Source organism: Phascolarctos cinereus, unplaced genomic scaffold (genome assembly GCF_003287225.1).
Source record: "Phascolarctos cinereus isolate Bilbo 61053 unplaced genomic scaffold, phaCin_HiC Scaffold_9;HRSCAF=440, whole genome shotgun sequence".
Classification (NCBI taxonomy): domain Eukaryota; kingdom Metazoa; phylum Chordata; class Mammalia; order Diprotodontia; family Phascolarctidae; genus Phascolarctos; species Phascolarctos cinereus.
This window is the reverse complement of record NW_027556402.1, coordinates 100,265,121-100,326,068: the sequence shown is the minus strand read 5'-3', so window position 1 is coordinate 100,326,068 and position 60,948 is coordinate 100,265,121. Positions and strand designations below refer to the sequence as shown.

Sequence of the window (60,948 nt, the reverse complement as noted above, 5' to 3'; positions counted from 1 at the left end):
TGGTGTGTTAATACATTATCTTCCCACAGACTTGGCTACCAGTACCAAATTCTAAGACTGGGTTCATGGAGGCACTCTAAACTCAGAGAAATAATCTTTGCATTAGTGGCACAAGGGCTCCAGAGAAGAACCAGTCCAGGTTGCACTTCACTGTCCCACACGGGTGTGTTGAAGATCCAGAGGTGAATAAGTGGAGACAGTAGTTTAAAACAAAGGTATTATGGTTTCCCAATAGGGCAGATAATTTCTCCATTATAATTATTGGACCATAGAGGGAACGTGAAAGTAAGCATTGCTCATACTGTGATTAATGTTTCTAACGATAATTTAGGTTGTGAAACTGAAAGTGTCCAGAGGACTGAGGGGTGAATCAGCTCAAGGAGGAAGGTGCTGAGGACCCTCCATTTCTTCAGGAGACTCATTTGTCCTTTGTCTTTCTCCTCAGGCACATGGCTGGGATTCACTTAGCTGAACACTTCAAGGAAGAGCTGACATGCCCTGTGTGCATGGACTACTTCAGAAACCCAGTGACCTTGGGCTGTGGCCACAGTTTTTGCCACTCATGCCTCCTCGACAGCTGGGGAGAAGATGACAGGCCCTGCCCTTGTCCTCTATGCAAAAGAGACTTCCAAATGAGAAACTTGGAGTCCAACCACCGCCTGTGGAAGCTGGCCAGCATAGGCCAGAAACTGAGACCCTATTTACTGCAGTTAGAAGAGGAAAAGATCACATGTGAGAGACACCAGGAGGAGAAGAAGTTGTTTTGTGAAACAGACCAATTCTTCCTCTGTGTATATTGTTTTCAATCCCAGGAACACATCAGGCATACAGTACATACTGTAAAAAAGGCTGCAGAGGATTCTAGGGTAAGTGTTTCTGGTTAAAAGTTGTCTAAAGGGGCAGCTAGGTGGCTCAGTGGAGTCAGGAGGACCTGAGTTCAAATACGGCCTCAGACACATAACACTCACTAGCTGTGTGACTCTGGGCAAGTCACTTAACTCCAATTGGCCAGAAAAGAAAAGGAAAAGGAAAGCAAGAGCTGTCTAGGTTGCATTCCTTCTCTCCCAATTGGTGGATCTTCTGAGCCAATCACTTGTATCAGAAGCAGCTGCTTTGGAAGCCATGGAGCCCCAAAAAGGCCATCAAGCTCTGGGTTAGCTCCATCTTTCAGTTCCCAGACTACAAATAGCAAGAGGCACTCTAAATATTATTGGCCTTTGTGCTCTGATCTAGTGGGATTTTGCTAATCTAGCTCAGGGAAGAGCATCATGAGTGAAATAATGGCTGGTATTTCCTTAGGACAAACTTCAAAAGGCTTTGGATCTTCTCAGGAAAGAAGTGGAGACAGTTCAGAACATGCTGGCAGAAGAGAGAAAGAAGGGGAAGATTTGGAAGGTGAGTGCCTTGCTCCTTGACAGGGAGTCAATATTCACGACAGCCTGAGGCTCCAAGGTCTTTAGCACAGTCCCAAAGGGACCTTGAGATTCCTAGCAGGCAGTAGATATTGGTGCCAGTGAAAATCCCCCTTGAAGATTTCAGGCTTTTGAAAAGTTTGTTCAGAAGGACCAGAACTTGTGATTTCAATGGTGTTTGAACTTTTGAATTAGGATCCTCCCTATAGCAATAGTGGCCCAGAGAAGTTTTAAAGAGTTTTAGTTTAGTTTAGTTTTAGAGTTACTTAGAGCCAGGAGTGGTTAAAGAATGTGTAAAGGAGGGGAACTAGGTGGTGCAGTGGATAGAGCACTAGCCCTGGAGTCAGGAGAACCTGAGTTCAAATCTGGCCTCAGACACACTCACTATCTGTGTGACCCTGGGCAAGTCACTTAACCCTGATTGCCTCAAGGAAAAAAAAAAAGAAGGTATATGGGGTCACCAGGCCAGTATATACTAGAAGCATGTCTTGAACAACCTATGTCATCTTGGCTTTGAGACCACTACCTCAAATTATCTCTCACATTAGATGATATTTATGTACAAGAAAAAATTTCCTAAAGAAAAGGAGGAAAGGGCTTTGGAACATGGACTTATAGGCCTTTGTACCTTATTGGACTAAGTTACTTCTTTGCAGGAAGAGGTTCAAACTTGGAAGGAGACTATGATAGCTGAATATACAAGATTCCATGAATTGCTGAAGAAGGAAGAGAAGCTTCATTTTCACATAATGGCCAAGCAGGAAAGTGAAGACCTGAAGAATATAAGAGAAAATGAGACCAGACTTTCCCAGCACCTTCACAGCTTGAGAGAGGTGATCATGGACATTGAACAATATAGCTGGAAGACAAATAGCCAGCTTCTGCAGGTGAGACCTGGAAAAGAGTTTAATAGTCTAACAACATTTTATTCAGCCAGCTCCCCAAGACCTTCAAATTCTGGCAAAGAATGAACAAACAACAGATATGGTAAGCTTATGAAATGAAGTAGCTTCCTAGTTTAAACAGAGTTCTAATAAGCCTGGTCCCCTAAGTTTTCCAGAGGATAAATGAAGATAAGAAAATTATTTGAGACTTCTCCTTAGGTAGATTTGAATATATGGTTGCTGGAAAAGTCAGCTGCTAGAGAAAAGCCATCACCAAGAAAAAAAAGAGCAAATTTCCTAAATCAAAAAGTCTCATAGCACATGGGCATTCAGCATAGTCACAGATACCCCAATACAGACTCTGATAGAGCTGGAGGTTACCATTCAGCTCTTCATAACAGTAATATGTGTTCCTAATGATGCTAAGAAAATACTAAAATATGTTTCATGTACTCTGGTTGAGCATGCAGGAAATTAAGGTCAATGTTTTACTAAGACTTCATGGAAATATGTTAGAAATCAAACTAAAATGTGTAAGCATAAGGCTATTGAGCTTTCCACTTTTCACAAATCCTCTTGATGAATATCTCAAGCCACAATGAGTCTGGATCCATGAGGTATTTGAGAAATTAGGGTCAATTGTTCTCAATATATGTGACTCTGTGGGCAAGAAGGAGAATCCTGTCACAGAAGTGCCTGTATATAAGGCATAGTAGAGCCCAATACTCACCCTTTCTCTCTCTTTCTCTTTAGGTGGTAGGAGGTACATTGACCAGGTAAGATTCAATTTTGAGTCCTGTTAAGAGCAGTAGAACAACAGGGTAAAGTTTGTTGGTGGGAATATAGAGAGGAAACATAGAATGAAGTGGCGATTAGGAGGGTCTGTCCGATGGGAAGACAGGTCAATGAGGCCAGAAGCCTATGCTGATCCCTGAAGATAAATAAGCCTGTCCTCTGCAGGTGTGAATCACTCTTGGGTCATAGTCCAGAGACTGCCACCATTTCAGCGATCATTTTTCAAAACACTATGATGTGGGAAATGCTGAAGTGCTTCAAAGGTAAGAATGAGCACTGGAGTCATTAAAGCTACATTTCAAAGTACCTAGTTACTTCCTTGATGCCTTGGTTATGGTGGCTAGTTGGGTGGGCATCCAGGAAACTGACACTTTCTTAACCCTATGGCTACCTAGAGGCAACAAAAGGAGCATGAAGATCATTTCTTTGTGAAAAGGAAGGGAGTTTTCTTTTCCTGAAAAATTTGTTCCTCTGGAGCTGGAAGTATTTCTATGGGGGCAATGTCAGCTTACAACTGATACAGTGAGTGAAGACTCTTGCCTTCACTTAACAGTAATACATATGCTCTGATATTTGTTATGCAGACTGTGAGACAATTTAAAACAGCGTGGTCCTCCCACTGAAGTAACTCTTCTTTGGGGAACTTTTCTGCTCTGATGTCATGGATACAGAAGAATTCAGTTAGTGGGGACCTTGTGTTGAGCCTGTTTGTCCACTCAGGCCCTCAGAAGTTAAACCATTCAACTACTTGTTCTTTCTTTTCAGTGGATGTGACCCTGGATCCCCAAAATCCCTCTCCACATCTCATCCTGTCTGATGATCTGAGGACTGTGGTACATGGGGGCAGCCAGCAGAATATATACTTCTCCACCAATAAATATGAAAATAATTTCATTTTGGGGGCTCAAGTCTTCACGTTTGGCATCCACTACTGGGAGGTTGAAGTGGGAGTTAGCAGGCAATGGGCAGTTGGTGTATGCAAGAAATCACTGAGGATAGATGAAGGGCTGTTTTTCCCTTTTGAGGAAATATTCCTTCTTTCATGTGTTAGGAAAGGAGATAGGTATACTATCATGACTACTCCACCCTACTTTGAACAACAGGTCCATTTCCCTATCCACAGGATTGGGATTTTGCTAGACTGTGTTGAAGGGACCATATCATTTTATGATGCCTTGGAGAGATGCTTCATATATCGTTTCCCTCATTTCCCTTTCTCTGGGCCACTTCAACCCCTCTTTTCTCCTTGTCCTCCAATAGGGGAAGAGAATGGAATTCCTATGACTATTAGGCCTTGACATATTTCTAATTTTAAGGCATTATAATACTAATGTCTGAAGAAGACTCAGTTCCAAAACTAAAGTATGTCTGGCCAGCTCTCAATAGTGTTTATAAGGTGTTATCTCAAAGTATTTATGTTGGGTATTTGGTAGGGAAACTTTAGATTTTTGTTATTTGGCATTTTTACAAAGAAATGAACTGCTTGCTCCTTTTGCTGCCTCTGGGTAGCCTTAGGGTTAAGAAAGTGCTGCGTTTCCTGGATGCACACCAAACCAACCACCTTAACCATTTTTTTTAATGGAACCTTGTCAGAAAGACAACTATTCTGCCAAATAAACATTCAGTAACCGTCAATCAGGCTTGTTCTAAATCTGGTATTGTAACAGATTTATGTCTAGACCTGTCATTTAATAGATGCTTTGCTTTAAGAAATCCACATATCCCTTTTAAGGACAGGTTGTTGTTATTTTTATTTTTTTTTTATATTATAGAAATGGGAAATAGTTTTCCCCCTTACTGAATAGGTTAATGGTAAACTATAAAGGAGATATATCAAAAGTCCTTTGTAAGGGTAGAATTCCGTTTAACTATGATGTCAAATAATTGTTACTGAGCTGGTTACCTTCAGTAAAGATGTATGTCCATTACTTTGAATGTCATTAAAAGTTGAAAGTTTAAAAGAAATGATTTTTATTGTAATTTGTGTCTACAAAAAGTTGTATAATAATCATGGTAACCACGTAGTTGGGGGACATAGAGAATGAATACTCGAGAAAAAACTGTAGAAATAAAACCATTTTAAGGAATGAGCAGATCAAAGGACAAATCATTGGAGCTATATATGTCTTATAGAGAGCAATAACAATGAAACAAAGCAGGACAACTCTTAAGAAGAAGCAGAAACAGAATCATTCTCAAAAATGACAATTTATTCCTCAGAATACACATTAATGCATTTCAAAGAGAGGGAAATAACAAATTTACTATGAAATAAAAAATTTCTTAGATGTATACAAACTAATCCTAAAAGAAATACAAAAGAAGACATTTTAAAATTACACACTGATGTTTTTAAAGCCTATTAATATAAAGACTGTTAAAAGTGATTTTTAAAAATATGTTAGTATATAAAAAATTTAAAAAATATGTAAGTATATATAGGAATTTATGAGCAGGAAGACAAACTTTCCATTCTCTCTATGAGATGTATTAATTTCTGGTTAGAAGTTATCAGAATGGAGATTTTTAAAACCAAATAACTATCCCTCTTACACAGAGCATCATTTACCTTGCCCTGTTCAAATGGTAGAGATTTTTCTCAACTATGATGAAAGGATTTTTATAAAAAGCATGAGATACCCTTCTGTGTAACTCTTTTCTTTGCTGCTAAGCTTCCTTCCAGTGCCTGCAGCACCTCCTCCTTCTAGGCTCCTTGCTGCTTCTCACAAACCTTTATGTGTATTGTTCAGAGGATGAAGAGATTAGAACCAATTGAAGAATCAGACAAGTAAGTCTCCATGAAGTAGTTGACAATCTAGCTCTTATAGTATGTGAAGGAACTGGGCACAATACTGTATTAGATGTCCCCAACTTTGACAAAATCAAAAATACAGATAAACCAAGGATAAAGGAAGGTTAGGGAATGGTATGTCAAATGCAGGGCTGTAGCTAGTTAGGTTTGGGTTTAGCAAATATATGAGACAAGGAATCGAAGCAGATTGGGTTGTGAATGACTAGAGGGAAGGGCTTCCTTAAATGTCTTTGCTTTGCCAACAGCCCTCCTTCGGTTTGCTCTAGAGCATGGGGTTAGGGATTGTGATGCCCTTTGACTGCCTATGATCTACACCAATTCCAGACCTCCTTTTTAAGCTAGGTCTCCCTCATCCAGTTTCTTTTGGTTACTTTGCAACATGGGGTGTGAATGGGAATAAAGGATGTTGAGTGGAAATTAACCTGATAGAAGCCAAATGCCCAAATTAGGGGGCCAAAAGAACCCAAAATGTCTTCAGCCACTGAAGGCTAGATCTCCTTGACATGAATAGGTATAGCAGCCAAGAGCAATATTATCTTAGTGTCCCAAAATGCAGCATTTCTTTTTTTGTGTTTTTTTTCCCAATTTACATGTAAAGACAATTTTTAACATTCACTTCTTAATAAGATTTTGAGTTCCAATTTTTTTCTTCCACCTTCCTTCCCCTCCCTCCTCCCTAAGACAGTAAGGAATTTGATATAGGTTATATTATGTGCAATCATGTAAAACATATTTCTATATTGATCATGTTGTGAAAGAAGAAACAGAAAAAGGAAAAAAAAACTACAAAAAAATTTTAAAAGCAAAAATAGTATGCTTTGATTTGCATTCAGACTCCATCAGTTCTTTCTCTAGATGTGGGTAGCATTTTCCATTGTGAGTCTTGGATCACTGAATTGCTGAGAAGAGCTAAGTCAATCATAGTCGATTATTGCATAATGTTGCTGTTATTGTGTACAATTGTATTTCTTACAATAAGAAGCACAATTGTATTTCTTAAGAAAACAGAAAAATGTAGTGATGGAGAGAAAAGAAATCTTGAGATAGTTTGGTATTAGATCCAAAGAAGACAACTGAACTCAAAACCATTTATGGATGAAGAGTGGAACAAATTTATGCAGTGACCTCTTCTTATAGCTAATCACAGTGAAACACCCATATTTATACCCAGTGCTTTAGAATATTATGTGCTATATGAGGACATGAATATAGCATTTAAGAAAATGAGGTTAAAAAAAGAATGAGGTTGAGAAAGGTAATCAGATCTAAGTACCCACAGACAAAATACATGATGGAGGCAGAAAATTTTTTAAAGTAGGCATGGATCAGTTTTCAAAATATTTCAAAGAGAAGAAGGCACTCAAAAATTTGGGCAAAATTATTAGCCCATAAGTCAGTATTGAGAATCAGTATAACATATCATAGTAAATAGAGCCCTCACTTCAAAGTGAAGAAGAGATGGATTTGAGTCTTGAATCTGTGATTATTGGACAAATCATTTCATCCTATGCTTTAGGCAACTCATTCAAACTATGAGTTGCAGAGTAGGTGTGATACTGCATTGGGAACCAGATTGTCCATTCTGGACATCCTCTATGTAAACGAAACAAGTTATTCTCAAGTCTAGTTTGGACTCAAAAATGCCACAAGTCTGGAGCATATATGGTTTTTGATATCTTGCCTCTACACACTCCTACTCCTACTCTCTCTTCATTGGATTTCCATGAGACAACCATCTCATGCTTTCCAGGCTCTCTCTCTCTCTCTCTCTCTCTCTCTCTCTCTCTCTCTCTCTCTCTGACTTTTCTTCTTCTTCCTCTTACTCATTCCTTATATTTCCCTATATAATGAAAGGTATAGGTTCAAATTCAATTAAAACATTACTTTTAGTAACCAGTGAGATGAAAACATTAATTTGCCTTGCATTTCTCAATGCTAGCAATTCAACTTTATTAATCCAATGCATTTAATGTTTATTAGTTCACATATCTTATTAGACAATACAAACATTTGTTTCATTAGGAACAAATTCCCAACCACATTTGCTAGGGCTGTCCAGTAAATATATCTCATACTGGTTTGCAAGAAGGAAGTTTCCTTTTTTGCCCAGCCAGAGCCTGTGTGTCTCCCTCCAAGGTAGTTGCCTGGTAAGTTGTCGAATCTCTGTCAATCAGTACTTCCTATATGCAAACATGGTGGATACTTAAGTCTCATTTGTGGGGAAATGAAGGAGCCACCACTCCATCACTCTATCACCACCTAGAGATTTGGGATTTCTAGTAGGTTTCTTTTGGTTCTTTCTAGTTTGGTTACTACACCCAAATTCTCATTGGTGATTGATTACCTAAGCTTACCATGAAAGAATACTATCAGCCCAAGCTAACATCACCAGCAAGTGTTTTTCAGTGATTTACTAAATTTGGAGGACATAAAAATCATCAGTAGTCTTTAAAATCACAACTGAGGGCAAGGTATTCTCCTCATCTGTAGCTGTTTATCGAATTTTGAGATACTTATATATATCATTAGTAGTTTATTACCAAATTTGAGGAACACTTACATCATTGACAATTGTTTACTAAATTTGGGAGACATGCATATGTCATCAGTAGTTGTTTACCAAATCTAGAATACAGACACAGATATCATTTCCAAACTATAGCACTCAAGTCCTTATTACAGAAAAAAAAACAGTTTACATAAAAGCTACTCAGTCACTAAATGGAGTCAGTTATATCAAGTCAATAAACTTTTTTTCATTGTGCCCTGGCACCGTAAATGTAGATGTTCACCAACATTAGAACTCTGTTTCCTTTTATTCTTAAAAGAGTCTATCTCTGATTGCCATGGCTTCAGTTAACATTTTTAGGAAGTTATTCTGAAATCAGTACCTCCTGACCCAATCTCTCCCCTGATCACTTGTGTTACATCTATATTTGCATCTTAAATATCCCCATCATGGCATCCCCTTGACTTTTCAAAGGTTATGTCTTTGCCCCTTGACTTTTCAAAGGTTATGTCTTTGCCCCTTAACTTTTCTAATATCAAGTCTCCCTCATTTGATTCATTTTTTAAATAAAGGGTTTGCTGGAAAGACTTGGTCTGATGCTGAATTAAGTGAGCAGAACCAGGAGAACGTTGTACACAATAACAGCCACGTTGTGCAATGACTAATATTGATAGACTTAACCCTTCTCAGCAATACAAGGATCCAAGACATCCATCTCCAAAGACCTCATGCTATCCACATCCAGAGAAAGAACTATGGAGTTTGAATGCTATTTTTTTCTTCTGTTTTGTTTTGTTTCCTCTTTCTGGTGTTTCCTCCTATCGGTTCTAATTCTTACTCACAACATCACTAATGTGAAAATATGTTTAATAGGAATGTATATGTATAACCTACATGGGAAGGGAGGTGGGGAGGGAAGGGGAGAAAAATTTAAAACTCAAAAGCTTATGGAAGTGATTGTTGATAATTCAAAATAAATTAATAGAATGAGCTCAGTGATAATAAACAAACAAAAATAAATAAATAAATGTAGTGAATGAATAAGTTAATTAATTAATTAATGGATGAATAAATGAATAAATAAAAAAGGGTTTGGTGGCTCCCTCACTTTGCTTACTAAATATATATATATATATATATATATATATATATATATATATATATATGTATATATGTATATGTGTATATATATATGTATATGTATATACACATATACATATATATATGTATATGTGTATATACATATATATATATGTATATGTGTATATACATATATATATATATATATGTATATGTGTATATACATATATATATATATATATGAAATCAAATTTCATCCATGCTTCCCTTTACTTCCTATTCTCACCACACCTCTCCAATGCTGGAATCAAGGTCAAATCAACTCTGTCATTGTTCGTGGAAGGGGGTTGCCAATGTACTTCTCAATGGCCCAACTCCCCATAGAACTTTATTGCTCATGGCAGCTAGGTGGCATAGTGGATAGAGCACTGACCCTGAAATCAGGAGGAACTGAGTTCAAATTCAGCCTCAGACACTTACTACCTCTGTGACCCTGGGCAAGTCACTTAACCCTGATTGCCTTAAAAAAAAAAGCTTATAGATCAAGTCCTCTTTCTTGACAACCACTTCTGTATCTCTATTGTCTCCCCTAATAGAATGTAAGCTTGAGAGGAGAGATTGTCTTTCATTATGTATTTTTAGGGAATCAAGATAGCAGAGTGAAGGGTCACAATTGCCAAACTTTCCACAAAATGTCTCCTATTGAATGACCACAGAAAGGAGGCGGAGCCAAGATAGTGGAGTAAAGACAGGGACTCACCTGAGCTCTCCTCCAAACCCCTCCAAATCCCTTTTAAAATGACTCTAAACAAATTCTAGAGCAGCAGAACCCACAAAAAGACTGAGTGAAACAAATTTCCAGCCCAAGACAACTTGCAAGTTTGGCGGGAAAGGTCTGTTACACCAAGGAGAGATAGGAGCACAGTCCAGTGCAGCCCCAGACCCAGCAAACCAGGAGCAGGCCTTAGGAGGGACTGAATCAGCAGCAGTAGCAGTGGCAGCAGCAGTTTCTGCTTCTAGAGCTCTTAGCCCACAGGTGGTAGGTGGGTTAAACAACTAGTCACAAGGAGATTACAGGAGCCTCTTTGCTAGCACTGAAGCAGGACTCTGTTGCTTTGCCCATTCTTGGATCTGGGTCATAGTCCTGGGCGACAGTCCCAAGGTGAGGAGGAGCAGTAGCATAGCAGAACTCACAGCCACAGCAGAGGAGGGACCCTCCTCATAGTTCTAAAAAAGCACAGAAAAGAGTGCTTGTGATCTCTTACAAACCAAATCATAGTCCAGGAGAGTAGTAAACATCTGTCCTTAGATCATACCACCTTGGAACTACTGAAAACTTGCAGGTCCCTTGAGGTATCTCTGAAAACAGCTACACAAACCCCCTGAAACTTGGGACAATGTACCCTCCACCCTGGAAACACAGACCTACTTTAACAAAGACTTAAAAACCTGGAGAAATGAGCAAGCAAGGGAAACAACAACAACAAAAAACCTCTGACTATTGAAAGTTACCAAGGTGACAAGGAAAATCAAAACATACTCAGAAGAAGACAGCAAAATCAAAGCTTCTACATCCAAAGCCTCCAAGAAAAATATTAATTGGTCTTAGGACATGGAAGAACTCAAAAAGGATTTTGAAACTCAAGTAAGAGAGGTAGAGGAAAAATTGGGAAAAGAAATGCAAGAAAATCATGAAAAATGAGTTAACAACTTGGTAAAGGAGACACAAAAGAATACTGAGGAAAACACCTTAAAAAAAAACAGACTAGGCCAAATGGTAAAAGAGATCCAAAAAGCCAATGAAGAGAAGAATGCCTTAAAAATCAAAATTGGCCAAATGGAAAAGGAAGTCCAAAAGCACACTGAAAAAAATAATTCCTCAAAAATTAGAATGGAGCAAATGGAAGCTAATGACTTTATGAGAAATCAATAAATGATAAAACAAAAGCAAAAAAATGAAAAAAAAAAGATGATGTGAAATATCTCATTGGAAAAAGAACTGACCCAGAAAATAGATCCAGGAGAGATAATCTAAAAATTATTGGACTACTTGAAAGCCATGATCAAAAAAAAAACCTAGACATCATCTTTCAAGGAATTATCAAGAAAAATTGCCCTGGTATTCTAGAACCTAAAGGTAAAATAGAAATTGAAAATATCTACCAATCACTTTTTGAAAGAGATCCCAAAATAAAAACTGCCAGGAATATTATAGCCAAATTCCGGAGTCCCCAGGTCAATGAGAAAATATTGCAAGCAGCCAGAAAGAAACAAAGTATCATGGACCTACAGTCAGGATAACACAAGATTTAGCAGCTTCTTAATCAAAGGATCAGAGGTCTTGGAACATGGTATTCCAGAGGGCAAAGCAGCTAGAATTACAACCAAGAATCACCTACTCAGCAAAACTGAGTATAGTCCTTAAGGGGAAAAATGGACATCCAGTGAGACAGAAGACTCTGAAGCATTCTTGATGACAAGATCAGAGTTGAATAGAAAATTTGACTTTCAAATACAAGAGTCAAGAGAATCATAAAAAGGTAAACAGAGGGAAATCATAAGGGACATAATAAGTTTAAACTGTTTATGTCCTACATGGGAAGATGATATTTGTAACTCATAATACCTTTCTCATTATTAGGGTAGTTAGAAGGAACATATATAGACAGAGGGCACAGGTGTGAATTGAATATGAAGGGATGATTAGGTTAGCATGAAGATTGGAGTTAGGGAGATTTCTATATGGGATTCTAGGTTCACAAACTTCTTAAATTACTTTCTTCACCCAACTTTCCTTTTCCTGCAAAGGAAGGATATGTTCACATATTTCACTGAAAAACAGAGATTATTCTTCCTGAAATCCTTCTCCTCCCCAACTCTATTTTTCAAATCACCTCAGCAGAAAACCCCATTCTCTCTTTCTTTGCTCCAGTTAAAAAAGCATAAGTGCTGTTCCTGTCTGCTATGTCCACTTCTCTATTTGAGACCTTGATTCCATTCTCTGGCTACAACAAAGTATGAGTCCCTCTCTTATAGAGGAAGCATCAAATTTGCTGACAAAATGAAAGATCACGTGTGCCAAGGGATCATGGACACCCATGTAACCACCTGATTAATGAGGCATATGAGGTCTCTGCTAAAATCTCTGCTAAGAGGCTCATGAGCCCTGGCCTCAGACACAATGTTGGCTTTCTATCTGCTCTTGGTTTGGCCCAAGGGACTATCACATGTATGCTTGGATTGAGGGCAAAGGGGAAATAGGGACAAAGCGTGTGTGGGGGAAGAGATTCCAACTGGGATGAACGTGGGATGATAAGCTCTTTTTGCTTTTTCCCCAAACTAATGCCCTATTATATTGGAATCACAGGGATGAAATCTGTCACTGGTGGTACTGCTTGGTTCTAAAAGCAGCTGTGGAAACTTGGAAGCTTGACAATGTTTTGTAAACGAGCATGAGGATTAGTCCAAGACTGTTTGCAATTAGCCTGAAAAGGAAGGAGTATAGCATGAGGAAATAATGGTCCTGGACTGAAGACTTAGTTCCAGCTAGGCAACGTGATTGCTAAAAAGCTGCTTTCCCTCATCTGGGCCTCAATTATTTGTCCTTCCTTCTCAAAGAGAACCCATGATGTCAGGAAGGTGATGTCCTGACTTACAAGTGAATTGGATTTAAGTGAGGCAGGGCAGTGCAAAATCACCAGCCTCACTCCCTCCTCTGGAGCCATCTAGGTCCAGTTATAGATCAGGACGACTGGAGCTGGCCCCGATCTATGAAAAATAAGGAGGTTGGCAAAGGCCCTTCTGGCTCTGATATTCTATGTTCTATTGGAAACAAAGTCAAAGCCCACCGACTGAGGAATGTCTACATGACTTGTGGTCCATGCACTGGAATATTACCATGCTGTAAGAAAGGCTAATATGATAAATCAGAGAATTGAGGAAATCCTTCCATGAATTGATACAAGGTGAAGTGAGCAGAGCTACAAAAATGAACAACATACTCAATGGCTAGAACAATGTAAGTAGAAAGAACAGCCACAAAATTATTGAAAATAAATGTTACAAAGTTACAAATAACCAGCACGGCCCCAAAAGAGAGATAGGAGAAAACCCCTCCCCTACCTTTGCAGAAATGGGGGGACATGGGTGTGTGACATTGCTTATATTTTCAAATTTTTCCACATGTATTAGTAAGTTTTATTGATTTTTTTCCTCTTTTTTTAAGAAAAAATTCTTCATCTGGGATGCCTGTCTGGGACAGAGAAGAAAAAAGGATATAGGGAAATTTAGTTAAAACTACATTAAAACAAAGTTTTATGTTAAACGTTAAAACCAAATGTTACTGTTAAAGCAAAAGATATCAGTAAAAATGTGTTTTAAAAATAAAAAAACAAACACAAAGCCCTATTTACATGATCCTCATATTTCCATTCCTTTTCTCAGTCAGATTTCTAAGTGGAGAAAAAAAAGTGAAGTTTCTATACCTGTTACTTCTACATTCTCACCTCCAACTTATTTCTAAACCCTTTGTATTACTACCTTCCATTCCTATCAAAAAAACTACTTACTCTCTTCAAAGTTACCTATTATTTCTCTGCATTATTGATTACCTTCTCCATCTGAATACTCTCTCTTTCCTAAGTTTTGTTGACATCACTTTGTTCTGTCCCTTACTGTCAGACCAATCCTTCACAATTTTCTTTGTGGGTTTATCATCATATACTGACCCCTGGGTGGAGGGATTGTCTGAGTCCTCTCTCTTGGTCCCTTTATACTGGTTTCTCTAAACTCTTTTTCTTGGTGATCTTATGAACTTTCATCAATTCAATTATAAAGCAGAAAGAAAAAAACCCAAAAAACAAAAACATGATGCAAAAGGCCTACAACAATGCAAATGGAAGGAAGAATAAAATGAAACTTATTGTTGTTAAATTAAACAAATGAGGCTTGGAAACTGAGAAGAAATGAGAACATACAATTCCCTCCCTTCATTACAGGAATGAGGTACTATGAGTATGCAATACTATATACAGAATTAGGCACAGTTCATATGTTGGCTGGATTTACCAAAGTGTTTATTACTATTATTTTTTTTTCTTTTTAATACTTTGCTATCATAAAAGGCTCACTGAGGAGAGGCATAAAAGAGCAAAGTGAATAAAATGGAAAAATAATAAGCATCAATAAACACAAGTTTTTAAACAGATAGTCAAGTAGACTTTTTTACACAATATGGAGTTTGCTTTCTAACCATAGATAAAGGACTACCCAATCTATAGAACTATACACCAACTTCTTCTTACTTTAATTCTTTAGTATATGTCTTTAATGAGGCCCTCCATTCAGGAAAACTTTTCAACAAAAGGCTGGTTTGGTAGGGATAGAGGTTACAAAAGTTCATTATGCACAAACAGTGAATACTAAGGTTGAAATCAGAGAAAACAGAAGGATATAATTTGGGAAGGAGGTGGAGAAGAGGAAGTTGAGGATATTTGAAGAAAGACAAGACTGAATGATGAAGATATGAAAATGAAGTTAACAGAGAACTAAAAGGGAAAAAAGGATGAGGTACATAGGGACATAGCCCAACTCTTAGGATAGGTCCTAATGAACACGACTGCTTTTTTTTAGGTATAGGGAACTCTATGGGCCTGAAAATGTGGCTAAGAGGCTCCACTGATGGAGTTACCTTTGTTAGTGAGTGAAGGGCTACAACTAGATCAAAATAAACACGTTTACAGAAATTGCATGATAAGAGAAGTAGTGCCAAAACATCTCCCCATTAAGCCGGGGCATCTTAATCTTAGGGTCTATCCTACATAGCATCATCTCCAAAACTGCTGTTTAGTGACACATTAACTGAGTAGTAAAACTTTGTAAACTGAACCTTGTCCTTTTATTTAAAACTAAAATAGAAAGGTTGACTTTATATAACATAATGTTCTCCTACTAACCATTAAAGTATCAGGTCATTCCAGTCTCAAGAAGAAAGAGGTGCATTTTATTGTTTCCAATTACATGAAAAGACAATTTTTAATTGTCTTTTTAATTCATAATGCTTTAATTCATGTTTTAAAAGATTTTGAGTTCTAAATTTTTCTCCCTCCCTCCTCTCCCCTGTCTCCAAGATAGCAAGTAATCTGATATAGTTTATATGTGTACAATCATGTTAAATATATTTCTACATTAGTCATGTTGTGAAAGAAGAAACAGAACAAAAGGAGAAAAAACACCAAAAAAAAGTGAAAATGGTATGCTTTGATCTGCATTCAGATTCCATCAGTTCTTTCTCTGGATGTTGATGGCATTTTTTTGAAATTGTCTTGGATGTGTATTGTATTGATGTGTACTTTTCTTGTACATGATTCATAATTGACCACTATTGTGCAGAAGATAGGAAATAATTGCTGTATTCAGTGAAATGGGGCAAATTTGCTTAGACTCTGGTTTCCTTTTTTTTTTTCAAACTGGAACTTGAACTTTTACTTTGAAGTAGGGTTCTAGGATCAACTACTCTTTTAAGTTGCCCACAAGTGGTGATTATCTCTTAGCCTACATTTTGACTACTTACTATATTCATGCTTACCAACCCCCTATCTAAGGTAATATATGTGTTTATATATGTGAATACACACATACACATATATACTATGCACACACAAGCAAAACAGCTTCTTGGAAAACAAATTTCTCTAGTTTCTAAAACAATCACATTTAATTTTGAGAGCTAACACATTAATGAGAAAGAGATCATAATTTTGGTAATGGATTGGGCTACTATACAGTTAATGATTTTTAAATGTAATCTTATGACTAATATGGAAATACATTTTTACATGTAATTAGGAGGAAAATAAAGAGAAATTTCCTGTTGAGAAAGGAAATAGCACAATGGGGAAACTGAGTCAAGAGGCTATTACCTTAGGCCATGCAACTTCCTCCCAACTTTTCCTGGGGGGATAGATATCACCTGTCACAGTTCTTAGCCTGTAGCACATGCCATTTTCTACTGTTGGTTTCATTACAATTCAGACAATCACAGTCTAAATTCAAAACCATGACAAATTATAGTTTCAAGAGTTTTTACCTCAAATAGCAAAATTTCACTAGTCACAGCTTAGGATTCCAATAGTGTTAACTTCTTCATATTTCCCTAATAGTTACATTTCATTTATCCTTTACTGACAAATTAAAACTAACCATAATCCAGGGTTTCAGAAATATAGGAAATAACTGATAGGTGACACATATTGATATGTTGGAGTTATATCTTTAAACCATCCTATACATTTACATAATTTTTATAAGTTGTTAACAGGATTTTTACTGAGCCAGTCTCTAACCTGAGAATGATCAGAGCCACACAAAGCAGGCCTAGAGATGGGAGTACCAGTAATCAAGTAGTTTAATTAATCAGTTTCAGAATGAGGAATGTTCTCTTAGCTGAAATAAAAACACAGGTTACATACTTAAATCACAACTGGGGAAGGAGGGGGGAAGGTGGATAGCAAACAATCATTTAGTGGTTTCCCACGAGAAATCCGTAAGTCCCACAATGCAACAATTCTGGAGTCAAGCCTTTGGGGTTGTGACCACCTCCCCTAAAGTACAGAACCAGAGTTCTGTGATGGGAGCAGGTTCTACAATCTTTGATTCAAATTCATTTAAGGTCCAATGACTGTGAGCATTGTCAGAATTTTGATTAATCAGTTTAAGCTTCATTGTGAACTCTGACTCCAAGCCAAATAAGCAGCTCTTGAGAAAACTAAATTATTGGTATATTCATTACACATGTCATATTGATTAATAGGAAAAATATATCTCAAAGTGATAGCAAAAAATTTTCAAATGAAAATGCATTCTTTATCATAATAAGCTTATTATCTGTTTTAAAATAAAATCATCTGCTTTAAAATAAAATAAAATAAAATAATTATTTTCAAATATCTATTTTTGTCACATTCTTTTTGTTTTTTTAAATTTTATTGTTTTTAGGCAATTGGGGTTAAGTGACTTGCTCAGGGTCACACAGCTAGTAAGTGTCAAGTGTTTGGTCTGAGGTCAGATTTGAACTCAGGTCCTCCTGACTTCAGGGCTGGTGCTCTATCCATTGTACCACCTACCTACCTCTGTCACATTCTTTTTAAAAGCTTAATTCATAATCTAACAGTATCCAGATAAAAATGGAAGTAATGTTTCTAACAGCATTTCTGATGTAATGGTTTCTCAAATTTTACAATATGAGACAATTTAGAAATATAGTAATAACATACACAACATCATGTATTTAAAACATAAATCAAAACTTTTTACCAGTCAGATAACATCAATTTAGCCAAATGCATTTCCAAAGTATCCCATTATAAAAATCATTAACCTTATTACCTTTGGTATTTTATACTAATCACATCTGAAACACAGCATATAATTACATTCAATTTAATAATAATAATAGCCAACATTTATATAGTGCTTACTATATACCAGTCTTAATCCCTTACCTAATTGTAAAATCTTTAAGGGTATTGAGATCATAACAAATATCCATCACACAGACAGAATAGAATAATTACAAAAAGAAAGGTTCCAAGAGCTATGTATGTTCAGAGAGGGAGAGATCGAATCCACTGAGGGGCATCAGAGATGAATTAAGGAAGCAGAATGCATTGGAGATAAGCCAAAAATGATAGGGAGAATTTAGTCATTGGAAGACAACATTGAAATGCCATGTTCTTGGGGGAGATCCTAACTATTAATAAATAAAGGATAAAGAAAGAATGTTTGGGGGCAGCTAGGTGGTGCAGTGGATAGAGCACCAGCCCAAAGTCAGGAGGAGCTGAGTTTATATCTGGCCTTAGACCAAACAGTTGACACTTAACTAGCTGTGTGACCCTGGGCAAGTCACTTAACCCCAACTGCCTAAAAAAAAAAAGAATATTTGGTAGAGGTCAATAGACTGACATGTGTTATTCAAGATGACCTACATGGAATGATATCAATGGTGTCAGTGAGCAAATGAATGACAAGAAACTAATAATTCTGTCACGGAGTGAGATTGATAGAAAATATATGTACAGCCCCAGGGTTGTCTAGGTACCTTCAACTATTTAAATGGACCAGATGATTCTCTTTATTGAATTATATAACTTCTCCATGGAGGATTTATGAAAACAGATAAACAAGATTCTCTTAAGATTTACATAGTATCTGATGCTATTTTCTATATGGAAATGGTGAATCATCTCCTAGCATTAGGATAATGGAAAACAGTGTCATCCTGGCAGCCACAGCAGCACTGAAGCAGTGACCCCACCTGCCAGACACTATCATCTCAAAGTTCTCATAAACTTTAAAGTTAACACATCCATGTCATCTCAAATTTATCAACAACATTTGGCATTCTGCTCTCTTGCCTCAGATGTCCAGAAAAGTTTTTGTTACTTTTTCTCACTTTCAGAATCTATCTGTCCTCATTTTGCATATTAGTCTAAATTGATTATTACAAAACCAATAAGGTTCAATAAGAACTGAAATTTGGTGCTTCTTAGTTATTTTAGAGACTGAAGAAAAAGAAGTTCAATGTTTGGTTTGTACAGTTTGGGGAGTTTGTGAAGACTTCCCCTGGCAAAAGGGTAAATGAGAACAGTATGTTCCAGTGGCTCTGAAGGCAGCCCAAGCAAGCACTGTGGAGCACCGAGAACGTGGTCAGACATGAAAGATGCCCAGATCTTCCACTGCATCCCAGGCCATCCCAAGTCTTCACTTTGGTCTTTCCACTGGATTTTGATGACTGGAAGAGAGAGTGAGGCTGATAACTTTATTCAACTCTGCCTCACTTAAATCCAATTCAGTAACAAGTCAAGACATGATGTCATTGGTCCTCTTTGAAAATGGAGGCTGAACATCACCAACAGCAAAGATGCCTGGACCAAAAGGTCCGACAGAAAAGCCCACGTGAATGACTTCCTCTGATTTAGCACATATTCTTAAGATGTGAATTTTGGTTAATAGGTGAGACAGTCTGCCAATTATGTTCCTTTGATCTTTGACAAGGCCTGTATGTGACTTACAGGTTTCCCTTTGCAATCTTACTTCCTGCTATTGTTACTTTATACTGTCTCCTTACAAACTTACTCTACTGATTGGGAGGTGGGAGTGGTTCAGAAGGACCAAGACACCGTTTAACACAGCATAATCTGATAGACGGTGGTCTGTTGTGTTAGTAAGCTGATGTTTGTTGTTTTCTCTTGTGGTATTGTATTCCAGGAGTCAGTGGAACCAGTGTATGGATCACACCACCAGCCTTGAGTGTCCAAAACCAGCAAGTTATAGAGCAGACACAGGGCTATTTGTGTAACTCTGCTCATATGGATTGATGTGAGACCCAGATGTGGACCCTTTGGGCAAGAGTAATATAAAACAATATTTAGGACTTTGACAAGGAACTCCTGAGACACCAGGTAATCTTTAGCAAGTTGCTTTTTTGCCCTTTTTTTAAAGAGGTTTTTATTTTATTTTATCCTCTGGACTGCTTTTAAACTGCCGAATGGAATAACTTCTACTGGAGGTATCAGAATGTTTGTAGTAAAAAATTGCTTGCTTGAACCTGTAACTTTAAGTGATCCATTGCACCAGATGAGCAATAGTTACCCAGATAGAGTCCAAATAATACTGACCCCAGAGGATGGTCTCATCTTCATCAATAAATAACCAAGGTATTCTCATAATGACCTTGCAACTTTTGACTCCATAGACAAATAACAGGAACAATATTCATCTCAAAATTTAATATAAAGTTATGAACATACATCTTTGTCAAAAAATCCTCAACAAATTTTTGTAGAACAGCTGACCAAGTAACCATTTATTCTAATATTTACATAAGAGTAATGGTAGGACACATTAGAAACTTGACCAGGAAAGGAAGTAGATGATACAACTTGATTTAGTCTCAAAGAGTTTAAGAACTTTACCTATACACTTGCTAGCTGTGTGACTCTGGGCAAGTCACTTAACCCCAATTGCCTAAAAACAAAAAGCAAAAAACAAACAACAAAAAAAGAACTTTACCTATAGTAATGACATTACTAATAGGCAGACCCAAGACTTGAATCCACAATGACACCAAATTCATTTAAAACAACAGCAACCACCTATTGAGAGCTCCCTGAGTGTTTATTTAGTAGAATGGCAGTTTTATGAAAAGACTCATCTATATGTTAATTTGGGGTCCAAATAATAAACGCCTGATGACTTCTTCACAATCACCCAGTAGAAATGTTTTCATGAGCAGTACCCAGAGCTGGTCTGGACTCTATTAGACTTGGAGCTGTGTCCTTCTGGAAGGGTCTAGCACAGAAGCTTCTTCAGAAATGAACATTCGGTATAGGTATAGCCTATATCAGATTGCATGCCATCTTGGGGAGAGAGATGGGGAAGGAGGGGGAGAAAAATTCAAAACTCAAAAGCTTATGGAAGTGATTGTTGATAAATTGAAATAAATTAATTTAAAGGAAAGAAATGAATATTCATAGATTAATGGTCATTGGAATCCCATTCTCTCTCCCATGGGGGGACATGGACAAAACATAGGTTTCAGGGCTTGGAGAAGTGGAAGAGAGGGAAATGAAATATTAAACTAGTTTTCAAGACATCATAAAATGAAATGTGCCCTTGATCATAGTCTAGAAATATCCCTACCTTTCGTATATGGGAATTTGATTGGTGTTCTATGTGCAAAGGTGTGGTCATCACAGAGTAAATATTTCCCTTCAGAAAACATGTAAGGAGAAATACATCCCCAGGACTGAGTGGAACATTTGCATTCCTACTCAATGATGCCTTACATACACCAAGTGACCATTCCCTACTGTCTCCCACATCTACTTCCCAGTAGTATATTCCAAAGGTAAAGACCTGAGCCCCCAATATAATACTGTCTTCAAATTGGTGGAGAGCAATTGGTATATTCTGCTGACATCCTCCATGAGTAACAGTCTTCATATCTTCAGACACAATAAGATAGGGACAGGCACTTTCAGGATCCACTGTCACATTCACTACAAAGAAAGGCCAAGAGGTTACATGACTTTATGTCCTCAAATCTTGAATGAACAAGTCAGAACAGCAAACAATTTCCCCATTGATCAATTCAATGTCCATGAGGTTAAGAAGAAAAAGAATTACTTAGTACTAATTGTGCAGAGGGCTAGGATTTTTAATGTCCCCCACCATCATCACCAATGACAACTACAGACTGTATTATTACTATGTGAGAGGAGAACCTTTAATGTTACACCTACAATCTGAACAAACTTCACATGACCATTTGCAGGTCAGAGTAAGCACATGTACTTGCAAGGAAAATCATTTATGGGATGGCTAGATGGCGCGGTGGATAGAGAACCGGCCCTGGAGTCAGGAGGACCTACGTTCAAATCCAATCTCAGACACATAACACTAGCTGTGTGACTCTGGGCAAGTCACTTAACCCCATTGCCTCGCCAAAAAAAAAAAAAAAAGAAAAGAAAGAAAATTATAGTTCTTACTAAGTACTCATTAAGTGATTTTCCCTGTTCCATCCCATTGTTATCCCTGGTATGAGAATATCTCCTCATCTACTGTATTGATCCAAACATTAGGGAAGCTTCTCTGTACTTTGAAATTCCAGTACAGTACTAATGCTCACCTCTGAAGTGTTTCATCATTTCCCATATGCCAGTGATTTGAGACATGGACACGAGTACTGGCAGCTTCTGGACGATAATTCAGAAGGGACTCACTACTGCAGAGAGGACAGTTTTATTTACCCTCAATGATCAGTACAGACTCAACATGGATATAGTACTGCTGTCCCTCCTCTAAAACAGACCCTTCTCTTAAACTCTTAGCTGACCCCAAAAGGGAATCTTACCTGTTTAATGCATCTCCTACCACCTGGGGAGAAAAAAAAGAGAGGGAAAAAAGTTTATCTTGGTCCTCTGCTATGTCCTGGGCCAAGGCCTTACTGTGACATGGTCCCCATAAGCTCATGAAGTCAAATTAGCTGAGAGTTAATCAAGGAAACAAGAGTTTTGGGAAAGTGGAACCAAGGAGGGGCAGCTAGGTAGTGCAATGGATAGAGCACCAGTCCTGAAGTTGGGAGGACCTGAGTTCAAATCCGACCTCAGACACATAACACTTACTAGCTATGTGACCCTGGGCAACTCACTTAACCCCATTGCCTAACAAACAAGCAAAAAACTTAACACTTACTAGCTGTGTGACCCCAGGCACTAAAAAAAAAAAAAACCATGGAACCAAGGGACTAAAGGGAAAACTTCTTTTGGCAATTTTCCTGGAGAAAATGAAAAAGATCTGTGTTGTCATGCATTACCATGCATACACACATGCATTTCATAAATCAGAAAAGGACCACTATGCTGAACAAATCACCAGGTGTCCCCTCATTTCCCACACACTTCATGGACCTGAGTTCGTGATCAAGATATCAACCAAGAAAATTTCTCAGATTATAAAACATTGTGCTGAAGTTATTCACACCTGAGTTTGGTTTCTAATACTTTCTTCACACTAGTTGTTCAAATCACAGCCCAGTTCCCTACCTTGACAAACAGAGCACACGCAACATAATAATACTTTTCCTTGGTAACATCCTTACCCCATCATTAGAAATAACTATTAGGGCTGGACTGTGCACTAAATACTTTGCTCAGAGCTGGGAAGTCTGAACCAGATTTTCTGCCCTGACATTAAATGCCAGTGGGCTGCTATGCTAGGCTTTTTGAATTAGGAAACTGTTTCAGGATGATTACCTATCTTCCCGAGTCTCACCTGAAGAAGCTGGAGATCTGCTTTCTGGTTATTTTGCTCAAGATCTGTGATGACTTTCCTTAAGTTCTGAAGGTGTTGAAAGAGTTTGGCCTCATTTTTTCTTAGACTCTTCATATTCTCACTTTCCTCTCTGCCCATACTATAAAGGTGCCACTTTTCCTCATTCTTCAGAAATTCATATGCTTGAAAAGATTGGAGAATTCTTATCAGCACAATGACAAACCACAAAATCCCAGGCCTGAAGATTAAGCATGTTGTGACAGACATTGTGATAGACAGTGGATGGACTACGATGCAAAGTGATAGACATTTTTGGAAGTGGATAATGTGGGTATTTGTTTTGCTTGATTATGCATATTTGTTAAAAATCCAGGGAGAGGTAGGAGAAAGAATACATGTTTTTAAATTAAGCTAGCATTAAAAATTTAAAGACACTTCGTATATCAACAAATGCTTAGCATTCTGGAGGAACTATTCTTTTTTTATTCTCTCTTTTATTCTCTTTTGAAATCTTTGACTTTTAAAGTTTGGCAGAGTCTCTTTCCTGGGAGTGCCCTGATTATTTCTTCTTTAGACTGCTCTAAGTTCCCTTGAATTCTAGAATGCTCTGTTGACTTCCCACCCACCCCCACCCTAAAATACTCACATTCCAAATATTAATTTTCTCTCTCTCTTCAGCCAAAATGGCCTGAGTTATCTCTGCTTCTTTCCAAAGAAGATCCAAAGTTTTCTGGAGCTTGTCTTGGAAAAACATAACAACTAATTGACCCATGATGCTCTTCCCTATACTGTGAAGCTCCTGGGTCAGATAAACAAAGTCCTACCATCTCAGAGCTAGGAAACCAGTCATAATGAGTATCATTTAATATCTTTGCCATGAGTATCAAAAGGTATGGCTGACATAGGGACCCCAGGTGTCCCATGGATTCCAGTTCCACAAGTGATTGTCTTGAAGAACCACTAATAGGATTGTGGGAATCTTAGATGGATTCCTGCTAATTAAAAACACTTACCCTAGAATCATCTGCAGCCTTTTCTATAGGGAGCACTGTATGACTGCTATGATCCTGGGTTTGGAAACAAGATACACAGAGCAGGGTTTGGTCCTCCTCATAGAACAGTTTTTGCTCCTTCAGATATGTCTCTCACAAGTGACACTTTCCTTCCTCAGCTTCAATAAGTAGGGTCTGATGTTCTTGGCTATGCTGACCAGTTTCTCTAGGCAATAGTTGGGCTCCAAGTCTCTTATCTGGAAGGCTCTTGTGCACAGAGGACAGGAGCAGGATTGGTCAATTCCTCCCTGGCTCCTGAAGAGGCCTGATAGCAAAAGCTGTGGCCACAGCTTAAGGTAACTGGGTAGCTGAAGTAGTTCATGCACACAAGGCAGGTCAGCTCTTCCTTGAGGTTTTCAGCAAATTCTGCCATTGCCATTTTTCTGAAAAGTAAGATCAAGGACAGATGAATCTCCTGAAGTAATGGAGAAAATATTCTCAGAACTCTTTTGCTTCAACTTAGATTCCTCCCAGGGTACTCGAACTGATTTCTATTTCATACTTTCTCTGAAAAAAACGTAATTTTCCCCAAGATAAAAAAAAAAGAAAAAGACAGTGGAAAATTCTTGAATAGATTAGACCAAAGTGGGAAAAAGTGCCTGCCATTGTCTCTTTGCTAGAAATTTAGAATGTGAAATGTAATTATCCCAAGTGAAACCAAACCACCAATCTGTGATTGAAAGACAAGCTCTTCATTAGGTCCATGCATAACCAATTTCAGCCATTATATGGAACTTAAGCAGCAAAAAAACCTGTCCATCATTTCGATTAGGCTGCCCTTTATACTTAGAACTCACCAATCTACTCCCCCAACACAAATATATGTACAACTTGATCCCTGACTAGTCTTCCACTTAGAATATGTTGGAAGACATTAATCAGAAATAAAAAGTAGTAGTTTACCTGTCAGATTTATGGAGAACAGAGGAATTTATGACAAAACAGGAGATAGAGAACATTATGAAATACAAAATGGATAATTTTGACTCCATTAAATTCAAATTGCACAAACAAAGTCAATGCAACCAAGATTAGGAGGGAAGCAAAAAACTGGGAAAGATTTTTTGCAACCAGGGCCCCTGATAAAGGCCTAATTTCTAAACTATATAGAGAACTAAGTCAAATTTATAAAAATACAAGTAATCCCCCAATTGATGTATGGTCAAAGGATATGAACAGGCAGTTTTCAGATGAAGAAATTAAAGCTATCCATAGTCATATGATAAAATGCTCTAAAACACTGTTGATCAGAGAAATGCAAATCAAAACAACTTTGAAGTACCACACTACACTTATCAGGTTGCCCAACATCACAAAGGAGGAAAATGATAAATGTTGGAGAAGATGTGGGAAAATTGGAACACTAATGCATTGTTGGTGGACTTGTGAACTGACCCAACCATTTTGGTTTTTTCCAGAATCTTATTTATTTATTTATTTGTTTGTTTGTTTGTTTTTATTAATTTATTTTGATTTATCAACAATCACTTCCACATGCTTTTGAGCTGATAATTTTTCTCCCCCTTCCTCCCCCCCACTCTCTCCAAGATGGCACATAATCTGATATAGGCTTTACATTTACATACCCATTAATCATATTTTCACATTAGTGAAGTTGTAAGTAAAAATTAAAACCAATAGGAGGAACCATCAGAAAGGTGAAACAAAACTCAACAGAAGGTAAAAATAAGTGATAGTGATTAGACTTCCATAGTTCTTTCTTTGGATGTGGACAGTATTTTCCATCCCAAGGCCTCTGGAGATGTCTTAGATTCTCGTAATGCTGAGAAGGGTTCAGTAACCCAACCATTTTGCAGAGCAATTTGAACTATGCCCAAAGGGCTATAAAAATGTTCATACCCTTTGACCCAACAATAGCACTTCTAGGGCTGTACCCTAAAGAGATCATCCAAATGGGACCCACATGTACAAAAATATTTATAGCAGCTCTTTCTGTGGTGGCAAAGAATTGGGAATTGAGGGGGTGCTCATCAATTGAGGAATGGCTAAACGAGTTGTGGTATATGAATGTAGTGGAATACTATGGTGCTATAAGAAATGATGAAGCAAGTGGACTTCAGAAAAACCTGGAAAAACTTGTATGGACTGATGCTGAGTGAAGTGAGCAGAACCAGTAGAACACTGTATACAGTAAAGCCACATTGTGCAATGACTAACTTTGATAGACTTAGTCCTTCTTAACAATGCAAGGATCTAAGACATCTCCAAAGGTCTCTTGATGGAAAATGCTATCCATATCCAAAGAAAGAATTGTGGAGTTTGAATGCAGATTGAAGCATATTTGCTGTTTTTCCCCCCCTGTTTCATTTGTTTCTTCTTTCTTGTGTTTCTTCCTATTGGTTCGAATTCTTCTTTACAACATGACTAATGTGAAAATATGTTTAATAGGAATGTATATGTAGAGCCTATATCAGATTGTATGCTGTCCTGGGGAGGGAGGAAGGGGGAGATAATTTAAAACTCAAAAGCTTGTAGAAGCTATTGTTGAAAACTAAACATAAGTTAATTAATTTTAAAAAAGGAGAAAAAAAGTAGGCATCTCTCCAGACATCCTTGAGCCTTTCAAGAAATTCAAACTTTAGCACTTCAAATTTTAGCAAAATTTTCTTCTTAATGTTAAAAGGAAAAGCCTGCAGTGAATGTAACAAAGATTTAATGACCTTTTAGTATTAGTGGTACTTTAGGATTAGAGCAAATTTATAATATAAAGTATAAACTTAATTTCTCTGAATATCATAATATATACTTGTTCTTCATGTACAAAGATTCTCTAATCACAGACTCTCAAATGTCGGAGGCCTGAAAGGGCATCTGTCCAAACCCCTTCCTTTTATATTTAGGTCTTAGAGATTCTGATTAGCAGATTAAAAAAAAAAAAAGATTTGTCAAGTCCAGCTTCAAGAAAAATGGTGGGCTATTCAGTTCTTATATTCATCTATATATGTACGCATATAATACGTACGCATATGTGTGTTTGTGTGTATCCTCCAATGACTCTCTACTTTATAACTTCTTTTCTTATTGATCTGGTTCTCTTATCCCACTTCACCTTGCAACTAGGTACTTTCATTGTCTTCCTTGCCTAGGAGCCATTATCCCTTGTTAGTTCCTTATGTTCAATAAATAAAATGAGAAAAGTGATATTGTCAAGTGGACAACATACCTTTACTTCTACTTACCTAGCAGGTTTCCTTCAGGGTCTGCAGCTCCAGTCCTATCTTCCACGATTCATTCTCTGACCCTGAATTTCCCTGGTTGGTTCCTTTTGTAGCCTTCTGGACCTCTAGGATCCTCCTCTTTGGATTCACACTTACTAGGTGCTCACTTGCCTGGTTCAAACCTTGAGAAACTGGGGTCTACTTTGGAATTGCTCCCAGAGCTGAATTCACACCCAGGCAAGAACTTCACATTTCATTGAGCTCATACCATAGCTGAAATGCCTGTTACATGTAAGGCAAAGTGCTAGGCAATGAGGCAACGAGCTGCTCTCAAGGGGCATAACAATAAAAGTGAGACTTATACATAAATCAGTGTAATATTAGTTAGTATGGGAAATCTCAAGCGCTGATCCTTTTTAAAACTGTCTGCTTGGATGTACAAAATGAATGGGTCCAATATTCAGCTCCATGTGCGTGAAAAGATGTTTATGAAATTTTCTGTTTCCACGGAAGTTAAGGACTAAAGACGTCTGTGGATTTGTATATCCTGATTAGCAGGTACTCTTTAACTACAGGTACTGACAAATAACTAATAGCTATTCTTTAGCTACAAGTATTGACAAACAACAGCTGGTCTTGCATCTGTGCATGCTTAATTAGTTTCCTTGGGGTACAAGAGCTTGCTCTTGCTTCTGTATCAGTGTGTATATGCTCTTTGGGAGCAGGCACACACCTGCTTCTTGCAAGAAACTAAATAAATGCCTTCCTCCGTTCATTCTGTCTTTGAGTCAAGTTCTTTGCTGTTTCTATTATATGGGACCAGTAATGATTTCTTATGGAAAAACAGAGAATACGTATAACCTTTGCATGTAGGCCTTCCCATTGTGTATGGCTCTCTCCTGTCGATAACTGCTAGGGTTCCAAAGGTGTATTGAAGAAAGTTGAAATCAGTTGGAACTGGCTCTCTCGAGAGCTCATTGCTTAATGTTTATTGTGACCACTTAAACCTTGGAAATGAAAAATAGGCAAATCAAGGTTTGATTTACTGTTTTGTTGATTGTTTAGGCTTAAGAATGTGAAGAAAATGTTAACAGAGATTCATCTTAAAAGTGCATACTTGTCCATTTTTTCTCCTGGAGAGTCTGTTCTTAAATATTTATCAGCATGCAGATGACTGACTCCCTGTTACCACGAGGATCAAATACAACATTTTCTGTTCGGCATTCAAACCCCTCCATAATCTGGTCACCTCTTACTTTCCCAGTCTTCTTATGCCCCTCTCCCATATACTCTGTGATCCAGTGACACTGGTTTCCTTTCTCTTCCCATCTCTTGACGCTGAACATTTTCCCTAGATGTCCCCTATGCTTGGAGTTTTCTCTCTCCTCCTCTTTGTCATCCTTCTTCTACCCTTTCTTCAAGTCCCAGCTATAATCACAAGTTATACAAGACTTTCCTAATCCCCCTTCATGCCAGTGCCATCCCTTCATTGAATTGTCTTAATTTATCCTGCATGAAATTTGTATGCACATAGTTCTTTGTATATTGTCCCTTCAGAACTGGAACTAATTTTTAAAGCCTTTTTTTTTTGTATCCTCAGCTTTTAGCACAATATTGAGCACAAAATATGTGTTTAATAAATGTTTGTTAGCTAACTGTATATGAGTATTAACTTCTATATATACTCTTTTTAAATGGAAATTAAGTTTAACCAGTTAGTAATAAAACTACCCTGATTTTCTGTGACTTCTTTTGAACATCTTTTTTCTTTCTATGTATTTTGTACATGTTTCATTGATATACTTTTTCCTTTTTATTTTTCCCTATTATAACTAGCTATGAATTTCCCACTCTACCCCTGGCCACAAAAAAAAAAAAGGAAAAAAAGAAAAAAAGGACACTCTTTCCTTCTATAAATGTAATGACTCTTCCAGCTTGTACTTGCAGAATGAGTGCTCCAGACTAGGTACATCTATTCCAAAGTGTTTAAGGTACTTTGCTACCTGAACTCCTCAAATTATATCTTTCAATCTTATAATAGTTGTGGGTAAAAACTCTAAAAGTGGTGATACTTAAAATCTCGTTGTCTAGGTTACTTATCCTTTATCTAAAGGTAAGGTGAGTGATTTACTCACCGTTGTCCAATTTAAAGAGACAGATAAGATGCCGTATTAATTAATTTCAAACATAGGTCATAGTTCTTGGAATTGAAATGACATGGCACAAAATTTATATTAAGTTAAGCCAAACAAACTTGGTCATACCTGTGGGGTCCCTATTGAAGAAAAGCTATAAAAACACAGTAAGAAGTGAAAACAGTAACTTAGATATTGTGACTGGTAAAAGTCATAATTCAGATACCATGACCAGTACACAACCCTGCATTTGGGCATTTACCCAATAGCACTGGATTAATGCCAAAGTTTGGAAATGAGCTCATTCATTACTCAGCAAAACCCCCCAAATATCCACCAATCAGTAGTGATGTGCTTTATAACTCCTCCTCTCTTTGTCTGTTTCCTATTAATTATCATGGGCTTTCCTCTGGTCTTTGCGGGGATCCATTACTGAGTCCGTTTATATCTGGCAGTCACCCCAGACTGGCCCCTAATTTAAGTAACCCAATTGATTAAACTACTACTTTCTTCCGTATAAAATTAGCTCCTCTGTTTGGGGAAGCTGAGAATATCCCAGTGCAGGGGGATATCAGCATTTGGGAAGGTACAGAGTTCCCTAGCCAGGGACATTTTTGGACCTTATAATGCCTGGGAAGATGTTTATAAATTTTCAAGAAAATTCAAGAGATTCATTCAAACATTTGAAGTCAACATGACTTTCTAGTTCACAGCTGAGAAGGAACTGCTTTGGAGAGGGTGTGGGGGAAGGGAAGCAGGCAACAGCTTTTATTTTGGCCTTGGACAGGTCTCCTGAAACCCTCTGTACGTTGACCAGAAGAACTTTGTAGCTTTGGAAGAGTCCTGAGGTTGTTGGATTTCCATCCTTGTATCAGTGCCCTATCTCTTTTCCCAGAACTTCTGATGGCAACATGTACATCCAGAGCCAAAGACAGATCCTGAAGCCAAGATCCTCACAAATGTAAAAATAAAAAAGACCAGGAAAAAGATTTTGATTACCTTCTCCTCATGTAAGCCCACTTTCCTTCTATTCTTTGTATATTTTCGGTAGCATTTGTCACAAACTTTGGTTGGGGCAGGGTATTTTCTGCCAACTGTTCCTATGGAAGCACTTTAGGAAATACCTTTTTTTGTTTTGGCTAGGCAATGGGGTTAAGTGACTTGCCCAGGGTCACACAGCTAGTGTTATGTGTCTGAGACTGGATTGAACTCAGGTCCTCCTGAATCTAGGGCGGGTACTCTATCCACTGCACCACCTAGCTGTCGCATAAATGCCTCTTTCTAAAGGTTGATTCTTGAATTCATATGCATGGAACACTCTAGGTTTTTATTTCCATTTATATTGAAGAGGTAAGAATGGGAAGGTTAATAGAAAGCCAAAGGGTACCTCGAGACACTTGGTACCTGTACCATAGGGTACAGGATGGGCACACTTGCAATATACTTAATGCTCAAAAAATCATGTATTTCAAAAATAATTTTATTCATCAACATGGGTAGAACACAGATCCAGATTTCATGGACTGAAGAACTAGTTGTGATATAAACTAATGTTTTACCAAGTGTAACCCCTGCATCTTAGCTCTGATTTGGATTGAGTATCTCCTCCAAAGCAGAAGCTTTACATTCCCATTTAATCAAGGATTCTCAACCTGGAGTGTATAAAGTTGTTTTCTATAATATTTTGATAAATTAATTCTAATTTAATTGATCTCCTTTTTAATACTGTGTAAATTATTTTATTCAGTTTAAAATGTTATTCTAAGGATTTCATTTTTTTGTTGTGTTCAGTCATGTCTGACTCTCTGTGATGCTATTGGGGTTTTCTTGGGAAAGATACTGGAGTGCTTTGCAATTTCCCTCTCCAGATCATTTTGCAGATGAGGAAATGGGCAAACAGGGTTAAGTGACATACCCAGGGTCACACATCCAGTACATGTCTGAATCTGGATTTGAACTCAAGGTCCTCCTGACTACACAGTGTTCACTAAACCACCAAATGGGGGGTCCATGACATCAAAACTACTAATTAAGATAAACCCCCCAGAGTTTTCAAATGGGATAAGACATCTAGACCTGTTCAAACTCAATGACTCAACCTTTTAAAAGATGACTTACAGGAATTCTCTTATAATAGAGCCCCATAAAGCTTGGACCCGGGTGCCAAGATGGCTTAGGCACAATTTGCCATTTATTCTTTTCTTGAGGAAATGAGTTGGTGACATCAAAGGAAAGTATAAAGGACCAATGGTACTGGTTGTCCCACTGCGTGCCTGAATTTTCAGGCCCACACTCTGAGTAGGCCTATGCTTCTCCCTGAGTACAATCTGGGTTCAGTCCTAACAATGTGGCAATGTTCCACATGGCTCTCCTGAAAAGCAAAATGTCGGTACAATGCTTATCCATCATCAAATAAAACAACTCTTACTTATCTCATCATACATCTAAATAAGAATGGGCCTCCACTGGAACCTCAAGTCTCTACATCCCTTTACCCATATCCTAGCCATGAGCTGAGATAAATGCCAAAAGGAATCATTTTTCATTTTCAACTTTTAATGAGCTAGAAAGGATGGTTATGTCTCTATGAAAGTTCATAAATTTGCTGTAAAAATAACAATTATTTAACATCAGACATATATTAAGTGTTACATTGACAAAGCACTTTTAATACATTGTCTCCTTTGAGTCTAATACTCACCCTAAGAAGTAGTAAGTGGAAGTATAACTATATTTATTTCTGCAGTGAAAAAACTATCTCACCAGATTTTGAACAAGTCCTATTGAGTACTCATGCAGTGCTTATTTTATAGGATAGTTGTTTTTCTAAAAAGGCTCCTTTGCTAAATCAGTATTGACTCTGAATAATGGATTTCTGATCTCCAGAAATCTAATCACTCAGTAGAAATGTTTTGAAATGAAATATCACATACGGTACTTAGATCAGGCTAGACCTATATTAAACTTGTAGCTATGTCCTTTAGGTGGGATCTGGGACAAATCTTGGAATAAAAGCTTTTTCAGGTATAAATATTTCAAAGCCTGACAGTCATTGGAATTCCATAATTCTTACCCTCTATTACAGTACAAGGAGAAAAAATGGGTCTAAGAGAACCAGAAAAGGGGAAGTTGGGGAACCAATATATAAAGCATTTCTGCAAAGCATCATAAAATTGAAATAGCCCCTTCATCACAGTTTAGCAAAGATCCCTGCCTTGTGGATAGGGAAACGTATTTATTGTCCTAGGTAGGCAGAAGTGGTCATGACAGTATACATATCTCCATTCCTAAAGCATGAGAGAAGGAGTACATACTCAAGAGAGAGAACACTTATTTCTACTCAGTGAGTGTCTTAGATCCTTACATTGCTGAGAAGGGTTAAGTCTATCAATATTTGTCATCGCACAACGTGGCTGTTACTGTGTATTAATATACTTTTAATAAATGAGGTTGTCACTACTGCTTGTGAATGTTACATATGATTTCCTCAAAAATACAAATAATTTAGCACAACTTAAAAACTTATTTTTCAGATACAAATCATGTTACATGCTTCCAGAGGATGGGGAGAAGAAGGAAATAGGCATTTATATAGCACCTATCAGTGGAGAGGAAAATGAGGTGGGGGTGGAGCAATGTTTGAATCTCACTGTCAACAGAATTGGTTCAAAAAGGGAAGATTATATATACACACTCCTTTGGGTAAAGAAATGTATTTTATCTAATAGGGAAATGAGAGGAAGGACAAAAGAGATAAAGGGAAGAAAATAAATGGGAGGGCAGGTTAAGGAAGCAAAATAAACTTTTGAGGAGGGACAGGATAAAGAGAGAGGAGAAACAGAAGAAAATAGGATCGAGGGGAATACACTAATTATAACTGTGACCACGAATGGAATAAATAACAAATAAAACAGAAGAGGATAGCAGAATGGATTGGAAACCAGAATCTAATAATGTTATATTTATATATACACAAGAGACAGAAGACTTGAGTTAAAATAAAGGGCTAGAGCATACTGATTATGCTTCAGCTGACATAAAAAAGCAGGGGTAGCAATCATAATCTTGGACAAAGCAAAAGCAAAAATAGATCTAATGAAGAGATGATCAGGGAAACTACATTTTTCTAAAAAGTTCCATAGATAATGAAGTAATAGCACCTATCTCTCAGAATTGTGTAGGGAGAAAAGTTACTATTTGTAAAGTCTTTTGCAAACCTTAAAGCCATACAAGTGCTGGGTGTTAGCAGTATTACCTCTAAATCTGTTGCTAGTGACAAGAATGTCTTCACCGGCTTTGTTCCTGATCCGCTTCTAAGCAGCCTGCAGTGGAGGTATTCCAATTTCTCCACCAGCTAGGAACTTCCTTTTTGTAGTGAAGCTTCCTTGAGCAGTTCAATTTCCCAAATTATATTAATTATCACTATTACTCTAAAGATCAGCCAGTTTTTATATCTTGTGCCTTCCAAAGACAGATAGTGCCCCACCTCAAGCTACAATAGAACCACAAAAAAAATGGATAAAATACTTGAAAATCAATAAAGCATCTTATACCATATTCCACAATACAATTCTGAAGGAAAACACAACATTAAAATGAAAGATTATAGTGTTAAACAATGAGAAAAAAAGAAGAAAAGATAGAGGTCATCACAAAAGAGAAAATAAATACTTTTAGTTACATAAAACTAAAACACTTGTACACAGATGAAATTTACGTACCTAGGATACAACACCAAGGATGAGAAAGGAAGCAATTGAATGAGGGAAAATTCTTGGCATCAAATTTCTTTAATAAGGGTTTGGTATCTAAGATTTTGCTCGTGCACATGTGCGCGCACACACACACACACACACACACACACACACACACACACACGACTAAAAGCCATTTCCCAATAAATAAGTCAAAGGATATAAACAAATTCTCAAAAGAATTGCAATATTCATAACCACATGAAAGAATGCTCCAAATCACTAATAAGGGAAATGAACATCAAAACAAGCTTGATTTTTCACCTCCTATCCTAAAAATTGGCAAGGATGACAAAAAAATTGGGGCAGCTAGGTGGTGCAGTGGATAGAGTGCTGGCCCTGGATTCAGGAGGACCTGAGTTCAAATTTGGCCTCAGACACATAATACTTACTAGCTGTGTGATCCTGGGCAAGTCACTTAACCCCATTGCCTAGCCAAAAAAAAAAAAAACAAAAAATTAACAGTCAGGGTTGGCAGGGTTGTGGAATGATAGGTACACTAATACATTGTTGGGGGGCTGTGAAATAGTATATCCATTTTGGAAAGCAATTTGGAATTGTGCAAATGAAGTGACTGAAATATTCATTCCCTTTAAATAAGAGACTCCATTATATATGGAGCTTATACCCCAAGAAAGCCATTGATAGGGTCTCCTGTACACAATATGCATAGCAGCATTTTTTCCCCTTTAAAATAGGGATAACTATGATGACGTAAAAAAAATTTTTTTTAAATCAATAAATCATAAATTCTAATGTTCAAAATAGCATGTGTTATGTGGTATAGGTTTGATTGAAACATAGTCAAGCCATTAATATACCTTTATTAGATATAGCAACTGATCAAACACTCCCATAAAAAGCAAAATGAGGTACATCTTAGTATATCAAATAGATTGCACACCCACACAATACAACTTGCTTTACAGATTTTTTTTAGAGGTACAATGGGAAGATTTTCTATGGATAAACCCCCAAAGTGTGCTTCATCCCAGGAGAAATCTAAGGCCTCAAAGGGTAGGTTTGTCAGCCGTCAAAGGGGAAAACACAGAGGGGCTTCAAGGGCTTCACTCTTTTACAAGCCAGCAGAGTTGGAGGATTTTTTTGACGTGTGTCCATCTTCCTAAGAGTCAAACCCCCAGTCACTGAATCACCCCATTCTCCTTAGCAAGGCTTTTAAAGCTTTCTGTGTAATGGACCCGCTTAGTCTAATAGAACTTATCAACCCTTTCTCAGGGTTAACATGCACAAAATAAAATGCATAGAATTATAAGAAAATGAAATGCATTAAAATTTATCAAAATATTAAAAACAAAAGTTTACAGACACCAGGTTCAGAACCCATGTCCTATAGGGAAATACAGTCAAATAAAGACCAAGTTGATTAGAGAACTTAGCTCCTCCACTCCTAACAAAACTTCTACATAAAGGCCTGAAAAGATACCTTATCTCCTGATAAGATAGATCAAATTGAACTCAGCAAAGGGACTCTAGCTCTCGATCAGTGCCCTACCTGAGCAGCCAAGATTCTGAGATGTGTGTAAAGTACGTGGTCCGGGGGTGGAGAGCCTGCAGCTTGGAGGGCACGGGTGGCCTTCTGGGTCTTTGGGTGCAATCTTTTGGCTGAGTCCAAATTTACAGAACAAGTCCTTTCATTAAGTGGATTTGTTCCACTGAGTTTGGATTCGGTCAGAGGACCCAGAGGACCCCATGTGGCCTTGAAGCCACAGATTTCCCACCCCTGTGAGTCCCTTGGGGAGGGAGGGGCTGGTTTCACTGAGTGAAGCTGGTTGCCAATACTATGTGAGGCTGAAGCAATTGGACTTTGAAGCAGAGTTTGCATATGGTCTGACATTACTGATCAGTCCGACGTAGATTCCAATTTGTGGAAAGAACCATTTTACCACTTGTTTGCGGTCACCTGTAATTGAGTCTCTTGGACAATTATTATCATTATCAACTCTTCGTCAGTCTTAGGCCTGAAGGCTTAGGTAAATGAACTTGCTAATAATTGGGGATACATGGGCAAATAACAAGAGATTTGGAGGTGTTATCTTCATTTTGAAAGCAAGGAGAGAAGAAGGACCGAAGAGGTCCTTGAAAGGCAACAGCTGATATACCGTAGATAAGCAACCCATCTGTAACATTGTAAAATGATATATGTCCACTTTCATAATCAAGGAAAATGCCAATCTTTTGCAGGGGTTTCTTTATATGAAAGCTACCCTCAATTTGTGAGTTTGCAAGGCAGAAGCTATCTCCAACTTTGAAAGTTTTCAGGGCAATTAGTTCTCCAGACAACAATGGGGGGTTCCCCTTCCTGTTAATGGAGTCCTTACAGATCCCCACTTCCCATTCAGTCATGCCGGCCACCTCCACTTCCCAATAGTGTATACCTGAGATGAAACTCTGAGCACTCAACACAGTGGCAGAATAGGTAAATCTCTTTGGGTGGTCAGGTACATTCTGGGGAACACATGAGTGTTTCACACTCTTCAGATCAGGAGATACAATGAGGTAGGGATTGGCTGTTTCAGGATCCAGTGTTATATCTCCTGCAGAGAGATGAAGTTATTTTGGCATATTAGCAACTTGGTCTATTTCTATCCAAAATACAGGCAGCCAGCTAGCATTTGTTTGATCCTCTCTATTAGTGCCCAAAACTTTGTTGCTAAGTACTCAGAATACAAAGGAAGGCAAAAAACTAAAAATAAAGACACCAAGGGAGCCACCAATTTAATATTTAATTTAATTTGAACCTTTTAGAAAAGGTACCTATTTTACAGCTCTACACAACTATAATGTTTGAATCTGAGTATTTCATCATCTGTTCTCTAGACTCAGGAAGTATTGTTCTCCTGGTCCAGGCTAATTTCCTCTCCTCTACCGAATATCCCAGCTTCTCCTGTTTCCCCCATGATCTGTAAAAAACGTAAAATTTCATGTATTTGTCTGAAATTCATGTAACGCCTTATTAAAGCAGTTCTTGAGGGGCTGCAGCTAACCCATGTTTTTCCCCTTGTTATTTCCTGGCTTTGGGGTAGATAGTGTAGAAAGAATACCAGAGATTTTTCTCCTTAACTCTGGGGCCTTCTCCAGTTCTACTTCACCTCCAAGGTGGATCCCCTTTTCTGGAGGAACATCTGCCATGTTCATTTCAAATGACAAGTTTTTTTTTTCTTTTGGATTTGATCAGTTCCGGGTTGTAAGGAATGCTTAGGTTCTACCTAGTACTTGTTTTGGGTCCACTCAAAGTTTGTGTTTTGGATCTCCGAATTAGACAGACTAACCTGATGATATACATTGCAAACCTTCTCTGGGAGACTAGATACTGCCTGCTGACGCCAATCAGGCAAAAGGCCTTAAGCCCTTTTCTGAACTCTTTGATGTAGCCAGGAAGACTTGGAGAAGGAGTCTCCCTCTCTCTTTACCAAATGACCTAATAAATTTCTTTCTAAAGCCTTTTCAGATTTGGGAGTTTGTTCTCACAAATAACACCTACCCACTTTCATCTTACATATTGGAGTTCATCAATGATTTTTTGTTGTGATTATCTTGTTTACGTTTTGAGCTCAAGAATACTTCCTTCACTAAAGCTCTTTATCTATGATCTTTATTAACACTCTCCTTGGCACCTGGAAACATACATTTAACACTTATCTGTGTATTATTTTGTATTATATATTTTCTATTATGATTACTTTTGACTGCCTAGACCTTAAACATATTTTAAACTGTGAGAGCATGGGCCTTCTCTCTCCAAGTGCTGAACACACTGCTCTCCACAGTCTGCCTTAATAAATGTCTATATGAATTAAATTCAGTGATTTCAGTCTCAGCATTCAGAATTTGCCCCATGAGTCACCTAAGAACTCATAGAAAGCCCAATATGTTCTCATGTACTTTAAGCCCAAACACTCTTAACCTGGCAAAGGCTCCAAGAGCTCTCTGATGGACTTTCAACATCTCCCTCCCTTGCTTTGACTGTCCTAATAATGAAATTATTGAATTATAAAAAACAAACAAACCAAAAAAACCCAACTATGAATGTAGATATTTCATTATTAAGATTATTGGGCCAAAAATACTATAATGACCTCTCATTATATAGGAAATGCACCAGAATTCCAGGCTATTATACGGGACAAGGTCATTTAACCACCTTTTAAAAATTAGAAGGAATGTAAGTAGTCATCTTATAAAGCTACTGTTTTCCTCCCAATACACTTTTTGTGAGCTTGGTGGCTCAAGATACATACATAAACACATGAAGGATTTATGATTCTGTCAATGCAAGTCAATGAAATAATTGTTAAATGCTTAGTAACTATAAAATTAGTAGGGAAACTAAGTCCCCTGAAGCATATGGAGGTCAAATGACTTGCCTAGGGGCTCAGAAGCAGTGATTTATAAAAATGCAAAGTGTAAATGAGCATATCAACAGTGTCCAGGAACAGAAGTAAACAATTTGAATGGGCAGACTGCCTGAAGATTCATTTCTTCATGCCTAAAGCACATCCATCCCACACATCACAGAAACTCCAGAGTCTTCCAGAATACCAACCAAGGCCCAGAAGGGGAAACTTACTCTGGAAGGCCATCATCATTTCTCTCAGTCCAGTGACATGGCACATTGTCCATTTGGGGAAATCATCTTGTGGATATTGAAGTAGCAGCACTTCACTTCTGCAAAGAGGGCAGACTCAGTTACATGTTTTGCATGAGTCTTCAACACTGAGCACAAACTTCAGTACATTCCAACTAAATAGTTCCCAACTGACCCCTTCATCTACACAGACTTCTCCTACATGTGCATAGGTGTTATGGATTAGAAAACTATAATCTTAAAGAGTTAGAAGCACTCTCAAATTTTATCTAGTCCAATCTATACTTAATTTATACATGTCTATAGCATATCAGAAAGGTGGTCATCAAGCTTTTAATGTAAGATCTCCCCTTCCAGAAACCCATTCTATTTTCAAAAAGCTTTGCGCAAATAGGGTCAAGATTTGTTTTTCTTCTTATACAAGGTCACTACTTCGGACAGCTTAGCAAAAAATGGAAACTTACTTATTCAACATGTCTTTCACATCCTAAAAAGGGGGGAAAATAGCAAAGGTTTAGTTTTCTGTTTCCCAGTCTATTTGGTTTATTTATGTTCATTTGTTTGTTTTTGTTTACTTATTTATTTTTAATTTTCAGCATTCACTTATATAAAATTTTGAGTTCCAAATCCTGCCCCACTCCCCAAGATGGCATGCAATCTGATATAGGCTATACATGTACAATCATGTTAAACATATTTCCACATTAGTCATGTTGTGAAAGAATCAGAACAAAAGGGAAAGACCATGAGAAACAAAAAAAACAAAAGAAGAAAGAAAATAGTATGCTTTGATCTGCATCCAGACTCCATAGTTCTTTCTCTGCATGTGGATAGCATTTTTCATGAGTCTTTTAGAATTGTCTTAAATCATTGAATTGCTGAGAAGAACTAAGTCTATCAAAGTTGGTTATCATACAAATGTTGCTGTTACTGTGTACAGTGTTCTCCTGGTTCTGCTCATTTCACTCAGCATCAGTTCATGTAAGTCTTTCCAGGTTTTTCTGAAATTTGTTTCCTAATCTATTTGTGTCTTTTGTAGAAATCCCAGTAACCTTTTCCCAAAACCTTCTCCCAGAGTACACTTTTATAAAGTACGTTGATTACAAAAAGTTAAATCCAGCACAGATTATTTAGAATCACATTCTAGTTCTTCCTTGAGGGGTACTCTCATAAGAAAATTACCACAATGTGAGGGGAAAAAGTCATTTTCCCCTCAACCTACTAGTTTCTAAACGATCAAGGTATGAGGTAAAGAAGTTAGAGTGGTAGAGGATGGGATGATAGAAATGCTTCTTCCCTAAGGTTGACATGGATTTAAAGAGGCCCAAATGAGGGGATGCCCATCAATTGGGGAATGGCTGAACAAGTTATGGTAAATGAATGTAATGGAATACTATTGTGCCATAAGAAATCATGAACAGGCAGACTTCAGAAAAACCTGGAAAGACTTGTATGGACTGATGCTGAGTGAAGTGAGCAGAACCAGGAGAACATTATACACGGTAACAGCCACATTAAGGGATGCCTAACTTTGATAGACTTAACTCTTCTCAGCAATGCAAGGCTCTAAGACATCTCCAAGTCTCATGATGGAAAATGCTATCCACATTCAAACTATGGAGTTTGAATGCATATCAAAGCATACTATTTGCTATTTTTTTCCTTCTGTTTTGTTTTGTTTACTCTTTCTGGTGGTTCCTTCTATTGGTCCTAATTCTTCCTTACAACTTGACTAATGTGAAAATGTTTAATAGGTGCCTATATCAGATTACACGCTGTCTTAGGGAAGGAGGTAAGGAGGGAAGGGGAGAAAAATTTAAAACTCGAAAGCTTATGGAAATGATTGTTAAAAACCTAAAATAAATTTTAAAAAAACAAATCAAAACAAAAGAAAGGACTGACTTCATCTTATTTAACTGGCAATTAAATGAAGTCCAAAGCTTGAATTAGAGCTCCCTCACAAGAACATAAGTGTCATGGTGGCCATAGGAGCTCAACCACTGTCATTTATAAGCTCCAAGAAGCAAACAAGCCACTATACTTTACTTTTCTAACTCTATAGCATGGTTTCTTAAAGTTTGTCATTGGCAGACTTATGAAGTCTATAGACCCCTTCCCAGAACGTTTTCAAATAAATGAAAGAAGTGCTACAGTTCAGTTAGAAGTTAGCAAAATAAAGATTTTTTTCCTTCCTTATCCAAATCCCTGATATCCATTTACAGACAACTTAGAGGTTTGTGAGCACCCTTTGCTGTCATGTTTTGTTGTTTTTTTGTTTTGTTGTTATTGATTAGAAAACTAGAATCTTAAAGAGCTACATAAATTTTATCTTTAAATTTTATCTTGTCCATTCTGTGCCTAATATGGAAATTATGTTTACAACATCCACAAAGATGGTCATCCAGGCCCTAATGGAAGACCTATCCCAGGAGCTTGCTACTTCTAAAAGCAGCCCAATTTCTTTTTTGGAAAGCTTTGAAAATAAGGGCAAGTTTTGTTTTGTTTTTCCTTATATAAGGCCGAAGTCTATTTCTGCGGAATGACAGTATTCTACATTACACTTAAGAATGTACTTGAAGACAGAAAATCTGAATTCAAATCCTACTGCTAACATTTGCCTCTGTGACCACAGGCGAGTCATAACTTCTCACAGTCTATGTCCTGTCATCTGTAAAATGGAATAGCTGTCTTACTTACACTACAGTGTGGCTGTCAGCCTTCAACAACATGCAGAACATTATCATTATTCTATCCATCGGTTTTCACGTCTAGTGTGGGGAACAGGCAAAACATGTCTAATCCCTAAATGATATCTTCAAGTTCTCAAATAAAGCTATTATATTCTCTTTAAATTTTCTCTCATTTGCATTTAAACACTTCAGTTTCTTCAACTTGAATAAGATAACTTTTGTAATGCATTTTGCACAGTGCTTAGCACATAGTAGGCAATATGTATTTGTTCCCATCCATGTAACAGTCTCTAAGGCCCACAATATTTGTGCCCTCTTCTCTGGATCTGAGATTGTTGCCAGCCCTTCAAATGTTGCCTGGTGGAGGCAAATTAATGCTAAATCTTTTTTGTGAAGACAAAAATGCATTTGAAACAAAATGGTATTTGAGTGTAACTCAAGAGGCAAGGTGAACCAGATGAACTGGATTCAAATCTTAGCTCCACCAGTTAATCCCTGTGTGAAGCTGGACAAATCAGTTTCACTTTTCTGGATATCAGTTTTGATATTTGTAAAGTGATGGTGGCTGGAGTATGCTGCTTCTAGCTTCTAACTGTATGATTCTATGTTCTTATGAATTAGTACCACAACAGGGCTGTAATTCAAAATTTACGGGTTCATGGATGTGACAATATGACAATGTTCTTTAAAACTCTTACCAGTACCATTTTCAAATCTAGCTTCTTAAAATCCATTCCTAGTTGTATGGCTGTTCTTTGTAGGTCTTGAACTTGTTGGGACAGTTTTAACTCAATCTTCTTTAATTTTTCCAAGTTTTTTCTTTCTTTCTTGTCCAGTCTTTCTAGGTGATGCAGTTCTTCCTTCCTCAAGAACTGGTGCATTCTTCTATATGTTGTTACAACAGCCTGTTTCATAATCTGCACATTTGCCTGTCAACAGAAGACATATAAGAGAAAGAACAAAAAAGGTAATTACCATTTTTATCTGTGGCCATTTTTTTAGGGGGCCACCTAGTAAGTCTTAACTGCCCATACCTGGGAAAATTCATGGGCCCTGATCCCTGGCCCAGCCATACTATTTTCTTTCATGAAAATTCTACTTCTTGCAAATCAGGGTTGTATTCATACATCCTTGATTGTTTTCGTATAATCCAAAACAGAAGGACACTTACCTTACTCCATGTATACTTCTCTTTCTCCTCAGCTAATACAATTTCGGTCTTATTTATTTTTTCCCATAAATCATTTAACATCTCTTGGAGTTTATCCTAAAAAAGAAATATGAATAGGCATCAGTGAAACCTCTATTTTAGAACTGAAAATTCCCAAAGTTTTAAGGATTATGTAAAGCCAGTGAGAATAAGACAATTGTGATCTTAGCTTTGAAACTATAAGGCCTGAGATGTCACTTGGGTCCTGGGAGTGAGGTTTTAGTTAAATGGGGCAGTGGCCTCAAGTGGCAATAAAAGGAATCATAGGATCATACAATCATATGATAATGAAAATTTAGAACAGAAAGGAACTAAAAGGCAACCTGAGTCCAAATGTCTTATTTTTTAGAAGAGGAAACTGAGGGATAGGGGGTTTAGGTGTCTTGTTCATGATCACACAACTGTTAATGACATGAACCAAGTCAAATCTTCCTAACTCCACTATACCATGCTGTTTTTCAAAAGCCTAATGAAAGGACTAAAATTCTTCCCTGGGATTTATGCTAAACAGAGAATGTTACCTGATCATTCTCAGTAGTCATTTCCAAGGGAAGGACTTGGTGTTCCATGTGTTCCAAATAATTGCCAGATGGACTATGTTGATTTGCACAGAATAGTTACTGTTCTTCTTTTATTTGTCACAGGTGATCAGGCTGCTGATGTGCTGTGGAAAAGATGTCGGAGACAAATGGTCAAAGGATATGAACTGGCAGTTCTCAAATGAAGAAATTAAAGCTATTTATAGTCATATGAAAAAATGTTCTAAATCACTATTGATTGGAGAAATGCAAATCAAAACAACTCTGAGGTTCCACATCACACCTATCATATTGGTCAACATGACAAAACAGGAAAATGATAAACATTGAAGAGGTGAGAAAATTGGAACACTAATGCACTGTTGGTGAAGTTGTAAAATGATCCAACCGCTTTGGAGAGTAATTTGGAACTATGGCCAAAGGGCTATAAAAATGTGCATGTCCTTTGACCCAGCAATAACACTTCTAGGGCTGTATCCCAAAAAGATCATACAAATGGGAAAAGGACCCACATGTACAAAAATATTTATAGCAGCTCTTTCTGTGGTGGCATAGAATTGGAAATTGAGGGGATGCCCATCAATTGGGGAATGGCTGAGCAAGTTGTGTTTATATGAATGTAATGGAATACTATTGTGCTATAAGAAATGATGAACAGTCTAACTTCAGAAAAACCTGGAAAGACTTGTATTGTCTGATGTTGAGTGAAGTGAGCAGAACCGGGAGAACATTGTACACAGTAACAGCCACATTAAGGGAGGACTAACTTTAATAGACTTAGCTCTTTTCAGCAATGCAAGGCTTTAAGACATCTCCAAAAGTCTCATGATGGAAAATGCTATCCACATCCAAAGAAAAAACTATGGAGTTTGAATGCATATCCAAGCATACTATTTGCTCTTTTTTTTTCTTCTGTTTTGTTTTGTTTCCTCTTTCTGGTGGTTCCTTCTATTGGTTCAAATTCTTCCTTACAACATGACTAATATGAAAATATGTTTAATAGGAATGTATATGTAGAGCCTATATCAGATTATGTGCCATTTTGGGGAGGGAAGAGGGAGAAAAATTTAAAACTCAAAAGCTTATGGAAATGATTGTTGATAAATCAAAATAAATTAATAAAAGAAAAGAGGTTGGAGATGTTTGACAAGTATGACCAGATTCCCCAGGTACTGATTGGGCATATGGTCCCTAGAGCTGATGATTCCCCTGTACTTTCAGCAAGCAAATGGTATATGTTCTTCCTCCAGGTTCCCTGTTCCTCTGAGGCAATAGAGAAGGGCTGGACCAGATGGAATTCACATCGATAATAGGCTCCCAGAGTAAATGCATCAGAGATCTCAAGCCACATGACTTAGGATATAGTCCACATAGGGTGTTTATTTTGGATGTGCCTCATCCCCTACTTGAAAAGTGGCTAAGGAGCTGTAGAGTTTAGAGTGACTTCTGATTAGCCTAGGTTATAAAATCAATAGTCTCTTTTTTTGGGGGGAAGGCATTGGAGTTAAGAGACTTGCCCAGCATCACACAGCTAGTAAGTGTCAGAAGCTAGATTTGTAGTCAGGTCCTCCTGACTCCACCAGTACTCTAGCCACTGTGCCACCTAGCTGCCCCTGAAGAGGTCTGAATTACCAAGATACACAAATGAACAACCCTGCTATCTTCCCAAGATTTTTGGCAATGTAGCCCACAACCCTCATGTTTGAAGTGATAAGCAACACAATCTAATGCTCCTAGCCTGCAAATGAACTTGAGCTCAGTTACCACAAGACTTTTCAGGATGCCTTCTTAATCTCAGTAATTTAGTTACCATCTTCTGGAGAGAACATCCTTATCCATGCTGTGCCCCCCTCTATACCCCAACCTCTAGTATTATTTAACTCCCATTCATTCTAGATGTTTTCATGTTACACTTTATCCTACTTACCAGCTCACCAAAACCTGGTTCTTCCCCAATATTACTACATCTCTGACCACCACCCTAGGTACTACTCCCATCCAGTATAACAGGCCAGAAGGGGCAGCCTGTCCTTCTATACACTCACTCTTCTTTTAGTACTCTATCTTTCTTGTTTAAGGATCCTTCTATTAATTGTTCCATCCTAACTAACCAGCTTCAAGATGTCATGGGCTCTTTTCTCAAAGCGGTCCAATTTCAGTTCAGTATTCTCCCTACCTACCCCTACTTCCTACCTCCTGCTTTACGATTTCAGTCTGTGTTCTATCCTTTCAAATACCCTGGCCACTCAATTCCAAAACCCACAAATGGTCATTTCAACATCTCCCCTACATGAATATGGATTGTTTCAATGACCTTGAATTCTGAAATTCTCTTTTCTGATCATAATATCCTATTGATCTATTCTCTTCCAGTTTCACCACTCTTGAATAATTCATGGTCATATCCATTACTGTTATTTACATAATAACATTATCTTTGGTCAGGTCTCACTTTTCTATATAGTCAAAGATTTGTCCTTACAATTGACTAATTCAACTAGACATTGTACTCTTAAATCTCTATCTCCTGCTTCTTATTAAGGTCACAAGCCCTGTCTGCTTCTCTGTACCAACTTCCACCTGATTAATACCACTGGAAATAGTGATGCAACTCTGTTGACTAAGTTCCCACTGTTTTACTGCATTTCTTCCTTCTTTCCTAATTGACTGGCAGGAAGGAAATATGGAACAGTAGCTCAAAAGTTGGCCTTCTTATCTTAATTGGTAGGAATTTCCTAACTCAAGGGTATAATTTTAACTTGGAGTCTATGAAGTTGGTTGTTATTTTAAAATATTATTTTTATAACTATTTCAATGTAAGTGGTTTGCTTTCTAATCCTACTTATTTTAAAATATTTCATAGGTTTCAGACAGCCAAACCGGTCACAATAATAATTTTTAAAAAGTTATTATGAACCTCTGTCTTGTACTGATGAAATTTAGGTCTGACTCTTTCTCCACCCCCATGCCTTTAAAAAATGCCAATTCCCCAAAGCAGTTGTTCCAAATACTGTCTTTACTCAAATTTCCAAAGTCTCCAGATTTCTCTCAGAACTCATGCTGCTTCATCTTGGAACTTTGTCGTTTCCTCTATTTATTCACATCTGATAAGTCTCTCTTCCTTAGATAGTCTCAGTGGAAGAGAAGTCATCTACCTACTTATATCCATGGTTTTATAAACCTCTCGTCTTTTCGAAGTCCTAATCATCTGTCTCATTCTTTTCTTTAATCTTTCCCTTTCTACAAGCAGCTTCCCTGATTCAGGTAATATCCCCAGGTCTTTTCCATTCTTAAATTATATTCTTAAATCCTTAATTTTCATTCTTAAAAAAAAAAACAATTTAACTTTGCCCCCATACCCTCTCAAGCTTTTAGCTGTCATTGCATTTGCTGCCAAATTTCCAGAAGAAATCTGCTATTTACTTTCTCTACTTCCTCATAACTCCCGCTATAGAAGCAAACTTACTCATCACCGTCCAACTCTAAAAAATGTCTTTGATTGCTAAATTCTATTGTCCTCAACCTTAATCTTTCCTCACTCATCAAACGCAAAAATACAAACTGAGGCATCTAAGAGGTGTGATGGATAGAACCCTCAGGAAAACCTGAGTTAACCTAACTTCAGATACTAGCTCAGTGGCCATGAGCAAATTTAACCTCTCTCAGGCTAGTTTCCTCATCAAAATTGGGAAGAAGACACTTGTGAGAATCAAATGAGAATATATATATTTATATAGCACTTTGCAAAGACAGCACTATATAAATGCTGTCTTTAATTATTAAACCTAACTGATGTCTAAAACTACACCCTCTTGAATGTTCTGTCCCTACTTCCCTTTACCTTACCATAATATTTCTCCTTAAGCTTTCACCTTTTTTGAAGCACCAACATCCCATTAATCACTCAAGTTCATAAATTCAGTCATGTAGGACTCACCATGTCACTGCCTTAACTCACATAAGTGGCAGTGCCTCTAGAATCAAATGCAAACTCCTGTTTGGCATTTAAATACTCTACATACACAGTCTGCTTCCAACCTACTTTTCCAGCCTTATTATACATTATTTCTCTTCAAACACTCTACGACCAAGTCGAAATGGCCTTTGACATTCCTTACAAGCACTGTAACAAGAATCTTTCATGGCATGCCTCTATCCCCTCTGCCCTGATTGTGTAGAAACTGCATTCTATTAAGGTGGAAGATAAGCTTGTATTAAATAAATCACAGATCCAAACGTTTTAAGCAACAGAATCAAGCTGTAATTAACTCTGGCTGACACACCAAGAATCACTCAGCTGCAGAAAGAGTACTCCCCAACATTAGGCACCTACTTAACAAGTGGATAAATTTTATAAAAATGAGCTTATTTTATTAGGGTAAACCCTATGGTTTAATCTACTTTGCTGGTTATTTTGGGCTTAACTGATCACAGCTCAGAAATTCAGGGAATGGGATTTCTGATTATCTGAGTTGACTACTTACCTCTGATATTAGCAAAACTAATGAAGACCATTGGAAACAACCAGATCAGCAGAGCAGGAAAGCACTTAAATTAGTATCTAGTCATTTGCCTTCCTCAACCCAAATATCATAAAGTTTTCTATCTCCTCGAGCACTTCATTTCTCCTCCCTTCTGTAACTGATCCTAGGGACGGATGGACGGATACGTGGACACACAGGGATGGACGGGACAGACAGGGACACACACACACACACACACACACACACACACACACACACACACACACGAGTCACACACACGTATTCACTCACTCACCTCCAATAAAGGTGTAGTTCACTGCAGTTAGTTCAGACCGAAGTTCTGGTACTAGAGACTTTTGGAGTTTTTAATATACATATGAAAAGGAAATTCCACAACCCTTAGACTGGGTGATCACTTGACCTCAAAGGCCCACCCACCTTCAGAGAACGGATTATTCACTTCACTGTCGATCAACAAGCATTTATTAAGTGCATATAATGTGCCAGGTATCATTCTAAGTGCCCAGATGAGGATTCAAAGAAAAGCAAAAAACAGTCAGATCCTCCAGGTGCTCACATTCTAATGGAGAAGGAAACATGCAAATAAGTGTGTACATAAGATATATAGAGAGCAAATGAGAAGTAATGTCAAGAGAACAGAAGTCTTGATGAAGGTTAAAGGGGTCAAACTTTCTAGTTCCAATATTCTAAAAAAGCATAACTAAAATACGGTTAATTCCACCATAAAGAGGCATTTCAGGGAGCTACAAAACAAAAGAGCATGTGAGGTTGAAGCCTTAAGTTTGACACAGACTAAAGGGAAGCTTCATTGAGAAGTTGGCATTTCAATAAGGCTTTGGAATTGGTCAGACAAGTAGGACTTCTATTGAAAAGTGGGAGACCAGCATTAGAAGTCAAGGAGGCTAGATAGCAAAAGCTTATCATTGATTGTGAGCTATAAGGCACATAGGTGATCATGATCTGATCAAGCCCCCTGAATTTACAGATTAGGAATTTGAGGCAACTGGTTAGCACAATAGATAGAGAAACGGGTCTAAAGTCAGTATCATCCAAGATCAAATCCAAACTGATACTTACTAGCAGTGTGACCCTGGACAAGTCACTTAATTCTGTTTGCCTCAGTTTCTTCATCTGTAAAAGGAGCTATAAAAAGGAAATGACAAACCACTATGAGATCTCAGCCTAGAAAATGCCAAATGAGATCATGAAGAATTGTAGATTAGGGACACAATAGCTAAGCACAGTGCTAAACCGAAAATACAAAGACAAGCAAAACAGAGACGAGGCTTAGACCTCAAGGAGTTTACATTCTAATAGAAGATAAAAAAAACAGAATGGGAGGTGGGAAGGGAGAAGGGAATGGCTTCCACCTCACCTGTTCTTTTGTTTTATAGCTCTCTGAAATGCCTCTTTATGGTGGAATTAAGTGTATTTTAGTTATGCTTTTTGGAATATTGGAACTAGAAAGTTTGACCCCTTTAACCTTCATCAAGACTTGGGTCTTTCTTGACATTACTTCTCACTTGCCCTCTCTATATCTAATTTGTTCGCGCTTGTTTGCATGTTTCCTCCTCAGAATGTGAGCTCCTAGAGGACCTGACTATGGTTTTTGCTTTTCTTTGAAAGGATTGAAGCTAGTAGGATAAATGCTTGCAAACAAGTGGATGTAATCCAAATACCAGGAAAAAAAGGAGCAAGTATTATGAAAATGGATATGAGAGGGAATTGGTATATCCAAAGCCCAGAAGTTGCAAACATAGAGACACAATCTGTCACTTTTGAAGTGTGAAGGGGGAAATATATATACCGTTTCAGAAACATTATGTGACTAAACAGCTAATTATTTTCCCCTTAATCCCTAACCTGCTACTACTGTCCCTGTTACAGTAGACGGCAACACTAAAGTCCTCATCACTTTTACCTCTCAGAAGCCGAATGTTCCATAAATCCAAAGGCCAAAGATAGTGAGGGATGGACTCACTATCTGACAAAAACTGCTGGAAAAATGGATAGCAGCTAGACATAAAGTAGATTTAAACCTGCACTTTACACCGCATACCAAGAGAAGCTCCAAATAAATGTTTGTTGTTGTTCAGGTGTTTCAGTCATGGCTAACCCTTTGGGACCTCATTTGGGGTTTTTTTGGCAATGATACGGGAGTGGTTTACCATTTCCTTCTCCAGCTCATTTTACAGGCAAGGAAACTGAGGCAGAGTGAAGTGATTTAACGAGGGTCACAGTTAGTTGTGTCTGAGGCTAAATTTTAACTCAGATAGAAGAGTCTTCCTCGTTCCAAGATCAGCACTCAGTCTACTGTGCCATCTGACTGCCCATTCCAAATTGACAGATGATCTAGAAATGGAAGGCCACATAATAAACAAAAGAGACAGAAAAAAAACTAGTTTAGGGATTATGAATAGTTTATAACTAAACAAGTGATCGCAAAAGAGAAAATAGACAATTTTGATTTATAAAGTTAAAATGGTTTTGCACAATTAAATATAATGTAGAAAAAATTTAAAAGGAAACAGGTAATTGGTGTTGGGGGGGCGGGAGATCTGTGTAATAAGTTTCTCTGATAAAGGTCATGTCAACCTGAAATAAAGAAACTACCAAAGTAGTAGGGGATCAAGATCAGGGTCAGCATGCAGCACGAGAGTATAGGAGTGTTCAAAGGGGAACGGGGAGGGGGGGAAGGAGGGGCAGGTGCAGAGGAGGACAGAGTGAAACAACTTTTTCCTGGAAAAATCCATAGAGAAGGCTGAGGTGGGCTTGGAAGAGGAAGCAACTGGGAGGGTTAAGAGAAGTTTGTTCTACAAAATAGCCTGGGAGGGTCCTTTCCTCCTTCAATTGCTTTTAAGAACCCTCCCTTTAACTGGTTTCAGCTGCCCTCAGGTAATTCACAGCTCTGGGATCCTGCAAGGTCAGTACTTAGGTGCATTCAACAGTCTTATTTCCAAGTTACATAAGAAATTAATTCTAATTTAAAAGATTAAGAATTATTCCCCAATAGACAAATGATCAAAAGATATGAACAAGAATTTTTCAAAGGAAGAAATCCAAGGTATCAACAACTATTTGAAAAAAAGATCTCTAAATCACTAATAACTAGAAAAATGCACATTAAAGCAAATTTGAGTTTCTACTTCACATTCATCATACTGTCAAAGATGACAAAAGAGGAAAATGACAAATTGTGATTGGACTTGAAGGAAACAGGTACGCTAATCAAGTGAGTGGTTCTTGGAGATGTCAATTGATCAAACCATTCTGGAAAAGCAATTTTAAATCATCCCCAGAAACTTAACAAAGTGTGTATACCTTGAAAGTCAGTTACATCACTATTAGGCCTATACTAAAAGAGATTAAAGAAAGATAGAACGGATATATCCCTGCCTCTTCAGAATTCATGGTCCATAACTGAAGATTTTAAAATGTATTAATGTATTTTAATTTATTATTTATTATTATAATTAATTTATTTCATTTATTAAGTGCCTATTATCAGCCAAACATTTGTTCTGAGAGCTGGGTTTATAAATAGAGGCAAAAGACAATCCCTGCCCTCAAGGAATTTAGAGTCTAATGGGTAAAACAACAGGCAAACAAACACATACAAAGCAAGGATAATTAGGAAGTAGTTAACAGAAGGAGGCACCAGAATTCAGAGGGGTTGGGAAAGACCACTCCTTAGGCAAGACCTAATCCGAAACTATGGAAAGTCTCAATTTCCTGTCTTCTTGTTTCCTCTCCATACCTCTTTCTCTGGGCTCCTCTCCCCCCAAACACACATGCACACATTAAATACCCTCAAACAAAGATCTCTGTGGGAAAAACCCTTTCCTCTATAAACTGCATTTAGTGTGGAAACATATGAAAAACCTTTTTTGGTAAAATTGAAAACATTAAGAAGTAATATGGAGATAAATAAAAAGAAGAAGGGCTCAAATTTCTCCTAGCTGTGTGACTCTGGGCACTTAACCTTTCTCAGTCTTAGTCTCCACCAACAGTAAAATAAGGATAATAACAAAACTCAGTCTCACAAGGTTGCCAGGAAGACTAAAGGAGACAATATACATAAAGTGTTTTGTAAGCCTTAAAGCTCTAAAAAAAAATACAGTCGTCATAAAGCTCCCCTTCTTAGAAAGGTAGGTGATAGGTGCTGGACAAAAAGTCTTTTTCATATGGAAATATCGAAGGTAGAAATGGAAGCTTGAACAAAAAGGATCTTTAGTATTCCCAGAAGCTTTTCCCTTCTCCAAAATGTATAGGCCTAAAATCCACCAAAAGGAAGTGTCCTCCATTCCATTCAAAGGGAAGCAGTTTTTTTTTAATTATTTGGAAGAGATTCTTTCAATTTTGAAAGAATTCTAATCAACACAATGATCGTTATGATTCCAAGACACCTGTAAGGCAAATGCAACCCACCTCCGGACAGAGAAGTGCTGGGTTAATATGCTGACTGAGACACAGACTTTTGGATTTGACAAGCACGGGAATTTGTTTTGTTTGGCTCTGTATTTCTTACAAAGATTTTGTTTTTATTTGGGGGGATGGGGGAAAGGTGGGGGAAAAAACAAATACTTGGAAATGCAAAAAAAAAGCAGCTAAAATTTAAGAGATTCTTAATACTAATGGAAGGGAGGAGCGCCTTTGGATCCTTGAGGGAAGCAGTTGAGGAAGGAATGAGGTAGTGACTACTGTTGCTCAAATATTATTGAATATTAACCCAAATTTTATTTATTTATTTTTTTTACATATTGTGATTTTCCTTCAGGATTCCTACGCTACTTTAAATCACATTGAGGTTTATCAGAAGACAAGGGAGAATTCATCTCCCTCTCTCTGAGATAAATGGCTTGGATATCTGTTAAATTACTCAGAGTATCATATTATTACAATTTTTCAATTTGATAGTAGGGTCTGAGGTTGCTGGCTCTTCTGGCCAGCTTCTCTACGTAATGGTTGGACTCTTTCTCACCTGGAAGGCTGTTCTGTACTCAGCAGAAGGGTAGGGCTGGTCAACTTCTCCCCAGTCCTGAACTGTGCTCACAGAGTAGGGTCACAAGGAGGCTGAATTAGTTCATGCACACAGGACAGTTCAACTCTTCCATTAGGCTTTCAGCTAACTCATCCGTGTTCCTGAGGGGAAAGATAAAGGAAAAATGGCTCAAGAAGTGATGGAGAAATAGCTCTCAGCACTTAACTGCTTAAGACTAATCACCTACCTATGTTCACGGACCACTTTCAGCTTCACTCCTCTGAAAGAGAAGCATCATTTTCCCAAAGCTGAAAATGAGAAAAGCAATGGAAAAGTAATGAACAGAATGGACCAAGGGATAATAAGTGTCTGCTATTATCCCTTCTCTACTATAAATTTACAAAGTGAAATAACATTTCCCCAGATCAAACTGAACCCTCACCAATCTGTGGCTGCCTAACATAAACTCTTCCTTGACAATGGAAAGCCTGTGTCTTTCATTATAATGAACTTGAGAATCTTACCTCTGGCTTTTGGCACATCATCTAAGCCAACTGTAATTTATTAAGTCCTTACAATGTTACAGCCACAGTGCTAAATTCAAGAGAAGATAAATATGAAATAAAGTCTATCTAGCCCTCAAGAAACTTAAATTGCAATGAGGGAAGATACAATGCAATGCAATGAGGAAGCTGTGGGGTGGGGAGGGCATAGAGGAAGAATGGCAATTGAAAAAAATCCTGGTGCGTGAGGAGTACAGCTTTCAGTTTAATGAGGAATTAACCAATCAGAGGGAGAAGAAGTAGGATTGGAGGTAATTTCAATCTAACAAAACCAGGGGTAGAAGGAGCTTTCAGGTTGGAGGTTTCTTCCCCCTCCCCCCCACTTTCTGGTAAGGCAATTGGGATTAAGTGACTTGCCCAGGGTCACATAGCTAGTAAGTGCTGGGTATCTGAGGTCAGATTTGAACTCAGGTCCTCGTGCCTCTAAGGCCAGAGATATATCCACTGAGCCACCTAGCTGCACTGTGGTTGGAGGTTTCTTTGACATAGTGAAGAAAGTCTGGGAAATTCAGGAGTGTAGCCTAGATTTAGGTGCCCCCTGTATTTCAGCTTCTCCTTACTTTTTCTGTCCCTCCTTTCCAATTAATGCATGCCCCACTAGTCCCTGCTATATCATTCAGCCTGCCACACCTCACTTTTCCTTTCCTCTTCTTAGAAGTTTAGTCAAAACCAAACTATTCATTCTCCTATATTCCTAAGATAGAAATTGCTTGATTTTTCTTTTGATGGTCAGTCCATGGGTGCTAGTTTTTGTCTCAATTGTGATAGTCAGAACTGGTCTTCAAGACAGAACCCTGGTCAGAATAATCTATGTACGGAATCAGTCAATTGGCATTTTTCATTTGGGGGGCATTTATGCTCCAGAGACTGGGCTTAGCAATGAGAGTAGAAAGGCAAAAAATGTCCTTGCTCTTGTGAAACTCCACAAACTGCAATAAATTACAGAGACTTGTTCTAAGAAAGAGAAAAACAAAATTAGGGTGTGTGTGTCACCATTTTAATTTCTCTCAGGCTGGCTTGACATGCATGTGGAGCTATAGGCAAAAGTCTGAACTCACCTTGGAGTTGGGGTACACAGTTTTTAAGCCCTTTCCACAGGGAGGAGGTCATGCCATGGAAATACCCTTTCTATTAGATCACCACCCCCGGTCTGGTCCATACAGATGAAGATATCTGTCTCCATCCAAGCTTGAGTAGATTAAATTCCCTACAACTTGGGTGGAGGCTCAACAAGATAAGGAGAGTCCTTATCATCAGAACAGTGCAAAGATCTCCAAAGTATGTCCAGTTTAAAGGAATCATGAAGGTATCAGGTGAGTCTGATGCGGTTGAGATCTGGACCCCAGAAAGGAAAAACCCTGGACTTTCCCACATGGCCAAATCTCTGGCTTTCACCTCAGACTATAATCCCATCAACTAGCCTTTCGTTGTGGCTAGACCCAATCTCCCAATTCTCTGTTACCCTTAACCTAGTCTAGTCCTCCATTATCTTACCTCCCTCCAGCCCCTGGTCACTTCCCACCCTAAATCTTAGCTAGTACAGCAACCTCAACCTTGACTTCAAATGTCTGTCACCTGAGGGACACACTGAATAGTCTAGAAAACTGCCCCCCATAGTGTACATACTACACACACACACACAGACACACACACACACACACACACCCCTCCCTTTCAAAGCCCAGCCTATGAATTTGAACATTTGGCCAGAGGTGTGGAGCATCCCATCTCCCAATTCCTCTGAAAATTGAAAATTGATTTTAATTCTATTTTTAACACTTAGTCAAACTAGCATAGGTTTTAATACTCTCCCACACCAAGAAAGTCCAAAGGAAACTGGCCTAAAAGCCAAAAGCTTTGCCTTGTAATTATATCTACTCTGGACTCAATTCTATTGTGAATTGAATCTTTACCATAGTATTGTCTACTTTGCCAACCTCACTCATTATCACTACCCACTTTTAACTTGAATTCAAGTTCCTTTGTAGAGGCAGCTAGGTAACAGTGGCTAGAGCATCTGCCCTGGGAACAGGAGGACCTGAATTCAAATCTTGCCTCAGACTCTAGCTGTGTCACCCTGGGCAAGTCACTTAACCCCAATGCCTTTAAAACAAAAAGTTCCTTTGTACCTGCCACCCATTTAACACAAATTTAAGGTGATTCAATCAAAACCATTGCTGAGACTCCCATGGCAGAGAACCTTTGTCTTGTGAGTCAGATCACAAGTCTTGGCCGTGATTAAGGGAATATCAGAAGGGGAGGTCCAATTGATGTAACCTCAATTCTGACTATGTCATTGATAATGAATCAAAAGAAGAAACACCTAGGACCTAATTGTTTGATATTTTGCTCTGTCATTTTGTTAATTATGCCAATCATTATTAAGTTCATTCTTTGAAAGACAAACAAAATTAGTCTGAATGAGTGTTTATTTATCTCAAAGCTTGTGAAACATGCATATAGAGACATGCATGGGAGCTCATCGTGAGACAATGAACCCAAAAATGGACAGAGGATTTTTATATGTTCAGAGCAATTCCCTTTCACTCCTACCTCCCTTTATGGCTCAGGATGCCTATGTCAGCCAAAATTATGGGCTCCAAATGTTTAATCATGATATGAGAAAAGAATTTCTTTTTTTTAAATTATTTTTTTTGGCTAGGCAATGGGGTTAAGTGACTTGCCCAGCTAGTAAGTGTTATGTGTCTGAGGCCAGATTTGAACTCAGGTCCTCCTGAATCCAGGGCCGGTGCTCTATCCACTGCCACCTAGCTGCCGCAGAAAAGAATTTCTTAAGTGAATACATTATAATACAATAAGATGGAAGAGTGTCAAAATGGCAATTGAAATTATAGATCCAGGATTATCTGCTGTTTTTTTTTCTTTTACCATTAACATGACATAACATAAAATGTCCATAAAATACTAAGATAAGAAAAATCCCACTATTTAAGGTAGTGTCTGGGTCAAGGCACCTTAGTGGTCATAAACAGAAGAATGCTCTTGGTCAGCTTCAGCTATTGACACAGGAAGGGGCATTCTTAGTTCACTTAGAGAGCAGAATAGTGCTTGTCCAGAGTACGCAAAGCATTATGGTAGGTTAAGCCCAGAGTGGACTGAAATGTCTCTCCTGATTGGCCAATCTAGGTTTTAGGCCTTTTTCAGGTGTTGGGTTTCAAAATGGTTTGGAGAGGAATCTACAATTATTATAAAAGATCCTGTCAGTCCTCACTCAAGGTCGTTGGTCTTTGAGAGAGGCTACTGGTCCCATTTACTAGTTATTGGTAGTTTAACTAATAAGTTGATCATGCTCAGACCATTATCTCTCAGTTTATCTAATTTTCAAACACAACACCTCTTGTAGAAAGCCTTTAGGGACACTAGCACAGAAACTATCATGTATAGCATTAATCACAATCACAATGATGATGATAAGGATACTAATAGCTGATAATTACATGACACTTACTATGTGCCAGGTAAGCACTTTACAATTATTACCTCACAACACCATTACTACAACATGGGGTTGTAGGTGCTATTATTATCATCATTTTACAGAAAAGGAAACTGAGGTGAGCAGAGGTTATAAATGACTCCTGGAGTGATAGGGCTAGCATCAGGGCCTAGATACACAACAAGTGAAATGGACCACACTACAGTGAGTTGAATACAAGTAAAATGGTATTACTGCCTTTCTCATTCCCTTCCTGAGCCCATAGTTATGATGGGGAAATTATCTTACTTAGGGAGAAAAGGCTTAATACCTTTTAAATTAAGTTCCTCAAACCTCAGAACCTCTGGATCCTAAGTGTACAGGAACAGGAAACTTGGAAGTTTACTTTGGCCTGGTCCCTCTACTTTGTGCTATGGATCTGAGAGTTCTTGCCACTAATAGAGAGCTTGGACAACGGAGCATACATAGTGTGTCTTCTTGCTTCCTTCTTAGAACTTAAGTTTTTTACCTGAGAAGACAATGTGTTCATACCCAGAAATTAATAATACTTAACCTTATATATGGGAAATGGGATTGATAGAATTCTAGGGGAATAGGAAATATGTACAAACCATGAAAATGTAGTTGAAATCTTGTCCTCATTTCTTGAAATCTTTTATTAAACTGGTTTATTATGAACTTAAATACACAAAAGCTGAACATTGCCATGTACACAACACAAAAAAACCATTGTATATGAGATCAGGAAATCATCATATACTGTTTTTTTTTAAATAGGTAAAACATTACTTTCAAAACTGTTTTTTTCTTTTCAACTTCCTTCTGTGCATTTTATTTTTTAAATTTCATGTGAACTAAATATTTGTTAAAAGAAAAACTTTTAATGCTAAATTATATATCAAAATAAATCAAATACAAATACAACTAGTGCCTAGTTTTACCTAGTTATCTTGTAGCTGAAAGACCCCAATGTTCGGGTAGTCCACCGACCTTGAGAAACCCTCCCAGGATCAACGCGAACACAACTCCGGATGCAAATAGCAAGAGGTTTATTGAACTTACGAGTACTCGGGCGACTCAGTCACCTAGAGGGACTGGCGCGCCGGGTGGATTCTTTGGTCTCATTTTATAGCAAAAAAGCGCGGGTACAGAAGCGAGGAGCAAGATCATTGGTTAGTTTGAATAAAAACTCCGGTCACGAGAGGGTTCTAGAAACTGCTGAGGGGCACCCTAGAAACTGTTATGAGCTCAGCTATTTCTGGGAATTGTTTGCATAAGTCCGGGGTGGGGACTCAGGTGCATGACCACAGATATCCTGTTTGGCACTCCAAATCTTCCTTGTTTTTCTTGCTCTGACCTTTTACTGTGCCTGGCTGCACCTGTCCCTAAACCTTGGGCCCTCCGGGTAGTTTCCATACTCCACGGAATGATTTCTGCCTCATGATTTCTGCCTCATGATTTCTGCCTCCTTCATTCCCCCATTTTCTTTGAGGGTAGCTCTAATCATAGAGCAGAATTAAAGGTTATCCTCGTTGTCTAGGGTCTGGTACTTGTGCCTGAGAACCAGAATCCTTACTGCACTAACCCTATCATTGATGAATTGCACTAACTTATTGATGACACAAGGCCCGAGGGTGAGTAACAGAAGGAGGAGTAGCAGGGGACCAGCAAGGGCAGACAGTAAAGTAGTAAGCCAGGGGGAACGGTTGAACCATCCCTCGTACCAACTTAAATTCTTTTGGTGCTCTAACTGCCTCTTATCTAACCTTTCCTTGAGTCTCCTCATGGAGTCTCGCACCGCGCCTGAGTGGTCAACATAGAAACAGCATTCCTCTTTTAGGGCTGCACAAAGGCCCCCTTCCTTCAAAAATAGCAGATCAAGGCCTCTCCTATTCTGGAGCACTACTTCAGACAGGGAGGTTAAGGAATCCTCTAGTTTACTTATGGAGTCTTGAAGGGCCCTAAGGTCTGTATCCATGGCAATCTGGAGGCTAGTCAAACCTTGTTGGAGGTCTATGGGCCCTTTTATTAGGGCGGTCGAGCCGGTACCTATACCTGCTGCGACCCCTAATCCGAGAAGGACAGCCAGGGTGAGTGAGACAGGCTCTCTCTTGTTTCTAGGGTGGGGGGACTCATAGGCCTGTAGCAAGGTACCGTCTGGGTGATAGTAGATGCGAGGGACAAGCTGGATCTGGATACAGAAATCGTTAGACTGGTTGAAGACTGATGTAGAGAGGCAGGGGGTGAGGCCAGAATTACAAGCCCACCAGCTGTGGTTGGAGGGGAGGAGGTACTTGTGAGTATGTGAGGCGTTTAAGGGTATAGTCAGGTTGCAGAGATGTTGGTGAGTAGGAGGTACTTTCCCTATACATAACCCGAGTCCAGAGACTTCAGTGAGGGTGAGCTTCCCTTTTCCTCCCCAGCGACATTGGGAATCTGTGGAGGCATAAGTGACTTGCCCTGGAGTTGCGATTCCTTCGTAATAAGGAGGGCCGAGGGCTAGACAGAGCCAGCAAGACTCCGTGGCCTCCGGGTTGGTGGCATTCAAGGCCAGAAAGGCCCCTTGTACGAGGCCAAAGAGCCGGTCGCCCGTGGTGGGAGATGGAGTACTAGGGGCCGGGGGGCTAGCCTGTACCGTGGGGATAGGGGACGCTGGGGTGATAGGGTAGGAACCGGCACTCTGGGGAGGAAGGGAATTTTTCTGGGAGGTCCTTGTTCTGCGAGGACAGGATCGGGGCCCACTACTACCGGTGGGGGACTTGTGATCACTAGTCGTATGGTCAACTGCACGCCTGGGTGTCCAGTCACATAGAACCTTAGACCCCAGGTTCGCCCCTGTAGCCAGTTTCGGAACCGTTTGCCAGGCTCGGTGAACTCTATCTTGAGTGGGTTGCACCAACCGGTGCGCTCGCATGTCCCTGTAGGGTGACCCTGGCCTACAGTTATAAGGTCCCACGAGGACCGGGGTTGCCAGTAGGCGGTTCCCGCGGTCTCACAACCCCACTCTTTACAGTACAAAGATTCAAGTCCTCCGCACCTCCGGGCCTCGGACAGGGAACGGCCATCCCGGGGGCACACGTAGAACTGGGACCTAGCAATTCTTGTTCTGGCCCGGGGATAGCTACATCCCAGGGTTCCCCAAGTGATCTGATTATAAGCATGTTCATAGTTTGAATCAGGGGGCCTGGCCTGTTGAGAGGCCGATGCAGTGAGTTCCGGGATGTCCCAGGACTCGAGACCGGCTACCAGCGCGCACACATCAGGCTCAAGAGAGGGCCACCACGTCCAGGGTGGCTCGACTGCTTTCTTTTCCCAAACGACACTTCCCGTCTGGGACAGTACCTGCCAGGTGAGAGTCATGGGTTGGTGAGGGTTGTTATGCTGTTGATTCATTTCGGCGCCGCCGAACACGCAACTTAAGAGGATGATCAGTCTTTTCCAGTTCCCAGGACTCATCGGGTGCCCCAGGTGGCGCGGGTTTGAGATGAGAAGCATGGACCCAGGCAGCAATACCGTCAACCTTCACCGCGGTCGGGGTGGTCAGTAGCACCAGGTATGGGCCTTTCCACCGAGGCTCAAGGCTGCCGGACCGATGACGTCTAACCAGCACTCGGTCACCGACCTGGAACGGGTGGGGAATGGCCACAGTACCAGGCCTGTAGGCTTCTTTTATCTGGTCCCAGATCTGAGTCCTCACAACCTCTAAAGCCTTCAAGTGGGTAAATAGAACGGGAAAAAAATCACCATTAGAACCCACGACTTCCCCAGACGCAAGTACAGGGGGCGGCCCCCCATGAAGAATCTCATAAGGAGTCAGGCCAAACTGGCCAGGGGTATTCCGGGCCCTAAGTAGCGCCAAAGGGAGGAGGGTCACCCAGTCTTTTCCACCGGTCTCTAAGGCCAATTTTGTCAAGGTCTCTTTAATTGTCCTATTCATCCTTTCTACCTGACC

At 38.6% G+C, this 60,948-nt stretch overlaps 1 protein-coding gene and 1 pseudogene across 1 annotated transcript; one reads left to right on the top strand and one right to left on the bottom strand.

Moving 5' to 3' along the window:
• The first annotated feature begins 449 nt into the window (after positions 1–449).
• On the top strand, positions 450–4,389 carry LOC110213674 (putative E3 ubiquitin-protein ligase TRIML1). The gene is made up of 6 exons (XM_020994067.1): positions 450–866; positions 1,300–1,395; positions 2,069–2,299; positions 3,050–3,072; positions 3,257–3,354; positions 4,352–4,389. Exons 1-6 carry the CDS (start codon positions 450–452, stop codon positions 4,387–4,389), a joined length of 903 nt encoding a protein of 300 aa, XP_020849726.1.
• A 16,631-nt stretch (positions 4,390–21,020) lies between these two features.
• LOC110213675 (putative E3 ubiquitin-protein ligase TRIML1) lies at positions 21,021–24,756 on the bottom strand (annotated as a pseudogene).
• Between the last annotated feature and the right edge of the window lie 36,192 nt (positions 24,757–60,948).

Excerpts from the sequence above, each read along its gene's own strand:
- LOC110213674 (XM_020994067.1), top strand. The coding sequence starts at position 450 with ATGGCTGGGATTCACTTAGCTGAACACTTCAAGGAAGAGCTGACATGC. Across the intron at positions 3,073-3,256 it reads GTAGGAGGTACATTGACCAG|GTGTGAATCACTCTTGGGTC; the intron begins GTAAGATTCAAT and ends TGTCCTCTGCAG. Across the intron at positions 3,355-4,351 it reads AATGCTGAAGTGCTTCAAAG|GGGAAGAGAATGGAATTCCT; the intron begins GTAAGAATGAGC and ends GTCCTCCAATAG.